This window comes from Ruditapes philippinarum, unplaced genomic scaffold (assembly GCF_026571515.1).
Source record: "Ruditapes philippinarum isolate M1 unplaced genomic scaffold, ASM2657151v2 ctg3006_1_1_1_1, whole genome shotgun sequence".
Lineage (NCBI taxonomy): Eukaryota > Metazoa > Mollusca > Bivalvia > Venerida > Veneridae > Ruditapes > Ruditapes philippinarum.
In genome coordinates, this window is record NW_026863715.1 from 222,326 (window position 1) to 292,113 (window position 69,788).

The window sequence follows — 69,788 nt, forward strand, 5'->3', positions numbered from 1 at the left end:
AAACGAATTTTTTCTCAAGTTTCTCAGATATTTAAGTTATGTTTAAATAAGTTCTCTCCTACAAATTATTTTAAATGGCTTTTAAATTCTCATTATTGAGTAATGAATTTTGCTCAAAATAACGACACCACCAATAACGTTGCCGATCCGTTAACTAATGCGCATGCAGATATCGAAAAAAAAAAACAGCAGAAAATGATTTATCAGGACTGGTACTATCTAATGTCAAAAAGTGATAGATATATACAATTGATATAATGTTTATAATTGTCTTTTTTTCTCTCTCATATTAATGACATATTTATATAACCCACAACGTTTTGATGGTTTGTCAGTTGCAATTATTCTTCAAAAGTATATTAGATTACACAGAAATGTTAACAGTGCATGTTTAATGGTTCAATAATGACAGTAACTGCATGTGCAAATTCAACATTATGCAATGTTCTCAGTAGATTTAGTCCAACAAACTGAACTACAAGTTGAGTAATGTGATTTTTAATGTATGAGCCATATCTCCTCTTCTTCAACGTCGAAGCGATATTCCGATCCCGAAGGGAATCTAACTTTTAATGTAGAAAGATATCTATTATCAGACATACCACTTGCATAAATTTAACTGGTGGATGGCTATTAATGGTACTTCGCAGAAACAATTATTATAACGAATCGATGTTCAGGCCGAAGTTTGACCTTCCTAAGGTTAAGGTCAACGTCACACTTTATCAAAATCATTTAGTATCAATATCAAAACTTCGTGTCGGCTCTGTATCTTTTAAACAAATATAAGGAAATTAAAACTTAATTGAAATATGTTGTTATCTCGGTTTAATTGTATTTGGGAAGAAATTAACCCATATTCAGAACACAATTTTGGGCTTTCTGAGATCAATTGGCCCCAAGTCGGGAATAACTTGATAGACTTTATAGGAAAATCACATCTAAGTGTCATTGAGTGAAACTACAATATCTGCAATTTAGATATGAAGCATGAAGCATTACCTTAAGAAACCTGTTTAATCATGCCCATTGGTTCAATTTTGGCCCCGCCCCGGGGGAAACCGTTTTTCATGGAATGGCACGAAAGTGTCACATTGAAGATTTCACGATAACCGCCGTATGAACACATCTGCGGATGTTTCTAAATTCAAAATATCACCATTACCATGATTAAAGAGAACTGTAGCTGTTCTATTGTCAAGAGTTTTACAAATATGAGGACACATTCTTACTTCTTTTAGGAAATCTTAAATACTCTTTGATTACTATTTTTAAAATATTCAAGATACCCCCTTTGTTGTTTAATGTTATCTGTGTATCATACGATGGTTATAAGTGAAATATTCCGTCTACATCCCCTTGCATTGGTTGAAACCGGAGTCAATTTTAAACACAAATAAGGTGTTGGACTAAGAGCCTAGTTTTCAGGTTTATGAAAGCAATACCAGATGCATAGTTCGGTCTCATGTGTAACATTGTTTGATAGTCTTTTAGGTAGTGTTGCTATATTCCTATTGTGTTAACTTGTAAATAACTATATATACTGAATTTAGTTGAGAAGCAGGTGAAAAGTAGACTAGAACATGACATTTATAAGCACTATTCTACTCGGAATGTATAATATCGTATTTTGAGTAAACGAATATTTAAACGTTCCTGACGTTAATGTTGTCATTCCTAAATTTAAGTTTCTTTCAGACATTTTTTTTGTAATAATTCTATGATAATTTCATCGAAAATATTTTTGCATGACAGAAAGGCGGCAGCTGTGTAACTGTCATCGAATTTCAAAAATGCTATGGCAGACGATCGTAAATATGTTTCTTTTGGGAAAACTAAAACATTAAATTTGATTAAAATGCATAGCAATAACTTCAGCACAAACAACAACAGACCCATAAGAGGAATGATTCCAAAAAGGGTTCGTTTCTGAAAACTTTAAAATTTGTGGAGATTAATTTATCGATGATAAATTTCATGCCGTTAAATGTAGACTACCTTTTACGCTTTGAGTTAGGAAATAGGAAATTTATTTAATATGCAATCATGTCCCGAATGCATTTGGAACTAACAAACCTTTTTACAGCAAATTAACGTAACAAGTAAAATGACTTTACAATTCAAAACGTTGTATAATTGTTGTTACTTAAATTACGGAATTGTGAAAGAAATACGATTTCGCACTGAAAGAATAATTGCATGTAAATTCGTGAAAAATTGTTGTTAAATTTACAATTGATACACAGGTGTTACAATTGTTCATTTGGTGCCCTGCGTGGGAATGTCTATGTTCTGTTCGAAATAAAAAACGGCTAAAGGCAATTAAGTTTGCACAACATCAGTCTATAGTGCACTGACATTAACTTCACAAAAGATACACAATAGTTTTGTAATCAGACAAATGCCAGTCCCTCCTTAAGGTATGACGTTTTTAATGACAAACGTTCGAAATATTAATATAAAAAATAAGATTTAAAGGGTGCAATAACTGTGAAAACGATGTTGTAATTTTGAAAGCAGTCATTACGAAAGATGGATGTCTTTCCTAACGCATATTTCTAATTTTTCTTTTTTTTTCGAAAGTTCACTGTATTACTTTCGCGACAGAAAACGTTATCAGTATGACCAATTTATCACGATGTTTACTCTCTTGAGTGTTTTTTAACGAAATTTATATCCATTTTTCAAATGAAATTGAATTATCACTTGAGGCATATTACAACTAATGTGTGAAACAAGCTATGAAAAGTGTTTGCAGCGTTTTAACATTTTAATGGAAGGAAACCTTTATAATTTATCTAAATGTTTATACATTTAGCAAAATAAATGGTTTGGACTGATTACCCTATGTTTTGCATACTCGTTTGTTATATAAATAAGATACATATCAATCAGTTCCCATAATTCTCCCAGTTCTTCCTCCTCTTACAGATAAAACTGTTTTAAGTGAGTCGATGTGACCAAAAGAGGATTTTGTAATAAATCTTCTAAAATAGATTTGGACGTTAAGCTTTATTAACCTATATAGCTTTTATATGAAATTATGTGTATACTTTCTAGTCATTTAAGGGTGATATTCATCATTGCTCTGACATGGCAAAACAACAACAATAATGTTTGGCATTATACAAAACAAATGTGACGATTCTTAAGCAGTTCATCTCTTCAAAATACTTGATAAACGCTATAAATTTTCTATCTTGCTACACTATGTATATATTATCTTCTCACAAAAACACCGTCATTGATATTTTATTGAATAAAGTTGTCTTTCAATCGAAAATGTATGTGTTATAATACGACATTATTAGACACAGAAGAAAGATGTACTATTCATTGTGCAATGGTCAAAAATCTATGAAGCAAATACTTTCATATGTTTCTTATATATTAAAGGAAGTTTCAATACAATACAGTTTCGCAAAAATACTTTATATAACTTACATATTTAAGAATCATTTCAAAGAAATGGCTTCAATGAGTTTTTAGGAATTAGTTCATTGATATATTGCAATTGAAATTTAAAAAGCGTTGTTTTATTCTAAGACAAAGAGTATGAAAGTGAAATTATATTACTTGAATATGTTCTATTTAAGCCTATTGCAGTACGGTACCATGGCATTTATTTGGAAATAAAAAGGAAGACTGTCAATTACATTAGTATTATAAGTTAACATATACTCCGTTTCTGTGGAATAGCTCCTGTACCTTACTTAATTGTATTTTCCGAGAAAAGAAATTGTTAATGTTCAAGTATGAAAATTTATTTCAATTTGGCATTTATGATAAAAATAAAACTGATGAAGTACCTAAATCATTGCAGGTAAAAGCCAGTTATTTAGTTGGTTTCTTTGTTGGTTTTTTTCGCTTCCATTGCTCCATTACTTAGCACAAATGCAAATAGCTTAAACATACTGAAGCACAAAACAATAGTCTCTCATAAAGTATTTTTATATTATAATTATTAGTTTATATGAATTTGATGCAATATGCCCAGTATAAGATTCTTCTTTCCGAACTCACTTATTGCCCTTAAGTGTATATCATTTATAAAATAATGTTTCTTGTAATGAATGCAGTTAGTTCTTTAATGCTACCCGTTTGGTAATGTTTGATTCTTGTAATATCTATAACCTTTTCAGAAGGTATTCAACCTGCGTGAAAAAAAAGGTCATTATATATACTGTTCCTTAGCTTAGTTTCATTAAGGCTATATTATTTCTACTAAATTGTTTCGCTTTCATTCTGTAAGTCTACAACTAGATAAAACATGAAACTTGCAAATGTTTTCCCTCGAACGTCTACTTTCAAATTGAAATAAAAAAAGATAATTTTGTTCGTTTGTTATGTATCATAATTTACAAGAGGATTGAACAAAAGTATTGTTTTTGTATGAGGGGGCGTAGACATTAGCATTCATTGAATGATGTATGTTTGAGCTGAATTCCATATCAGTGCAAAATAAATTTGTATAGAATTGTATACAGTTAAGACAATTTCAGCTCTACGTTTTTCATATAAACATGTTTAACATGTTTGTTGTTACTTAAATTAGGGAATAGTGAAAGAAATACGATTTAGCACTGAACGAATAATTGCATGTAAACTCGTGAAAAATTATTGTTAAATTTACAATTGTTACACAGGTGTTACTCAGTTTTACGCTTGTAACAATAGCCGAGTGCTTTATTTATTTCTTTTCATTTGGTGACCTGCGTGGGAATGTCTATGTTCTGTTCGAAATGAAAACTGCTCAAGGCAATCAAGTTTGCACAACATCAGTCCATAGTGCGCTTACATTAATGGAACACTAAAGTTTAGGAATCAGACAAATGCCTCCTTTGTGTATGACTTTTTTCATGACAAACGTTCGAAATGTTAATATAAAAAATATTTAAAGGGTGCAACCACTGTTTAAACGCTGTTGTAATTTTGAAAGCAGTCATTACGAAAGATGAATGTCTTTCCTAACGCATATCTTTATTTTTTCTGTTTTTTCGATAGATCACTGTATTACTTTTACGACAGAAAACGGTATCAGTATAACCAATTTATCACGATGTTTACTCTCTTGAGTGTTTTTAAAAGAAATTGATATCCATTTCTCAAAGTGATATTGAGTTATCACTTAATGTATATTACAACTAATGTGTGAATCAAGCTATGAAATGTGTTTGCAGCTTTTTAACATTTTAATGGAAAGAGTACTTTATAATTAATCTAAATGTTTATACATTTAGCAAAATAAATAGTTTGGACTGATTACGCAATGTTTCGCATAATCGGTTGTTATATAAATAAGATACATATCAATCAGTTTCCATAATTGTCCCAGTCCTTCTTCCACTTACAGATTAAGCTGTTTAAATGACTCGAGATGACCAAAAGAAGATTTTGTAATAAATCAGCCAAGGTAAATTTGGAAGTTAAGCTTTATTAACATGTATAGCTTTTTATACGAAATTATTTGTATAATTTCTAGTCATTTATGGGTGTTATTCATCATTGCTCTGACATATTTAATAATGAATTGCAAAACAACAACTATAATGTTTGGCAAAATAATGTGACAACTTTCTAAGCATTTCATCTCTTCAAAATACTCGATAAACGAAGTGACTTGACGCTATAAATTTTCTCTCTTGATACAATATGTATATATTTTCACAAAAACACCGTCATGTTATTTTACTGAAGAAAATTGTCTTTTAATCGAACACTTATGTGTTCAATTACGACTATATTAGACACAGAAGAAGGATGTACTATTCATAATGAAATGGTAAAATATCTATGGAGCAAATACTTTGATATGCTTCTTATATAACGGAAGATTCAATACATATAAGAGTTTCGCAAATATATTCCATAAAACTTACAGATTTAAGAATTATTTCAAAAGCATTGTTTAAATGAGATTTCGGGAAAAAATCATTGATATATTGGAATGGAAATGTTAAAAAGGACTGTTTGATTCTAAGACAAAAAGTATAAAAGTGCAGTATATTACTTAAATATGTTTTATTCAAACCTATTGCAGGACGGTGTCTGGCATTTATTTGGAAATAAAAAGGAAGATTTCCAGTTACTTTACTATGACAAGTAACATTTACCCTATTTCTGTGTAATAGCTCCTATATCTTACTTTACTTTCCGAGAAATGTAATTTTTAATGTTAAAGTATGAAAATTTATTTCCATTTGGCATTTATAATAACTTTAATCATAGTAGGTATAATCCAGTTATTCAGTTGGTTGCATTTTTTGTTTTCTTCGGTTCCATTACTTAGCACAATTTCAAATAGCTTAAATATACTGAAAATCAAAACAATTACCATAAAGTGCATTTATGAATAACTAGGTACTTGTATGAATTTGAAGCCATATGTCAAATATGTTTCTGTCTCGCTTATTGTCCATACGTTTATATCGTTTATACTACATTTGGTTTATGAAAGTTTCTTGTAATGAATTAATGTCTTTAATGCTGCCCGTTTGGTAATGTTTCATTATTGTTATATCTTTAATTTTCTCAAAAGGTACATACATCTGCGGTATGTTTTTTCAACCTTGACAAAAACGGGGTCAACTTTTCAACAAAACATGTTTAGGAACTGTTCCGTATTTTCATTAATACTCAAGTGCTTCGTTTTCAATCTGTAAGTCTACAACAAGATAAAACATGCAAATTGCAAATGAATTCTCTCGAACATCTACTTCAAATTGAATTAAAAAGGTAATTTTGTTCGTTTGGTATGTATCATAATTGACAAGAGCATTGAGCAACAGAATGGTCTATGTATACGGGGGCGTAGGCATTACCATTCATTGAATGTTGTATGTTTTTACGTATATTTGAACTGAATTTAATATCAGTGTAAGATTTTGTATAGAATTGTATACATTTAATTCAATTTCTACTCTCCGCTTTTAAGATAAACATGTTTAACATGTTAATGAATTGTCAAGTTTATTTTAGTACGGTTAACACTTTTTTTACATTTCAGTTTTCTCTTTTATATTCGTAGGAAATAATTAGATTATACAAAGTAGCTATTTCTGGAGAATCTTATACAAATCAAATCAATAGCGAAAATAAAAGTTACATAAAAATAGACCGGAATGAATTAAAATTAATCTGACAGCAACACAATAAAATGTAAGGTTTCTTCCAATCAAACAACTTTAATCTAATATACAGCATATATTTTAGTGCACAATTTGCATCAATAATTCCAACGTAGACTTCTCAGTTCTTTATTATGTCACAGTTCACCACCTGATGTTATAATTATATAGCAGTAAGAAACGTCATTAAACATCTAAATCATATTATTGGAATTGTCTTGTATTTCTGTTACCTTATTTTAAAGTTTGCATTTGTTAAATTAGATTAAAATCTACATAACATCATAAAAGAAATTCCAGACAAAGATAATGGATTGAAGGCGGTGAGAAATTCCGGGATTTTATTATTAAATTACATTTGAATATATTTGTCAATCGTGTTTATTTTTCTTTGAATTGCTTTGTCTAGAAAATATCAGATTTGAAATCCTTAAAATGATCCATGTTGATCACTATCAGAAAACAAACATAATTGGTAAAATCGTCTGTAGGTTTTAAACTTAATCGGACTTTATTATGTTTCTTTTAAACAGAGATATATAAGTAAGCAAGAACGAACAATCTAAAGGTTTGTAGAATTGCAATATTCTACTGACTAGGCAAACACCACTTGTGTTCCTTAATCTGTTTATTATAGACGCATAAAATGACACATCTTTGTCAGAATTTAAATGAATAAACCAGAATTTTAATTAATAAACAGAATTATCGCATTATAAGGGATGTGTTTTTATTTTAGCTTTCAACTGATAATATATAAACCATATTAGCTTTTTGAATTTGTATCAGATTAAATGTCACCATGAATACGTCTACTAGTTTAAGCACTACTTATGAAATGTCTAAGCATTACTTACTAAATTTCATTTATAGTTTTCATTTTTTTTTTGCAAAGTTGCTGAGAATACTTTAACCTAAACACTTAATTTATACGCAGAGCACATGCGGCTCTTGGAATTTGGTGTTAATACGCCTATTACAAATTATGGTAATATTCGTAATGAACTTAACATTTTTTATTTGTTATATTGTAAAATATCATTACATTCAGTTTGTGGATTCCTACAAAATGTGTGGTTATTTTGCAGGCAGGCTGGTGGGAAGGCCGGCAAAAGGTAGGTAAGAAAAGAAAAGCTGTACAAATACTTACTATTTGATACATGTTCAACCAGATCTTTTTAAATTAAAATTACAAAAGTAATATAAAGGTTAATAAATAAACAAAAAAGATGCAATAAACAAGATAGTTTATTTTCAACTTCAGACAATTTATTCATTGGCAAGTATTGAGCTCCTGTTTCCTACACATATGGTATAACTTTAATAAATGACTCTCTTTGTTCTACAGTCAGTACTTGTTTAGCTGTTTCCTGTGTGTTCTTTGTTTATTTTTTTTCGAGGGATGTATTTTTTCTAGATGTTTGATAACTGTAAGTTTCTTTTAAAGCTGAACTTTCCACTTCATTATAACATGTAACATTCAATTAATTTCTGCCTCAGTAATATTTTTAGCTTAGCGACATTACAACCCGGAAAATCATAACAATGGTCGTTGTTATTGATTTGTCATTTATTGACTCGTGTTTTTAGATTTACTTATTAATTTAATGGATAAAGTGTTTGAATTACTTTCGCCGTTTATGTTCGTTCCTTGACCACTGTTCTCCAAAAGCCTTTAATGTTTACGCATCAAAGTTGCACGTTTCGATATGTCAAAAACGTTATTGAAAGTGAAAACTAATATATCATATAAGTATATTACATGTATTATTAAAAACAATATATATATATATATAACCATTTGTTCAAATCCAGATCGATGCACATCTATGCATTTAGATGTATTTTTCTATAAAAAAAACTTGTTTTCTTAATATCTCAGATATTGTCTGAAAGTTGCCGCCTTTTAAGTAAACTGAAGTTGATTGATTCAAACAAACTTTACTGACAGAGAATGTATACAGGAAACAAATTGAATTAATCACGGATACGAGTTTCTTTACTTTATGCGAGCGATCTACTGTCAGTATTTTGTTCGTTTTCTCGAAATCTAATTATTGTCGAATGATTTGTTTATGTACAGACCTTAAAAACACACTGAAAACAACACAATGCAAATAAACGTTTGATTAAGGTGGTCCGAAATATAGCCTTTCCCAATTACGTTCGACATTTGATCATTTGTTTAGTATAGGCATCTGCTTTTGTTTGGGTTATGTTCCTTTTTACTGGCGTAAATTCTTTTATTTAGTTGAAAATACTGTCTTCATCAACTTGAATGTGTACCGGCTATACACTTTTCTGTTTGTTAAGGTTTTATAGATTTGTTGAATCATAAAAATAAAATGTTGTCGAGTCGCTTCAATGTTTAAAAAAAAAAAAGAAAATTGAAACGAAGAACTAGCGTTTTTTGTTAACCCTAGAATTTTCTAAAAATCAATAAAAACAGGTCTGAAGAAAAAACTAAAGAACATAAAAAAGAGAAAAAACAACAACAACAAAACAAAAAACGATGCAATGTTGGCGTTACATAAGGATGACTTGCGCTATTTGTTCTTATAGGGTTTGCCAGTTACGAAAAAGATTGGCGAGTCTGTAGAATAAGTTCATTCAATTGTTTACGATTCAGTTGCTTTGTTATAACGATTATACTCAACCGGTAACGTAAGAGCAAGAAGTCTATGGTTTTCTGTTAATAATATATCATTCAAATTTTCCTCAACAATCGTATGAATACTATTATCTTTATAATATGCAAACAAAAGATTCGAATAAAATAAGGTTACTATATTGTTTTGTTTATTTGTGTGTTTGGTTTTGCGGCGCACACATACAGTTTAGGTCAGTGCCGAAACATGACAATTGATCATGGTTACGTTCGGGTGTTATAATTTTCAAAGCATCACCTAGGGCCAAAATCAATTTACCTGCCGAAGCTTAGAGTTGCAAAGACTTCAGTTATTCGAACCCATTTAGCCGCCACTTACGAATACGCAGACTACAATTCTGATGCCTCAACCATAACAGGCAACTCTTCAGTCACAATAGAGGACATTTTTATTTTGTACATATCTCAATCAGACTATTGTCATCGTCATTAAGCATAGATGATTCCCTGTTGTGTTTGAAAACATTACTAGGATAACATATAACCCATATTTTCTACCATGTAATGCTCTTTAACAGTGTGTCCGGGAATAGTGATTGAAACATTAATGTAACAGAACAAACATATTGATTGTAAGGGTGACACTTCTTTTGCGATTGATAGCAAATTGAGCACAAAATTTTGAAAAAGTTTGATCTCAACAAACTTTTAAAGAATATGTTATGAAGGTTAACAATTATAGCAAATAATAAACAAAGTTTCATGATATATTTAAATAGAAACTGTTTTATTTTAAATAAGCAACTAGTTTAGTCTAAAAATTAAACCGTAAAAATGTTTAATTGAAATAATACGTTGTAAGTAGAAATATTACCTAAATGAATCTGTGTTCAAATATAATATTTAAGAATAATTAATCTATCAATTATCAGTAAGACATAGCTAAAATAGTATCATTAAAACTACGTATGAAGTTATCAAAAGTATTTCATTGAATTCAGTTTATCTCAATTTTGTTTCAATGCAAAGTTCCTTAATAGATAAGATAATTAATTCACTAATGTCATTTACCTTTATCAGATGTTAAATCGTCACAAATTAGCAGCGGATTGTAAGTTACTTGGTAAGATAATATAAGATAATATAAGACCTTTAGGAAGCTACACTTAACAAAAGGTTGATATTGTATGTAACAACTAAGCTGATTTGTCAGCACATCACAGCCTTTCAGAATTTATGTAACAAAGCTTTCTGGCTTATTATTTGTTGGCATAACTATTTTTGTTTATGCAACTCTGTTTACATATTTTACAAATGACAATAATAAAAACTAAGAACCGTGCCGTTCACACAATTAAGAAAGTAATAAAAATTAACATATTGATCAACATATAAATCTTAATTGTTAGAAAAATATAAATTTTGTTTTTGACTTCTTTGGCCTATAGAAGGAATTGCAACAAGATGTATTAAAATTGTACAAAGTTATTTTAAATAAGTATCACAAAACTAAGTGTTATTATAATCAATATTTTATTAGAAAAAAATTATACAGACAATATAGCAAGATTTTAAAACGTTTCTATGTAGTATATAACTTTTTGTTTAATTTTCTCTCGTCTTTCATTTATATTTGAAATGATTCTAATAATTATATTGATATTTTGGCGTAGGTTTGATATATGTGTATCATACTTATAAAACAGAAAAAATAAAAATAAAAAAGAAAACCCAACATGACAGATTGAAAATGTTGCAGACTCAGTTTGATTAAGCCTGTTCATAAGTGCAAGTTACCGTCCACGCCCCCTAGCATCGGCTTAAGTAGAAATCACATTTAAACACGAAAATGGTGAAATTTTGAATTTTGAAACATCCGCAGATGTGTTCATACGGCGGTTATCATGGACCATTCAATGTGACACAGAAGTGCCATTCCATGAAAAGCGGCGTATGGTCCCCAATTTAAAAACAATGCGTCTGCCTTAAACGAGAATTCAATGGGCGGAACTAAATAAAATGGAATTTTAAAAGGGAGGTAATGAAGCCTGCATATCACAAACAATACGTCAAAAGATAAATTTAAAAAAGCAGGCAACATATCCTAATGGTGACTAAACAGTATTCAAAACCTTCCAAATTGAAAAAGGCCAAATAGAAGACAAAAAAGTATTACATAAGTAAAAGCTATACAAAACAAAAATGTCGTGCAGAACAATCGTCAAAGATCGAAATTATAACATCATTGATAAAATGTACGGGGAGAGTTTTGACAAATGTATATAACATACTTTGAAAAAAATCAGCATGTTAAAGATTTGCAGTTTGTTTATTACCTTCACGGATCGAATATTTTTAAGGATATTGTTCATTTGTAAAGATTCGCTACACAGACCTACTAGAATATATTCATTATTAACAAAAAACAGCAGCTGCATTTATCATTTGTGCTGACGATAGCAGTTCAGATGCCAGTTAACTATAACATTCCACAGCAATATGGATATAAAGCAGGTGGTTTGATTTCAGGGAGAGTGTTTTACTATGAATCCTTTGTAAACCCACCTGCGCACTGGATCAATTTAGATTTCGTTTGAAAAGGCAACTGATACCTCATTCAGGTGCAACTTACAAGAAAAATTATTATGTCAATTCAGGATTGTCTCATTTGTTAGGTTAACTATAAATTCATTTTTTTTGTTTCATTAGTTTTGCCAGGACCTGATATAAGATACTTAAATTGCATCTTGCAATGCTGGTCAGTCATGTTTTCAGTGTTACTTCTTTTCCGAAACTCATAGCATTTCCATCTACCTACTTAGATTGTGTGATAGACTGTGTGATAGTTTTATTCAGCACCGAATGTATTTCCAAAACACACGGTTGTCTCTCAATATATTTCATAAAATGATCATAAATGGCATTTTTAACGGCATTACATATTAATTAATTAACTTGTACCATTTCTTTTATCACGTGAACAAAAAGAATATATTTCAGGAAATAACCTTTTTCAAATATTTAATCTCATTCTTATTGGTTCATATTTTAGACTTTCTTGTAAAATAGTGTTTTGTGTACTAAAACAAACAATGTTTTTTTTATGTAGATATATTTGCAAGAAGATAATATATCTCTTATGATGCTATAACTAAACAATATACAATGCAGACCTCGTTAAAGATAAAGAAATTGAAATTCAATCTAATTCTTAATTCAATAAAGTTTGTACATATATAGATCGTTATTTGTAAACTGTAATAAGTACATTTATTTCCAAATCTACTTAGGTCTAACATTACAATGATCTCATTAATTTGTGTCATGCTTGCATTCCGATATTTTAGTGGTGTGATTGTCTTGTTTTTAAGTAAATCGGTTAGTGTTTCTCCTTTTTAGTTCTTTACATCTATTTTTGCGTAACATCTTAATGTCTTCATGATTCGATGAGTATATGACATAATTATGCTTCTCATTAATTTAATAAACGGCATATGATCTAGAATTACCAAGAATAAAGAAACAGATCCTATAAAACTGATCAAAAGTTAATTCTACAGATTCTTTAATAGTCCATAACTTAAAATCATTAATTCACGGACTGTCATATTAATGCCCCAATGTTATGACTATCGTTTTTCTTTCTGTGTATAAAAAACAACTAATAGGACAATAATATATTGTCCCAAATGTCATCTGTATATTCAGTAGTATTTTCAATACTCTTTCTCGGCGTTTGAAAACGTTTGCAAAAATGCACATTGAAACATAAAATATCAATACAAATATAAAATGGCTTTGCCTTTTATGCCTGTTTATAAGATTGCATCTTGCAAAAGTATTGATAATTTATAACAATATTTTAGAAATAATTGCGCTATTTTAATATGTTTTGTTGAACCACCTTAATAATGTGTTTTGTGTTTGATCGTATTCTTTCCTATTATAGTATAGTATATTTATTTTTATAATAACATTTTCGTTATCTATCATCATGCCGTTTTATGTCGAATGCATTTGTATTACCGATGTCCACAATAACATGTAAAAAAATCTGGAAACAAAGTGATCCCTCGGAAGCATTAACCTTATGTTAATGCAAGATAAAGCTGCAAATAAAGCTGCAAATCGAAGTTTATATTTTGTAAGGACATACAGTGACCTGTCATGCATGTTTTTCTCAGAATGATGTAAGAACATATTGCTCCTGAAACATAATTTGACCACGATAGAAAAAGCTCCAATGATGACATAACACAAATATATTTTAAAACATTTATTCATTAGATCAGATACAATCATTCGATGATATAGCCTGACATTCTAACTTACATAGAAAATGGTATCACAATTGTTATTATACAAACAATATATACATCAAGACTGCATGTCGAATGCAAATAATTTCAACATATTTTAACACCTAAATACTGTATACAAATAGGTGTTTTAAATGTATATAATTTAACATAAGTGTGCGTATGAAAATAGCCATCTAGATAAGAAAATTAAATATTATTCAGTATTTTTTATTCATTTTGTTTAAGTGCTACAAAAAGAATATTTGAGTTTGCAATTTTTGAATTAGCATAAAATTAAGCATTATTCGAAATATTTAATTACTTTTAATTCATCTATAAATATCGAAATAAATTATGTAAAATATTAACTTAAGTTCGACAAAGAGAATGCTTTTATAAAACAGAATACATATACATATGTTACGCAAACCTATAACAACTAAATATACAAGAGTATGTCTATGGTAAATTCATTCCCTATGAAAAATTGAAATATAAGAAATACCATTAAACAAAAAGACAGATTTCCTGCATACATATGCGTCTAAAACATACGAACACAAAGTCCAAGTTATTCAGTTAGTACATCAAGTGCTAATACGGAAATTACCAAAATTCCTTTAATATTTATTTAGACACAGAATAGTACATCACATAAACAGAAACCGTCAGGGTGAAATGTTCTTTTGAGTATGTATTATACGCAGTTCAACACAGTACAATACAGTGTCTTTGACAAAATATCTATGTACATTCCGTTCAAAGCCTCTAAAAACGTGAAGACATACAGGATTACACACATGCTGAAACCCCACACGCAAATATATTAAACACGGATGAGACAAATTATTGGTCACCCTTTCTTAACAAGACACACGTCTGTCATACGTATAGGTTACACAAAACTAATAAACAAAGTTGATAACTTAATACTTGCCTCTAATAACTTACATATATTATTGTTACCTCGCAGTTTAATTTCATGGTAATGTTAATATTTTAGTTTATGTTTTAGCAACAACCAAAAACGTATAAATCGATCTAAATACATTCAACTAACACGATTTTACAGTGACAAAAGGTGCAGATATGTACATGTAATTGAAATATTTGAATGCATTTAATTTGTTGTCCCTTTAATTAAATATATGATATAGATAATCTTTTTTTTATTAATAATACATACATATTTTAAAATCATTCAAAATATATATAGAAAGAAACAAAACTGATATTGTTGAAAGTTATTGACAATATATATGACTGATATCATAAACATGCATTCACAATGTTTATAATTTCCTTTAAGTCGTCTCAATGAAAGATAATTAAATAAAATCAGTTTAAACTTATTTCAAACAAGATCTATAATATATCAGATATATTATAGTTTTTTGTGAAAAAAAATATGCTTTCATGTGCATATTATAGATGCATAAAATTATCTTAAATCCCCCAAAAACTAAAAACTTTCACCAGGCTTTTTTTTAATTATAGTTTACAATATCCTAAAAGGGAAGGGGAGATAGAACAATTCACTACAATATTCAAGAAAAGTCAAGTTTTCTCTCTTTAAATAATAAAATTCCTTTATTGTGTTTATTTTTTTAATGAAAGCAAAACGCTTAATATTAATTAAATTTAATTATATTACTTTTACAAATAGAATTAGCCATCTTCGGTTAAGAGTAGTCAAAAAACTTCGACTTCAAAAAATGAATCATAAAATGATTTAATGGCAAAATATGAAGCAGAAACATTATGTTGGTAAGTTCATTTTTCTCTTCCTTTTGAAAATATTATCATATTTATTGGTTTCTTTCTGATAACGCAATTTTAAAATTGAATTTAACGATATTCTTTCGATTATGAGGATGGTGCAACTAATTTATCTTTGAAAGTCAACACAAAAATACAATAATACGTTGTAATAAAATTTTCATACAATAAATGATTGAAAGTCATGTCATTAAAACTAATTTATCTTTGAAAGTCAACACAAAAATACAATAATACGTTGTAATAAAATGTTCATACAATAAATGATTGAAAGTCATGTCATTAACATACAATATATTTATATGCATGCATACATTATGTAATACATACATACATACTTGCTAATGACGTCACATCAGGCAACGCTAACTTTATGATATTAAACAATTTTAATCGTTACACCAAAAAACATAGGATCAAAAAAAATACCAATTGTGTTTTATATATAAAACAGCAGTTTTTTTGTTAAATGCACATATAAGCATATCAGAAACATATGACATACACATGTACACATATGCATTCTATTATATTCATGAACGATATTATCCAACAATGGTGCACATGTGATTTTTCTTTCAAAAACCAACATACTATATTTTGCCTTAACAAACTATTTTGCAGAAGAAAAAAAAACATTTCAATATATTCTATACGTCCCCAACATAAAAATAGTGTTTTAACAATGAAACCATTCAGGAACATTCATATGCTTTCTTCCTATTTTGTTCGTCATATGAAAAGTTTTTTTGTCTCTGTACATCACACCAAACATCAACTACTAACACATCAAGTTTCGTCTCATAGCATTCAACACAATGCGAAGCAGTTAAAGTGTAATTTACTTATTTATTTTATTCAAAAGCTTACGGTCTGCTTTTGTTGTATGAAGTTTGCTTTAATACTTCATTTGCGGTGTGCATGTATACATAGTGTGCATAACTAAGATTCTTTCTACACATAAACAAACTTCAGTTGAAACTGTATTACTATTGTATGTTGTTTTATTTTCTATTTCATCTCCTAAAATTTTCCGATTGTTTAGGCTTTTCTGAACAAGAACAGACACCAGAATAAATTTAAAGATCTACATCTTCAATTTTCTGTTTAAACAACTCAATGACGTTGATAGTGTTGTGATGTTAATAAATGTAATAATGTACTGGGATCATTTAATTCTGAAGCAAGTATCAGGCCGTATCTAGTAGATGTATTTTTGCCTTTCTAATACTAATTAAATATCACCAGTATACTATGTAACAAATTGTTACTCACTTCTCTTGTATCAATTATTCTATAATTCTTTTTGCATTTAGTACATATATAATTAACCCTTAAACAGTCTGTACCACATCAATTTCATCATTATTGACCTTTTGTGTGTCTTTTATCTAATTTTCACCAAGTCTAAGTCTCAACTCGTGAGCTATGGTCTGGTTGCGACATTTCTACAGCTATTAAATATTTTGCACATATTGTCACGGAACATTTGGTTCATAAAGGCGTAAATGACTGGATTTGCCACATTATACACAAAGTACATGTAAAATATTACATTGTAAAATGTTATCCATCGATGAGCCATTAGCCATGCAGGCAAGAAGGCTACAATAAAAACGATTGTCACAATGAAAAGCATAACAGCTGTCTTTATATTTGCTAATCTGTCATGGTCCTTTCTATCTTTGGTATGGTCTTGTGCACCAGGTTTCCTTATTGACGAGTTCTTGACAATTTTATTCTCTGCGTCTTTTACACCATTGGTTTGTTCGTCAGGCATTAGTCTTGTTGTTGTCGTTTCACCATCCATCTCAACTTTTAGACTTATATTATTGTGGTTTGAATTTACTTTACTTTTCGATTTCACATTTGTTAAGGGAATGGTACACTCGTCTGTCTGACAGTGCGTGTTCACCTGTTTTACGCGGCCGCCCATTTTCTGCGCCCTGCGTTTTGCTCTCTGTTTCGTAACAGAACTGTAGATAAGGCCATATAGTATCAAGACAATCATTAGCGAGCATAAATAGAATGCTGAATAGATCTTTTGATATACACTTATAAAGTTAGCAGAGTACAACACTTTTGACTGGTCACAGAGACCAATATAAACTTTATGCATCCTTATGGGTTTGTCAGCTTCGTCATCATCACGGATGTGGTATTTATGGTCTTGTTGAAAATTGAATGTTTCAGTTATTGATTCGTTTGATGTTCCATTGATAATTTCATATTGGGGTGGAATCGTTGATGTACTGTTCAGTCTTTCCATTTGATAGACACTATACCCAAGGGCAGTAATCAGACCTAAAACTGTGGCAAACAGTGTCAGTATTCCGACAATGATTTTAGCTCTTCTGACGGTCATAACATGTGCAAATGGATGACAAATACATATATAGCGATCCACTGCTATGGCAACCATAATAAAAGCAGACAACGGCACGGTACATGTTATAAGAAATTGGTATGTTTTACAAAGGATGTCAAACTGCAAGTTATACTCTAACCGGATTGCAGTGACAGTATACGGTATGATCACAAGGCATGTCACAAAATCAGTACCGGCAAGTGCAAGAATGAAAATAGTGGATGCCATCTTGGCTGGGGTACGTGTAAAAACGTAAAGAACCAAGCCATTTCCAAGGGTGCCAACAACGCTAAAAATGCACAAAATAACTATCACAATAAGAATTTCTGTTTCACTAGCGTTCCCAGCTTGCTCGGGTTCTTTAGGCAATGTTGGGTCCTGATTGGTAGTTGGTGCATTGGTTTCTGCTTCTTCGAGTAACTTTCTAAATACTTGTTTCCAATGGTCTGTTATGTATTCCGCCATTTCTTTGAATGCTCACCTGGAAAGTAAAAATATAAAGATATAAATATTTGAACATTTCATGAAAGTATATTACGACATTTGCTTATTTACTACTTTCTAAAAATGTTTAACTTGCTTCAATAGCTAATTAAATCCTAAAGAAAAATGGCAAAATTTGAAACATAACAGAAAAAAATCAACTTAAGTACGTTACAAACGATCTTAATACAAAGTTGTTTTTAAAGGATATCAAAGGACTATACATTATTGATTTCGTTGTTTCTTTATATAATATAAGTGAATGTTCCATTGATGTTGTTTATTGCATTTACCAAATTACCAGTTAAAGATCAAAGACTTAATTTACCTTTAAACATGTAATGCTTCAAAATGCATTTATATTGATAACATTAATAATTCAACCGTTGGGTTATTAAAGAAGCTCACTATAAGCATTTAAAAGTATGAATAATCACTCCATTTAATCAGTTTCTTTTTCTGTTTTTGTTCCTGTTGTTACAGTTGTAATGTTTTGTATTTTTGGGAAATCAAGTATACATGTTTGATGATAAGTGAAAATGTATTTTTTTAAACTTAACTAAACCATCATTTATTTCCACATATCAAATGCTAATGGTATAATAATTATATTGTTGTGTTTCTTTTTTAAGTTAAGCACACCTTTCTTATATTGAAATCGTACTTTAAAGTCTGATTTTATAGCAAAATAAAACCTCCATATCGGGGAAAAGAGATAATGGGATCATCATAAAATTGTCATAATTAAAGGAAATTTGTTATTGTTTATGGATAGAGATTCTCAACATGATTTCATCGCTGTCAATTAAATCGATCTGAACAAGAAAATAACATTTGTTTTTTTTTTATCATGTCCTTGAAAATTCCAAATATTTAAAACAGCACGCCTCCAGAATTCATGCCAATTTTCTTGAAAATTTTAATAATGTATTTGAATGTGTAATATTGTGAAGTAACCAAAAGGAAGGAATTTACATATTATCAAGTGGCACTTACAAACCACATTAATTACCAAAAAGTGGTCAAACATTGCATAAATAGCCTCTACTGCGTTAGTAATGCAGAAAAAATATAATTGTAAATTCTGAAAAATCAGTCATTAATCGCAAATAATATGTAAAATATCACTTGAATTTTGAAACTTTCTACGTTTCCTTACATCTTAGCACGTTTTTCTCAAGTTGTATTTTATTGAAATATTTTAACTCATCTGCAGGCACGTAGCTTAAGCTAAAAATTGAATTTTTGAATTTGATGGATGAGAAAGTTAAGTGTATGTTCATTGACTACATTAAGATATATTTAATTAATAAAACATCAATAATAACGATAATTTTTTGTTTGTTTGTTTCATTTCACGCCTTTTCCCAACGGTGTTACAGTCATATAGGCGGGTAATTTCCTAACCATCGTTCCTGGAGAGTTACACCAGTACTAGACTACCTTCCTTTGCGCTAAACTACCAAAGCATCTCTCATGGATCGAACTCACGCGAGAGAGGTAAATGGATTAGAAGTCATCGACTCTAACCCCTCGACCACGATTAAGTGATTGCGTTAATAATAATGAAGTTTACGTACTAAGAAGAAATTCAATTGTGTTAGAAATATTCCAATTATAATACAACAACATAAGCTATCACACAGGGTCATGCCCTTGACTATCCGCATTGTACTATATCAAAACTTTGATTGAAACATTTGAAGCTGAAAGAAAAATCCATTTTAATGTAAAGCATTTATTGGGATGCTTAATACTCGTTATATTTATTAAGGAAATTAAATTCAGATGAAAGCTTTATGTTAATTGATGATCTCTTTGGTACTCTGATTCTCTAAAGAAAATTGCATGTTTGAAACTCATATAATATTGAAGTTCCCTATCTCTTCATCAATTTATGCTTTCGTTGGTTACTTCCTTTTTATGTATTTATAGCTGATTTTATATAGTAGACTTTAGCGTATTGTCTACTTTAGTTTCAAAAATTGCTATATCTACAACACTAATGGATATTTTATCGCCGTACCATCTATTCAGCTTTCAGAATTCTCCATAATCATTACTTTAATACTTCATGTAATGTTAGTCGCACCAATGTCAATATGTGTATTTTTCCCTGGCTGAAGCTCTTCGTATTACCCCTATTGCGCTAAATGGCACCATTTATTTCAACGATCACGCATTATTTTTATAAAAAAGACGAAAAAACAAGGTTAGTAATGGAACACATTTTAGCTGAGATTCGTGATAATTGCAATGTTATAGAAGAGAACGATCCTAAATGTTCACAAAAGAGCTAGTCGGAAATTGCCGGTTATGTCGATTTGCCCATTTGAAGTTGTTAAATACAGTGATAAGAGATAGCAAGAGAAAAATAAACCTTTTTAGAAATTAAAGTCTTCTCAGAAAAAATTAGGATCAGTTAGTTAAGATTCTTCCTCTAATTTTGACCATCATTAGCGCGTCATTTAAAACGTCGGGTTCATTAAACGTCATTTGAGTGCGTTTTAATCAACTTTAAAATAATCAAGAGTACTTTTTTGTCAAGACTTTTAAAAGTGATTTAAGTCATTGATGTATGGATTATATGTTTTTCTTGCAAATATATGAATAGACTATGTAATGTTTGGTTAACATTAAACTGATGGTAAAATTTTAAAACAGCGTGTTTTGACTATTTGTTTTTTTCTTCAAATGGTTAAAGGTTTGTTTACAAGTTCTTGAAAACTGTATTTAAATGACTGTCGCGTCTTTTTGGCCATTTTCCTCAAACTTCGGATTAGAACCTCGAACACAATAGTACGAAAACGGATACAAGTTTCGGTCTAACCAACGATAAGAAAATCTAGGAGAAAGCAAACAAATGGTAATTCAATACTAGGAGTTGATTTCTAATTTTTTATCAATATATTTATACAATTATTTAAAAGTAGACAACCCATTATTTATATACCTATGATTATGGTTGTAGAAACCGAAAGTACAAAATATCTACTAATTGACATTTTTTTTTAAATTTGTTATGATTGTCAGACATATTTTTAATCACAGTTTTGCCAAAATATACTTAATGTTCCTTTGAATGTCAAATAAATGAATTCGCTATACATTATCAATGATTACACCGTCTGATTGTGGTAACATCTTGACTGTATTTTACCTTTTAATTATGTCAAACGTTCAATTATAATGCTGTTGTTTGTTTGTTTGTGTTCTTTAATTCCAAAAATAAAATACATTTTCTGATACATTTTTCAATATTTCATCTATTTCTCTATAAAACTAACATCGGCGCCATTATTCCTAATTCCAAATGCTTTGCTAATTAGTAACTTGACCTCGGTTTCAATTTACAAAACAATTACGAATAGTTTTAAAGCCATATTTATTTGGAATGGTATAAACAACTCGTTCTTTAAATCTACTAATGAACGTAAAGTGGTATTAGAACAGACAGTGCAGCTTAACTTAAGCCATGGCTAGTAATTACTAAGTAATGTGAATGCTAAATCGATAGCCATCATTTCTCTCTGTTTGATCTATATATTTTAGATTGCTCTATCGTCTTTTGTTCTTTATTGTACACTTTTTTATATTTCAGTCCTTTTTATTGTATACTGTTTTAACCACTTTCTAGAATATTTCTGCTTTAAATTAAGCTTTACACCAACGTACGTTTAAAGCACTATCAGAAGCTATATCGATTTATTATAAATTAATTTACAGAGCGAATTTAAAAAAAGTAATTATTTTACATAATTATTGCTTATTGTTGTTTATGGAGTAAAAAGCTAACATATATGTCTGCTGCTCAAAGTTTAGCAAGCAAATGTTAATTTATATTTTGAAAAGAATACACCATAAATTACCTGCAAATCGGATACCCTGTTTGATTGAGTATGTACACCAACCTTGAAATACCTTGTGAAATATGTAGCAAAATATAAACATAATGTAATTGTGACGAGATAACAAATTACACCAACTTCTTGTCAAAGAGATAAAGACAGGGTTGCTGATGAAGAACAATTTGTGAAAGCATGAACACCAACGTTCCGTAAGCTAGCTGGTAAACTGCATACACTGCAAGAATATTTAATCACAACAACAAGAGTATGAAGCAAGTTGTTTAATATGGCCTTCACCACACCTTAGCACATCCAAGCAATTTTTAAATATTCAATAAAGAAAAAGAACACAATTGCATCTAACGCTGCTGGAAATGAACAAAACTTGCATTATAGGTGAAATTATTTGAACAATACTATAACCTGTAACCCTATGCATATTTTATACAAAAACTATTAGATCTGTCGTCTACTATATACGTTCCCAGACAAAATTATGCGTGGCAGTTGTTCCGGTTATTGAAACTAGTGAACTCAATATCATTTTTCAGAATTGACTCGGACAAAAAAAAATGAATGAAAAAAACATAATCATTTTCCCTATAGAAGATTGATTATTTGCATAAATCATTTGACAAGAGCAATTCAGATAAGAAACGTTGTTTATTGATATTATTCTATTAACAATGATAAAAAATTGTCATGGAACGACGCCAATACAATGGAATACTGAATAATGTAACATCTAATTTATATTTATTAGACATTGTGTGAATGGTTCGGTGACTTGTGACAATAAAGCTTGAATTACGTGAAAGGTGGTACACTTTCACGCCGTCAGTTTCCTTATTATACTTTAATTACATTATTGCAGATGTTTTATCAGTATTTGTTATATTGAAGTGGATGCTGATATAGCGCAGAATCATGGCAAAATATGTTTTAGGAGTGTAACGCCTTGAATAAATAACCAGAATCATCTTATAGGCAATTCAATCACGTACGGGGATAATTAATAAAATTGTTCACCATACTGGCTTATTAACTTGAACACCAAAAGCTAAAAAAACACACAAACAAACACACATTTATTTTCAACTCAATTCGGAGTTTATTCTTAATAACATTTTATAAATGTTCCTTTAGTGCTCCGGTTGATATAAGTAAAAAATTGTGTTATGTTCTTAAATATATGGACCTCAGTAAGGCTCCTTTTAGTTTAGTGTGCATATTTGAACATGCTTTCATGCTCCTATTATATGTAATTTCAAAAGCTGCAAATACTATTACCGGCTTAAGACCTCAAAGTAACAGAAAGGATAAACTGAATTAAAGAAAAGTCTGACCAAGAACCATGTCTATTTAAGAAAATGAAACACTTTTGGATATAACTAGTTATTTTAATTCGCGTATTTATTTTTGGTTGAGTTTTACGTTGCAAAAACACAACACGATAGATCTTATAGAGAGTTTCCAGCGTAACTGGTGGAGGAAAGCCTCAAATGCCCATCTGTAAATTATTTCAGGCAGAAACGGTCACCTTAGTAAAGCACGATCCGTAAGCTAGCTTGATAGTTTTCTTACATGTAGAATCAGACGACGCCTGCGTGGCTTGAAACTTGAGCGGTGATAGGCATGTGGTTTGAAGTCAACAACCATAACCACTTGACCACGGACGCCCGTTCTTGTATTCAATGAAGTTGAAAACGGGTTATAAAATACCAGAGACAAAACATGTCCTACAAGTCCAGCTGCTCTGTCTTATTTTAGTTATAATCAAAAATATCCTTTCATTCTAGTTTTATTTTCTTCAATATGTTTGGTATTAAAGTTTACTTGCTTACGCTTAACCAATTTGTTTATTCATGAAAAAGTTAGTTTTAACATTTACCTTATTCAATGATTTGCAAATAAATTGCACTTGTTGTTTTGAATATGATTGACATTCATAAGCATCTACTTTGAAATGAAAGTTAAACTGATATTACTTATATTTGATTGTAATGATTCACACTTAGACAAGACAGCACGCATGACAAACTCAATATGTTGTATAAATCTATCAAAAACTTTCAATTATATATGATATAAAATGTTAAGTGTGGGTTATTGGAGGTATCTAATTTGCATTGGCTTTGTCATGAATTGACGAATTTTATTTATACTTGGTAAACCAAAATCATTTCAAATACCAACATGTAGAATAATTGAAATTTTACCTTGGCTTTAAGATGATTTGATTCGTAATAGGAAAATTATTTGATGTAACGTTGCTTTCAATGGAAGGATTTTATTCATAACTGGCCAAAAAAGTACTTTGACAACGTCGATGTTTTGAATAATTTGTGTAAAACCTTTACCTATAGGCGACTTAAAAAGTCCGTCTCCTTGTTGTGACTGTCTTTGGGGATATGTAAAAACTGAGCTCGTGTCGCTTGCGGTGGTAATTGTTTTTTTGTATTTTGTTTTTAAAAATGACCACCTCGCTGTTCTTACTTTCTGTTCAATTTGTAAATAAGAGAGAAATACTCTTCTTTGTATCAATTTCCTTACCAAATTTTGTAAAGGAATTAACTTATTATCATTTGTGGTAAACCTGGTTTTGTGACAATTCGCTCGCTTTTACTATGTCATAATTGTTTTATTATTTAATCTATTGATTGGAACATGTCAAATCTATTTGTTTGATGTGTCTCGAAATTCGTAAGAATCAATTATCAATTATATTTGCCTCAGGTTAAGTTTACAAACAAATAAAAAACAATTAGAAAATTCCTTGATCCCAAGTCATTTAAATGACACTAGAGAGTTATTTTGAATCTCCTAATGAACATAAAGTGGACTTCATACAGACAGCGCAGTATAAGCTTAGGAGCACAAGTGATTGACAATTATGCGGAAGTTCTTTCGATCACCACTTACTGTATTCTATCACAAAAGTATTTTCCGGAAAATAATAGTTGTTTAACACCATACCATTTCAATTTAAAGGACGCCACTAAGGTCTAAAAGCATAAAACTATTAAATATTTTGAATTCTTACTTAAAGCAACTAAGGCCCTTAAAAAGTTAAAATATGCAAACATAATAGATAAATAAATATATTCCCTATGTTTTTTAACAGTTTTAGCTTCAAATGATTTTTCTTCATATTCAGGCAATTTTGCACAAGTCGAATGATTATTTTAGAAAACGTGTTTTGTTTTGTTTGGTTACACCAACACAATTAAAGTCATACAGCACCAAACTACTGATAAGTAACTTTTAAATTTGTTAATAAGCTATTTGTCAAGATCTAATCAAACATTTTACAAATCTTGAAAAAGATTGTCCATTTCCGTCACATAGAGAAAATAACCGGAATTAAGGTTTTACCTACAATCCATTATCATTCGAACTGCTCATTCATTTGCATATCAAACATATGAATAAGAAATGATCAGCAATAAATTGTACGTATATGTACTTTTATAGTAAACATTATTATATAAATAACAGGAAGTCTATGATAACGTCATAGAAATTTGATCCGGAAACAAACAAGTATCAGTTGAAAAATTTTATTATTTACTTGCCTTTTAAATGTTTAAGCGATTTTACACATCTTGTTTAACTTAGCCTTATTTGGTTGTGGTTTTTCTAAATAAAATTACTGTTGATTCCTGCAAAGTCATCAAACATTGTTTAGGTTTTCCGCAGGGATACACTCTAATGGATATTTCATTTCGCTACTAAAATTGTTTTCTCTGACATCTACGATGCATACATAATATGATGTTTACACAGACACAGACTTAATGTTATAACAAATGTACTTCTCTAAGCCGCATCATTATTTAAGAGTACTTTAACTTTTCACCTTATCAAACTGATGTTTTCCAGTATAACAATCATTTGGTAATCCATGTATCATTTACCATATAAAAGCTTAATATACGCAAGTATTTTCAACATGTAAACATAAACATTACGTTTGGTCTTGATAATGAAGATCAAAGTTGATATTTACAATTTTTTCCCAAAATCGAAATCAATTTGATAAAGTTTTTTATCCTTGTAATTTGATGGAGTGAGGATTAATCTCACACTGCATGTTTAAAGTGTCTGATAACGCAACCAGGCAGGATCGTAAATCTTATGCAACTTAAAAACGAAAAAAAATTCAGATCATTCGAACCCGCTAGAAATGTTAAGCAGTGAGGGAAGTCATATAAAGCGTTCTTCTCTTTTCTCGGGCAATCTAACAATTGTACAACTGACTAATTTGAGAGGAGTAAAGGTACATTACTATGCACTGTCTTCGTTCCTAATAGGTTCTGTCTTTCTTTCATTTTCGCCAACAAATCTCAATCACACCGTCATTTTACAAATACGTGGTGTTTCATGAGCAAATATTTTAGGAGCAAGAACGTCATTGTGCCATGCACTTTTTTCGTATCTTAGAACGAATCGTCAAGTTCCTGGTATGGTTAGCAAAAGTTTAAGAGAGTAGATAACTACTGTTAATGATTTAAGGCTGAATATGACAATACTATTTCTTGCCAGAACACCTCAAACATTTTGGCAGTAGAGCGATTTATATTATTACATATTTAGCATACGATCTTAGAGCAGTTAAAGTGAATTAGTATTTTGTAATGGAACTCGAAATACTACTTTTATATTTTGCAATATTTTATGAACATAAATTCAGATTTAGTGCACTTTCTTCAGCTGCAAAGCACATAAAAAATATCAATCAAAGGAAACTTTATATTGAATTGGTGATTCATGTAAGACAATGTTGATGTTAACATGGCAATAACTAAATTGTATAATTGAGAAACTTGGTATTCCGCGAATGATTACCCTTAACATTGTTTGCATATAAATGCAAAAAATATGATAACTTTATTGAGAGTTCAAAAATAAATAACGGTGTTTGACACAAACGATGAGAGAGTGCTGCTTAATTGGATATCATTGCCTGAATCAATGACTGGCTGACTGTTGAATTAAACACAACAGTGTATGAATAAAGCAAAGTGAACGATACTGGCTAGGATTGTTAGTATTGTTCGACTTGAAAAACATTAGCAAACACTGAAATACAAATCTTAACTCATCATCAAAACATAAACATTGCATACTTTTTCATTATTGTATCTATTTTTAATTAACGTCGAAAATTTTCAGAAATGTTTCAATATCGGTATGTATAGTTTTATTTTATGATCAAACAAGACTACCACCGCAATCATAATTGTATGCAATTCATCATTGCCATCGTAGCGATCATCATACTTGGCACCATGATTATTATAACATTATTATACGTTTCAAAAATCGTTAACATTTACATTCTTTTATTTTACTGCTTGATATGTAAACAAATTTAACATTTTTATAAGGACGTTAAGGTTAAGCATTGTATTTCTTTTTAAATTTGATATTCCAATGAAACCACTATTAAATTGCTTTCCGAGTGATAAATCGTTTATACAGTGAAGAGAAGCCGTCACATCAAACAGCAAATTATCAATTTTTTCTGATTCACCAACGTGTACAGACACTAGTGTTATTTATACATTATACAGTGTGAACAAATGGTAAGATAATCAGACAAGCCACACAAACACGAACATTTAGTAATTAAATTTAATTGCAAACGTTTCGGCTATATGCCTTCATGGACTAAATAATAAAGTATTGTTTGATTTATAATGCGTTACATGAATATTAATATGTTTGTCTATTATCTTATTATTTTTAACAAATGGTAAGAGAATATGTTGTTATTGAATTATATATGCGACAAAGCTTTGCAAAAGACATTTGTCATTTTTTTAAAAAAGAAACATCATGACAATGACAACCCAACAATGACTTATATTGGTTATATTTTCACATGAATGTCCACAATTTTTGAAAAGCTCTAACAATATTTATGGGGAGATCTCTTATAACTTGATGATTGAATTAATGAATGGTTCATTGGTAATAGGGACAATTGTGCTTCATAGCGATATGCAAATAAAATACTTAAGATACGTGTATAATGATTAAAAAGTCGTCAAATCTTGTTGTACAAAATGTACATTTCATACATGAAATTATGTATTTATATTATGCAATTTATTTCTCTTTTCTTTTTTTTTCTTTTTTTGACACACGATTTCAACATTTTAATGATTTATTTGCTGTTTAAAATTGTATTTCATATTTTCATGAACTTGCTCTCTGATAACGATCTAGCAATCTCTTGAAGGAAATTAAAAGAAAAACAAAACTTGTCAGTTAAGATTTCTTTCATTCAAACAAAGCTTCTAAACATATATGCCAAACATACTGAAATTTTGAACTTGATAGATAAGCAACGAAAAAAATCACGTAATCTAATGTTTTGCATTCTACTACAATTTTATCAATAAAATAAAGTACACTTAGAACACTCCCACTCAACAAAGATAGGTGCTGTAGTTTCATATCTTACTTTGTGTTATGTTTCATCATATATGTTGTTAAGTACGTGCTTTATCTCAATGACTTTGAAGAACACTTGTTTTGCTTCTCTATTTTATCTTAAGAGTCTTAAGTGCAAAGAATGCATTAAGATGCTAGGTAATTTTAAAAGCTTGTTAAGTCAGAAGATTTCATTTATCAACTTCTTTAAAAGATATAAATCGATAACTGAAACTGTCATACATAATGATTAATGGTTGTAATAGAGTTGGTTTTTAAAATGAAGTGCACATTTATCTTATCAATCAAATGTACTATTCAAGAATTTTAGTTACTCATAGGCAGATTTGAAGATTCTGATCAACAAAATGTGAGATAAATTTAAAACTTGGTTTTGTAGTTTGTAAACATTTTTTTGTTTAAATTAGTCATGTTGCAACTATTTATGATGTTTCAGTAGTGTTACAATAACAATAATATTGAATTTATCCTTCATAATATGAAACAGTTTGTACTCTTACACGTTTCAATCGTGCAAATTCTTTGGCGTTTAATAACTCAAATTGCCTTTTTGTATTTCAGCGATAAGGAAGTGGCTGTTATAAAAAAACGGAAAAGCCGAAACCGTTATGTTAGTAATGAAATACATTTTGTCTTAAGAATCATAGTAGTTTCATTTTTAAGAAGAGGATCGATGCTATTTTTTCTCGTAAGTTATTGCTTAAGTTGATTGGGACATTTTAGGTAGTTAAATACTGTGGTATGAACGATTTTCCAAGACAATTAAGCTTTTCTATGAAGCAAAGACATTCTATGAAATACATTTCAAGCGTTTCATTTTATAATTTTACCATAACCGGATACTTTTAAATGAGCTAGTTTTCATTTACGTTAAATGGCACAACAAGCTCAGATTATAGTGTACAAGGAGCAAATCTGCATTCCAATGAGCTGAATCGACATTAAGGGCAATTTTATCCTAATGTTCGGCTTTGTTTTGGGCAATTTACACAAAAGAAGGATTATTTTCGAAACAAGACACGGAGAAAGTGGATGATCTGAAAGTTTGCACGCATCTTTAATATGTACAGTCTCGTTTGCCACAAACTTCATTAGAGTCCTCGCCAAACCTGTGAACATATATTGCCTATCATAATTATATTTAAAGATAACACTATAAGTCGACAGAACCTAATCTAAATAGCCTATGCTACCTGGAATTGGGATATGACTTTAAATGAGATTAAATACAGTTTAGCTTGAACGTTATTTCTATTGTCACGAGTCCTCTAGTATGAATGAATACTTACATAAATGTACCTGGTGTTTACATCTGTATCCTCACACACTTGTAAACGTATATCAGCTCAAATAGGTCGTTACAATTATATCTGAAAAAAAAATAACACAGTTTAAAAAAAAAATTATATCAATTTTTTCATGGACATGAAAATGTCTAAAGATAATAAAGTAGCGGCACAGTCGAGTGGTTAGTAATCTAAGGAATGCTTGGCGCGTGGGTTAAAACCCCGTCAGAGGCAAGCCATCGATAAACTTTACGCTCATTGCTTCGTACCGGTTGGTCGTAGGAACATATTCGAATTGATATAAAATCGTTTAAACAAATACAAATAAATATTCTTTCATAATTTACATAATAAGAAAACTTTATACTGTGACTGTATATAAAATCTGGAATTGCAGACTCGGTTTGATTGAGTCTTTACATGAGGGATAATGAGTAAGTGCAACATCACTCACACCCCCTGGCACCGGCTTGAGCGGTACTCATTCCTCAACACTTAACAGTGCTGGCATCAATGATCCCGAAGGACCAGAAAATTATAACAACACTGAAGTGAAGTACGGGGCAACTTTTTACAGCTGCCACATAGCACTTGACACCTGCTGTTGGGAAGTATAAAAATCTGGAAACAAAGTGATCCCTCGAAAGCATTAATCACAACAAAATTACAAGAGAATTGCAAAAGTTATATGAGCAGCGTCACGACAAAACCAACATAATGCGTTTGCGACCAGCATGGATCAAGACCAGCCTGCGCGTCCGCGCAGTCTGATCTGGATCCATGCTGTTCACTTACCAACCCTATTACAAGTAGCAAAACTGATAGCGAACAGCATGGATCCTGACAAGACTTTGCGGATGCGCAGGCTGGTCTTGATCAATGCTGGTCGCAAATGCATTACGTTGGTTTTGTCGTGACGCGGCAAAGATATTTAAAGATAAAAATAAGTAAACTCATAAGTATATCTGATACATATATTCATTTTCTAAATTATTAGTGTGTAAAACAATGTTGTTTCTGCATCTTGAATTCACAATTGATTTTTATATAATTTGTATCTATGTATCGTATACACATAATTTGTCTCTAGATGCAACTCTTCAAAACATGTTTTTTTATATAAATCAAGATTAATATATGTACCATAGTCAATATATATTAATTCCGACGTCCAACATATCGCTCATAGTATTCTGAACCTAAGTTTCGGATTACAAATCAATCAGATTCAGCATTAAACATTCATTTAGTTCAATGATATCATCTAATCTTTTTTAATCTTCTAATGAACGTAAAGTGGTCTTACAACAGATATTTGAGCTTCTAAATGGCATGATCATATGAGTGTAAGATTTATATAAAAAGGGCTTTTCATGTCAGTTTAACGTTAGTTTTCAGATCAAAACTATTTATGAATCATCTTCTTTTATTTCTAAATGACATATTAAGCCTAATAAAGTAGATTTCCTTCTCCACTTTATTGCTCTTATCCGTGAGAATAACACTCAATTTATAAATGTTCGGAAATGATTAACTATAATTGTGATTTGAACTCGTTTGATTTGTTGTTATGCTGTCTTTAGCTAATTGACATATAATTGTTGCACAAACAAACACGATCGGGATGACTGTCGATATAAAAAGGTAAAGGTCGGTCTTGTTTATTATAATGTCACCCCTATTAAAAAGGCCAGCCATTTCTCAAGAAATCTATAGAAATAAAAAATAAATATACAAAGCTATAAAGTTTAAATTTTGCAGGCTCGGTTTGATCGAGAATATTCATGGGCGGTAGTAATAATTGCAAGCTACCCTCTATGCCCCCCCCCCCCTATCATCAGAATTCATTATTCAACATGAAACATTAGAAAAGTGTGTCCTGTGATACTTTTTTCAAGGCTTTGACCCGTGCTAAGTTTGGATTCGACAAACATATACAATGTTCTTTAACTTTAGGGTCATACTAAGACTTCGATTGAATGATACTGAAGTGTCACATTGAATGCCTCCTGGTCATCGCGGTTTGGTTTGTGAGTAAAATGTTACTTTATTCCTTAAACTCTCAATGACTATTAATTTGATGATTTGATGAAAACTAGGACTAGTATTACATCTATCAACATGTTTACGAAATTATTATCTTCATGTGAATCCTTATTTAAAAAAAAACAACAACAACCAAAACAAACGTTAATTGAGACATTCTAAAAACATTCTGATTTTTTTAAACAAGTTGATTAAACTATTGTTGTAAAAGATATAAAGGGCGTCCAGAACGACAAACTCGAAAATAGAGCAGACTTTTCTTAATTGACGGTAGTATTATAAACATACTAACGTTAACGCCAACTGTTCGTGCCATTTCATAAATAGCAACACATTGTTTCAAAATGATAAATCCATGCGCCTTGAACTAGAAAACAATTGGCAAAAATGATATAAAATAATTTTTAAAAATATTGTTAAGTAATGGAGCTTGCATATCACAAAGAGCCACCAAAAGAATAAAATAGCAAGCAACATAAACTGAGAGTGAGGAGACAACGTTTAATAAGGTATACTTGAACTACTCGACTAGAAAGTAGTGAAAAAAATTAAATGCAACAAGTATAATAACAACATCGCCTTGAATGATTTGCAATATCTTATCTCCGATTGAATGTATGATTTAAAACCTTAGTTTGATATCTTATACTGGTATTCTGCTGTCTTCTTTCTAGCATATGCTCATATATTGTGATCAGCTTCAGGCCAAATACGTTAGTGCTTAGCTTGCATTTTGATCGCAGTAATGCAATGAATTACCTAAATATTGAAACGATAAACCTTTTCATTAGGTATGCCAAATTGATTTGCTGTAAATAATCAGTGACAAACAGTGATACAAAACCTGTATGAAACATGAAAAACAATGCCGAGGCAATAAACTCATATTGATCCTTAAAGGCAGTATTTCATGACGACATCATTATTGTAAATTGCACAATAACAGTCAACATTTTATCGTCCCTAAATTACCCTTGTCAAATATTTTATGCAAACAATCAGTCTGCCAAAGGAAATATTGGTTATATAGTAACCAAAATTATTTCCTCTCGTGAAAAGGTTAAGGGAATCGAATTATGTTTGCGTTTGTTTTTTTTGTTTGTTTTTTTTATGCTTTTTTATTGTTTATTTGTTTTTTCTCTTTTTTTCAATTAACATAGTAATTTATTGCAAAGTTGATATTATTTCAATATATTTATTGTGAAAAATGTGTCAGTAAAAAAAAAGAATATTCAACCTGCATAAACACACAAATCGACACGCTGCAAATGCGGTATTGAAGGAAAATTTTGATTTTTTTTTCATTTTTTACACTGTAAATATATACATTGTTACTTGTTTAACTTCATTTTTCCAGTAATATCTTCAAGCACTCTGGGAAGGTATGATATTCTTTGAGAACAATATTTTGTTTCTTCTTACGTGTTCTAATTTTCTCCAACTCTGTGTTTTTATTATAATCATGATAATCCTGGAACATGTTGTTAAAGCTCTTTCCTTAAACGAACTTGTCATATTTTTGGACTCTGGACAAAACATTCAATAATTAGGGAAATGATAAAGATATATTTTGACTTAATAGCGTACAATGAAGATTATAATCAGACAGCACGGACATGCTGGCTGATCTTAGTCTACTCAAAGCAAAAAATAAAATGAGGTACAGAAAACAGATTGTATGCAATAATTGAAACGTGGTAAAGCAAGACGGCCACTATTCGAGATAACTTGAACTTATAGAGAAGATACTTCTTGTATTCTTAACAACTGTACAAATTAAAATACTGAAGTAACATTAAGCAAACTATAATCATTCTGATAATCTCTCAGAGGCAAGTATTCTTTGACAAATTGTACAATCAATATTAAATATTAAACAATAATAGTAATCGCATTTGACATAAACGATAAAAGGAGGGGAACACAGTATATTTTATTAATAACTTAAGAACGAATTGGACATATTTTGATTGTTCAGAATTGTTATGCTACATACTTTGGAAAATAATATATCCATTGCATAACATCTTCGAAAAAGCGATGACTAAGACATGAAAAACGACATTAAAATATTAAGCTGTTTCCCGATTTTGTTTGCAGAAACTATCAATCAAATAATCATTCAAACACAGCGGTGGCGTAAAAGCATTTGTGTTGTTTTTGTTTGCTCGTTTTGTAAAGAAGAACCTTTATACGAGTTGCAGTGCGAGCTTAAACTCCTCAAACTTTCAATGTATCCAAATGTTTTCTGGTTTTTCTTGCTATTAACATTTATCTTTGTTGCAATTCAATATTTTTGCAATAAACACACGATTAAAAGAAATACGTGAACAAATTATCATCACAAACAACAACAAATTGAAGGAAAAAATATAACTTGATGGGTACAATATTTTAAAACTCCTGCTTAATCAGTGATAACAATATATTTTATGACAAACTTCAGTTTGATAGAAGATGTACTTAATCGCATACTTTCTTTTGTAGGGGCACACCTTATCCTCAAATCATAATGACATTGTATGGAAACTCCGTTTTTATATTGTTCTCTTAAAAGTTATCTAGCAAATTGTTTTCATCATAAAAATGTCTTGAACAAACGCCAAAAGTCATGAATATCTTTAAAAATACTTTACAACTTGCCACCTTCGTAAAAGTACGTTGAATGTTTATATATGAATGTGTATGTGAATACCATACAATAATACTAGTTTATAAACTATGTTTAATTGAACATCCATTTGTCTTCATGTTGTCTGTGATATAAAAAAGAACATTATCTAATCCATGCTCTCAAATCTGGAGTCACTACTTAAACTAGGTAAATGTTGATTACTTTTTAAATAGGTGTGAACAATCACGTGGCGATTCAATTTAAATTTGAAAACGATTCGTAACAGGAACTGAATTGAAAATGGAGTCTGAATTATTCTAAGAAAGCAGATCATTTATACCACTTAGTTTACAGCTTGTGACATAATAAGTTTACTGTGAAAAAAGTTTTGTTTTAAATTTGATACATTTCAGACAAAACAAATCTATTTTTTAAAGATAAATAACATCAATTACAAAATCAGTAAAAGATAGAACATAATTATAAATAATTGTGTCGAAAGTAGCTAGATCTATTATAAATATATTAATGGTTTGAATTTTGAACGATGTTAATCTCAGAGCCATAAATTGTGAGATAAATGGTATTAAAACATTCGACGTGATTTCTTGTATACATTCGTGATGCATTTTGGTCTATTATGCTGCTCACACTAATGAAGTAACTGAATTCCAAATTGAAGATTCTTCGTTTGAGGTTTATTGCTGCTGATATAAAACTTGCAAGATTTTTTTAATCATTAACAGAACTTGTAATAATATTATTTAAAACAGTCACTTTGTTGGTTTTTTTCATGCAACATGCTTTGAGCACTTACATTAATTTTATACTGTCACAATACTCTATTGTGTGTACGAAGTTTATCGTAGAAGCATGTTAATAAATTAAATACTTTTTTTATCGACAGATGATGGAATGCCTAGCAGTCTTTCACCTTCAACATCGCAACACATATATGTTGGAGATATTTAGTGGACAAATGGTGATGATGATGCCCAGGCGTTATCAAAACACAACAGTTATGTGTATTGATGAATAAATTAAGCTTAGCAGACTCCCTTATGAGATGGAAGTTCATGTTCAGCTATACATTGTAAAGTAACATAAACACTGTCTTAAGCCGTTTTGTCTGGGTCTGTCAAAATAGATTAGAATGTTCAAGACAATACAACTAAATAGGCTAATTGATTTGTCTGATCTAGTCTTTTTAATCAAATTTCGCACACACGTCTGTTGCTACAACATAACATCCTAAAGAGTATAATCGATAATCGAATTTGATTTATGTCGCATTTATATAATGTACTTAGTTTAATTTATTTAACGAATCTTCAAAATTAGAATATATTTAACAAATTCAGGAGAAAGGCACATACACACTTCGTGTTCAGTGCTACCTCAGTTACTTTTATTCACAAATGTATAAAACTTTTGATTGATTGTCTTGAAAATTAAACAACGCATAAATGATTCATAACTGAGAGGTTAACAAATCATAATTAGTTCTTTTGTTAATTTAAAAAGCTAAAACTAAAATTGTGATATCAAAAAAGAAAAACAAAACCAACAAGACATGTTTAATGTATATTTTACATGAAACTATGGTGCCTGATATATGCCATGTCGTATTCGTGCTTCGAAGGACGCCAGACGAAAACACAAATATACGACAAAGTAACCGGGCGCCCCGGGGAGCGAAAATACGACTTTACATAAATCGGCTTCCATATGATGTTAAGATGATGATGTTTATCCATTTTCCATTAACGTAAGTGTAATTAGTGGATTATCGTTTACTTCAAACAATCACTCTCAGAAAAAGAAAGAAGAAAGAAGAGCAATGAAAAGGAAAAAAACTATGAAATGCAGACTCAGTTTGATTGAATAAGTTTGTGTGTCACAACGGATAGTGCGTCAAGAGATGTGTGCAATCAGGTGCATCCAGTGCTTCACATTCATTTATAAACATTGATTTAATAAATATGATACAGATATTGACACACTGACAAGACAATTTATTGACCTGACAAATAGGATCCGGCCTATATTCAAATCTAACATGTATGACACACTATTATATTTTCAACCTCAATATGTTTTGATAAATGCATTCGTTTTTATAGATAAGACATATTTTAAATCAGTTAAAAGATCATGCAAGATATGTCTTACCTAAAGTCAAATGTGAACATGCATATTATTGCCTAACAATTATACACGGTTGAAGCGTAACTGAATTAATTTGTTTGCATATCAGTTTATTGATATTATTCAATCAATGTTTTTTACGAGAAACATATTCCAATGCCGAATACAAATAAATGTTCTTTTTATTGGTGAAAACAAGCGAATGTTGCTTTCTGTTGTTGTTTGGTTTAAGAGTAACATCGACACTGTAAAGTTCAAAGGTCGATATTTGATGGTTTACGGGTACAGGAAGACCCAAGTGCCCCTGCGTTTACTATTTCAATTAGGAGCAGGCACCTGAGTAGGATCACCAATGTTTCATAAGCTTGCCTGGCTGATGGAACAAAATAAATTAAATGAACCCAAGGGAATGTACTCCGATTACATTTACTTTGAAATAATTTCAAGACCACTAACTTTATCTCGAAGCAGTCTTAATATAATCGCCCTCAGCAACACCGTGAATTGATGGAACCATCTTCTATCTGTTCATAATTAAAGAGAATGGGGAATAATTAAACGATTAAAATGAGATAAAGATTTGCAACAGACTTGCAAATGAAATCGATTATGCTGGAAGAGCACGGATAATTTATCTTTTGATTCACACATATATATTTAATATTTTGAACGTTAATGTGTCCCTATGGTTACTCAAAACGTAAGATTTATATATGTTAAAATAATCTGACATCCGATTTGAAGTAAAACATATATTCTATCACTCCACGTGATTTTGTCACTATAGACGAAGAAGGAAAAAAACCGGTGTTAAACTGCCAATAAACACTGGTTAGGGACTACTTGTATATGCGGCTTTTATGTTTTCACCCTCGATTATATAGTTTACAAAGCTTTTTAAAGCAACAATAAAAAGCATTTTTATTTATATTTTCAGGTCTTATAATGTTTTCTTTTCATACAATACCGAAATAATATCTCACATACACTAACGCCACATATTTGATCCATATCAGTTAGATAATATTTTGACAAAACGGCGCCAATCCGTAAGCAGCGTAATGACGTCATCGTAAGTAAACAACTCATGACGTTATTTCATACATACATTAATGATAAATGGGGCACTGATGTAAACACAATACGACGTAAGTTTTTATTGTTGAAAACATGATAAAATAACGTTTTATTTATTATTTATTTTATTTAATAATTTCTATATCTTTGCAACAATAGGTTGCGAAAATCGAACAGCGTTATACGAAAATCGGCACCGGAAGTTATTTCCGCTTGAAAAAATAACATAAGTGATCTTCCTTATTTTATCGTGATAGAATCGAAATAACATCGGCCTGAGAGGTGTATATCGGCTATTTAACTCCGGTTTTGTCCTTTTGATGCCAAAAAATTAACCACTCAGGCCTACGGCCTTCGTGGTCAATTCCTACGAACCGGTGTTAAATAGCCGATATACACCTCTCAGGCCGATGTTATTTCTTAAGCATATTCTCGGAACAAAAACTTCTTTTAATTGTATGTCTGATTAGAAATGTATAGACTATTCCCACTCAGAGTAAGTAATTTAGATGACATTAAACGTTCAATTGCTGCGTGAACAAAAGGAATTCAAGTTTATAGTCATCATTGCGATGAAAATGTAAAACGATTTAAGAAAATTAATGATATTCGAATCGTGAAATATGTCATAAAGAACAAAACGCAACAATTTTGTGATATAAATATTATTTATATATATTGTTTTCCAGTTTTCTGAATTAAACGTTCGCTCAAAAGTCCGAAAATGCTCTATCACTATTTTGTTTGACATATACTGTACATAATATGAATTTAATTTTAACAGGTTCCTAGGTACAATCTGATTAATTATATTTCAGTTTTTATTGGTTTGCTCGTTATCGTCTTAAGGATTTAATTTACAACAGCAGCTTCAGGTGGTCTTAAACGCATTTTAGCTTGAGTAACAAACAAATAAATCTTAATTAATCTTATGGGTTGACCACAAAACTGCAGTAAGTTATATGAAATAAGAAAGTACTTACAACAGTTTTGCGGTCGAGACCAAGGAAATTTCTCAAAGCTAGTTCTTGTATTTGCAGTTAACTTGATAGCCAAGTGATATTTTTGGCAAATGTTTGTCTTTGTTTCGGAGGTTGGTCGAAAAAAAAAGCTTTTGGGTGCAAAGGGATATTTATGTGTCCACAAAAAACGTTTTGATATATTATTTAATAAAGAAAGAAATAGTAATTTCAAAAAAGTTACTTTATGTTGTAAATTAGTGGTAATTCCAATCATTATATTTAGTCAGAAGTTGTTTCAGGTTGATTTGTATGAACCTATAGGCTTAAAGACACAAACTCGAATCTGTGCATGGAACCAACCAGTTCTGAGCAATAGCTCGACCCTGGGGGCGTTTGAACTAAAGGAAAGTGACCACTTGATCCAATTTTTTGATAACACTATAATAATTAAACAGAATCTAGTCTATCGTTATTTATAATGGTAGGCAAATAACCATCTTTAAAATTACTGCTGAAGAAAAATTGGAGAACTTATTAAATTTCGACGGGAATGAAGATCAAAAGAATATAAAGTACCTACCGCATCTATTCGCCAATTAATAATTTTCATAAAACATATAACAGCACCTGGATAGTTCGGCGTCTAATCTTTGGTTAATATATCGTTATCAGTAATCATCTGTATAAGATAAGTTAACACTTACATATCTACTGAGGTTTCTTACAAAATTGATTCACAGTCTTTACGTGATTCTTACTTTTGTACAATAAGAAATATTTCCAACCGCTGCAACTCTTCAGCCAGTATTATAAAATGCGTATGGACTTGTATAATTTTTTCTATACAGTTTTCATTGAGCTTTAAAGACGGTGATCGAAATTCCATCACAGTAAGTCACTAATTCAAATAAGTTTTCTTTTCATAGTTCTAAATGATCATAACACTATACCGGTAATATCGCGTTCACATATCCAATCCAAACATAAACACACTTAATATAAATGCAATCTCCTTATATCAATTCTAAGTATCAATAAAATAAACGATGAAGTACATTATATTGTTACCAATATAAAAAGATGTAAGTATAACACTAATCGTTGAAGGAAATAACAGTTCAGCAAAACATCTTAAAAATACCAAAGTAAGATAATCAAAAAGTTAATAATTCGCTTCGAACAGAATCGTAATTTGTCCGTAACCTCTATGGCTTCTTCGTTTATCACTCGAGAAAATATCGGCGTTTGCAAGAACATTTACAAGTGTTCAGAAATAAATTATTTTAAGGTGACGATAAATTGAGAAATCAATGTTCATATATATTACATATGAATAACATGCTTATTATCGTTAAAAAGTTCAGGCAGCTTCTCGAATTGCATATGAAATAAGTAGCAGTTCCTATCGATCATGATGGACCACTTAAACATTATATAAGACTATTACTTTAACAAGGAAGCCCCTAGACAATAAAGTGCAATAAGGTCTATTTCATATGACACAACTTTTTTGTTTCTGATTTCAAATTCCAAGGAAAGATAGCAGTTATGAGAAGCGATGCAGTTTACCTTAGAAAAATACCTAGGAAATAAAAAACAAACCGGTATGTTTACTCAAAAACTTTAACCTCGCTCATACAATTGTAACGTTTCTACAAAATTACCACAAAAGTTCATTTGTGTATTTACCTCACGATATCTATTACCACAGCCTATTTTGATGTTACTATTGAACTCTCTTACACTGAAACCCTGCTCATATAATGAAAACACTTCTTTACAGGATTTACGAATTTCTAGTTCGCACGTGCTTAATTAGATCTTCAAACTCATCGATCTCGAGGTCACTATGTCAAAGACCAATGTCACAGTAACCGTTTTTGTATATGTCATCTGAAAGTAATATATCTTGGAGGTACAATCCTAACGGAACTCAATAGAATAACTGTTGTATTTAAAGCTCTAGTAATAATTACAAATGCACATGTTTTTTGGGGGGGTTTTTGGTGAGGGGTGGGGGTGGTGACTGTTTTTTTTTCCTTTTTTCTATGGCCAAATAAATGAGATAATTTACTTTTGCAAGATTCCCTAAAAAATATAATTTTCGCTTTCCAAAAATTAAATGATAAAATGCTCATGATAATTTCCAGGCTCAATCTGTAGCGTGTCTCTTTTTGTTGGCCGCAGCAGTGTCTCTTGCGAAATGAGGTATACAAATTTATAGGAGCTAGCTGAAATATGAAAGGATATTATATTTCTGTCAATATCATACCAGAGTGTGAAATATTGGCGGACTTAATAATCATATCAATAACAATAGTTGACAGCTACTATCATTCTTTTTCGTACAAATTATAGATAATCATGTCTGGTTATTTTGTCCCAAAAGAATTCGTTGTTTGTTCCGAATAACATAGATGGGAAAGGATAAAGTATATTATACATATAGAGCTTTCCCGATCGAAGAAGATTTGTTGAGCGACCGGTTTTTTCGTAAAAATCTCAAAATGGAAACTTCAAAGTTCGCCCAAAAAGACAAAATTCAATGCGATCATTCTGATAAAAATCAGCGTCTAAACATTGCTATTTCTTAGAATCTGATGATGTTCAATAGAAGGTCACCTTCTCTTGACATTTTCTATTACGGATTAAGTCGCATATTTGAATGTGGGTCAGTCTCAGTTATTAGGGAATAAATCATGATTCTACGCTTAAATACAAAAAAAATTGTTGAATTGAAATATGTAATAAAATGATCTTTTTTTGTAACCAAAAGCATATTTAATTACTTTTGACGTCACGCACGCTGGTTGCTTAAAATAGCCTACACGGAAAATCCAAATATACGTACAAAACATGATTTGTTTTCAACATATTTAGAAAACAGTAAAATCAAAACTCGACATTTTTAAAATTTCAACCGATTTCCAGAGTCGTGAAAACTAATGACAAACAGAAATAATGAAGTATTTTAAATATATAGCTCTAGGAAGGCAAGGCGATGTTTCAATACTGATAACAACTTATTTTTACTAATAAATTGATAATATGTAATGATTTATCAAGTTGTTTTAGTAAAAACAAGACTTTATGAAATTTTAAACATGTATGGCGGCCATCTTGGATTTTCCCGCCATTTTGGATTTTCTTAAATAGGTCCCATGCTCATATTTTCGTATATAGCCCAAAGTTTATTTGTACCAAGTTTGGTGCTTTTCCCATTTTCTGAAGTATTTTTTTTTCACAAATTGACTGGACTAATAGGTTAAAAGGCAAAAATGAGTTGCTGACGGTCTGATCTACCTGTGTAATATATAAAGATCAGAACTTTTGTCAGATAGAAATATGATTTGCCTTATTATGAACAATTTTAAAAACGGCAAGCTGACGTCTGCATGAATAATATCAATATGTAAATTTTGTTTGAATTAAGATGCTTTATATATTTTCTAAGAAGGCACTTCACTGTGGACGCATTTTCAATACATAAAATGTAAAAGTGCCAAATAAGTTTGTTATATATGCATCAATTCACAATATAGAATAAAGTCAGATTACAGTCAAATATCGTTATTGAACATGTAAATATGCGTTGCTAAAGGTCTTATGCTACAAACAAATCAGCAAAACAATATAACATTTAATTCAATCCTTCAAATTCTTTTCATATTTAATATATGTTTTAAAGTTCCTAATGATGAAACTGGACAGTACACACAATAATATTCTAAATTTTTCTCTAAATCTAATTTTAAAAATCCTGTTTTTAACATTTATTTGATTTAAAAGTATTTCAATGTGTGCTCTGCAATTTGAAATATTAACGATATGCTTTTACATAATTAAAACGGTACTTAATTGGATTCAAACACTTTTACATGAACACATTTTTAATGAATAATTTAGTCATAATCAAAGCAATTCCGTCTGGAGGTACATGATTCATTCTAACAGAGACAGAAAAGAAACTAGTTTACTTGACTATTCTTTAAAGGAATAAGAATGTTTACGTTTTAAATCACCAGTTCATAAAATGATAACTTACTATCGGTAAATGCTTTATTGACATCATATATAGTAATTATTCATTATTAAAAACCTTTGACATTAAACAAACAAAACAACAACACGCACACAAAATTGATATCGATTTCGATATACAACTTATCTGTCATATCAGAAAGCGACCTCGCAATTATTCAACGAGTTAAGAGGAACGTGTGCAATGGCACGTGAGATTATGATATTGATGAAATTGACATGTGCCTCATGTTATCATTTTAAAACAATTCATTTGAATTGCAATTGAATGTTTAAACATTGCTCAGTTTCTACTAAATTGCTGTCTTGAGATTTATCACATGAAATAAATTGACAAATGATTTTCAAGCAAAATTAAGATTGAAAATGAAAATGTAATTGTAAATGTTAAAAGTAAAATGCTTTGTACATCTCATTTCATAAAAGTAAAGTAGAATATTTAAAATAATTAAATAAAATGTATTTATACGTTTAAGTTGCATATAGGCTTGCATGAGGCAAACTAATGTATGAACTAAATTCGGTTATGTTGTGATTCGTTAAGCCAATAAGATATCTACGGAGAAAAATTTTGCTGTGATTTCGAATTACATAATGCCAATTACATAATAACAAATGAGAAATGACAATTTGATTTAATTTAATGTTTCCCAAAGAATAATGTTAGGAAAAGACCGCATTAACTTTGTCATCTTTGGGATGGTCGATGCTATAAATTTGGAATTTGTGCAGCAAAAGTCATCAGCAATCAGCTTTATTCACCAAGCACTTGTCACTAAGCAATTACAGTATTCAAAATAAGCATGGCAGAATACCTTTCAGTAATAAACCGAGAGTTCTAAAAATGACAAATGCCACTTGCTGAATGTCTGGTTCATATCTGTCCTCATTATTTACAAACGTCCTCACATACTACTCATATAGCTTACACTTCAAGAACATGAACATCAATATTATTATGAATTTTATATAAAAAATAATTATACTCCTTCCGCATGTTTCATCACTATTATATCAACTCACAATTTAATGATGAGTAGGCCAAATAGCCATGCAATGGCCATTTTCAATGCAACAATTAGCATAACAGATGTGATTGTCGCAGATTTCCACATTCATAAATTTAATATTTTTCTTTTTTAGACATAGCTTTGATAATATTTGGAATTGAATGCGTGTAAGCGCTCGAATATTGTGATACTTTTTAATTTTCTTCAAACAAACGTGTAAAGTTTAATTTGAATATAAATCCATTGAGTGCTCTAATTTTCAGTATGTTAACTATATGGAAAAAATATGAAACATAAAATAAATACGTGTATAAATAACTGTTTACATTGGAATGCCCTAAAGCACAACACCTCTTGAAATAAGACTTTGTTCTGAATCAGCAAAGTTCAAAGAATTATTGATAGAGTTTTATATTCTCTCCGACCGTTAGTGATTTGATCAAAGTATTTTATGATGTTTAATGATTTATGGTATATATCAACTGATACGTTGTTTATCTAGCTTGACATCTGTGCCATTATGTAAGCTTGATTTATCTGGTAACGCATGCGGATGTGTTTTATCAGGAGAAAAACATTACAATTAAAATATTATCCATAATATTGATTTTTTAATGAAATTTGGAAAGCTTATGTTTGTAACTCATGTCAAGTAAATAGCTATATTATCAAATCACGTGATCAAATTGTTATATTTCCGTTTTATGATTTTCTGCCTTACATTTCTTAATGGAAAAAGTCATAGCTCAATTACAAATTCTATGACAAAATGAATACCCTAAAAGAGTATATGACTGCCTTCAGTTCACTCTATTACTAACACAATGGCATAATTGATACTTCTTTCGTAACAGAGATTATTTCTGGCTTATTATCTAAATATACGACTAAATATATATATGTAAATCTCTTGAGGTACTCTACAGAAAAATCATTAATCTTGACTATTTCAATTTCGTTTTAAATTTGTAATTCATTAGAAATTAGCTAAAACGAGAATATTTAGCAATGCAAATTAGATATAGATAGTACATTTTGTTTGCTAGTAGTAAATCTAGTGTTTAGTGCTAAAATGTTACGATACAATAATTATTTCTTAATTCATTTATGAGCAAAAAAACTTCACTTGTATTTAACGACATAAACCTTCTCATCAAACGCATTGCAATTGGTTTAAGCAGTTGACTATGATATGTAATGTTTTCAGTTTACACCCAGGGATTGACATTTAATGAATATTTGATTGCCATTAATTGTCTGTACAAGCAGCACACATATTGATTGCAGAAAATGTAACATTAGGCATAATGAAACACAAAATCAACTCAATTCATTGCAACCTTGACACTTTTGTTTCTTAAAATAAAAATCGTTTCACAATTTAAAAAAAAATAAAAATAAAAAATAAACATCAGTTATATATAAACAAAGAAGTTGAGAAAGTTTTAAAATCGGAAAAAAACGGAATCCTTATTCTTGCATATCAGACTGGCGTTTCCGTTAGTTTTACCCATGCCGGAAATTTCATCTGGCATGGGGGGTTCCAGATGAGTCGCGTGCTATACAATGGCACGATAAAGATGACGTCATTTTACCGTTATGAATGATTTTGTAATTCATACGCTGTTGAATGAAAGTAGTTACGGTTGTAATGATATAAATTTTCATTGAAAATAAAGATAAAGAATTTAAAATATAATGGAATATGGTAGAATATGCAAGAAAAAATATCTGACATATGTTTGCGGTTCGGATTGGAATATCCGTCCCTCGGTCACCCGCCCATGGGCGGTAACTCGGCAAGCCTCGTTACCGCCCAATGGGCGGGTCACCTCGGGAAGGATATTCCGATCCGAACCGCAAAATATGACAGATATTATTAATGTACTTCAAATACGACAAAATTTAGAATGATGCAAACTCGTTATGTTTGAGTCTGCTCATGTTAAAACACGCTTGTGTATGTCGGGTATTACACGTCACAAGAAACATCCTATCATTACAGATCATGACATTACCCCTCAACGCTTCAGATACATTAGTATACAAGAAAAGCATTGATGCAAAGCATCAAAAGGCGTCCAAGCAAGAAATGCAGCAGGTGCAGATGAACTAGTAGATATATGATGATAAACTGTTCAATGGTTCATTGGTTTTAACCAGAATTGTATATCACTTATGAATGAACGAACGAAAGACATTGTTCATTATTTATAAATTTGATTGGCATGCTAGAAATTAGAATATTTCTTGTTATTTCTTTATGATCGTGATTATTAATAGCAACGGATATACATGTAAACAATCATTTATAATCCATATGAGTAACGCATGATCAACACCACACTTGTGTAATTGTCCCTTATTATGTTGCCCTTATGTTATCGGTATTAGCGAAGACCCCCTCTTAAGGTATCTGTTCACACTTAGTAACAATATGAAACTTGTTATATTACCATGTTGAGCATGAATGTTTATTATACACTAATTGTAATATCTTTTTTAATAAAAAAAAAACAGATTTTATTAATATTGTTTTCTTTTCTTTTTTGTGTTTTATGCACTATTTTAATACTGAGCTTTTACGTTTACTATTTTTTTAAGAATTCAATTGTCATAATGACCGACGATTATAAGTCAAAACTTAACTGGAAAAAGTCAGTAAATTATGGTTAATCTTTCAATATGTAATATTGTTTATTCTTAAACCATATACATGTACATTTGTATTTTTCTTTATCATTTCTTAAATTATCAATCAATTGTATAATTCATAAAATCTGATTTGTAACTTTGAATAATTCCTCGGCATCTTTACTAAACACGAATAACAAATTAAATAAAATGTTTCAAAGTTGATAGTGTCATATTAATGCCATAAAAATGTACATTTTTTCTCAATTATTGTTCATATTTATTGTTTTTATCTCATATAGATAAAACATGAGATTTGTGTTGTTGGTTTTTTTTTTTCGAATTGTATGTTTATGTATAATAATAAGCAATAATTTTGAGAGTTGATCTGTGTTTATTAATTATTGTAACCAAACTAAGTGACAAACATTCATTTTGAAAAAAAGCTTATTCATCTGTAAAATATTTGTTCTGTTCTGTAACGATATCAAACATCTACTCCAAAACCGGGAGAGACCGGACAATAAACGTGTGGTACTATTCGCCGGTCGTCAAAATAGACCAGGAGAGACCGGGAATTACCGACAGGAGTACATCCCTCTATAAATAGATTTTTGGAATATTTAGGTCATCAACTCATCATTCTATTTACAGCTTTCGAAATAACATACCATAATCCACTGTGTACTACAAAATGATAAATAAAAATACCTTGAAGAGCGCGATTTATTGACGGAAAAGGTTATTTAATTTGAAAATGTTTGCATTGCGAAATTCTCCAGTTCGCTATTCATTGTACATATCGCGACTAATTAATAATCAAGCACACTCATACCAATCGGAATGATCGGCGTTTATTATGAACAACTATAAAAGGCTCGAGAAGTTGCTGTCGCCCTTTCACAAAATCTGATTTCATTACATAAAAGGGCGCCGCGCTTCGGCGCGGACGCCAATAAATTATAAACAGTAGGGCTATGTTTTAACTACAATATGTATTGTGTTTCTATTATTTTGGTTGAGCTTCATTATGTGTATCTAATTTTGTAGATTAAGTATGTAGCATAATTGTTATTTTGTTTAATTTCAAACCTCTTCAATTGTTGTGTTCTAAAAAAGAGATATATTCCGAGATTTTCAGAAGGTCGTTGAGGGATACTTTGGTAACAATTGCCTAATGTGACAATAGGCATTACAATAATACTTTGTAAAAGAATATTAAATCGTATGATATTTGGATGCAGAACGGTATGAATTACATATTTGTCGTTTTATTTATCGAACATTATCCATATGGTATTATATTTATTTATCACATGTTTTTCAGTAGCCTGTGAAAGTGTAATAATATAATTTCACAGTGAAATAATATAACATAATTTTCAAAGTATGCGGACTTCATCTGGACGCGAATGCAAAAAAGATATCATAGCTCAATGTCAGCATCGTAAGAAATACATTTTATCGTGAACAAAACGTGCTTGATTACCAGAAGCACGATTTCAGCACATATCATTTTAATTTAATTAATTTATCAAAACGATTTTCTACAAGAGCAATATGGCGTCATGATTTGTGTACGAACTGAATGAGAGCGCATGTCGTTACACGACCAAAATCAGTAAAAATGACTCTTCATAACTAAAAACATAAAATAAAGAAGTGTTTTCTCTTTTTGTTATCCCCGCCGATATAGTTATAGTTTCCGTCCTTCCGCCCTCCGTCCTTCCGTCCCATATTTTTTTGTCCGGAGCATATCTCAAAAAGCCTTTGAGATATCAACATGAAACCTCTTGTGTGGAGAAGGAATGCTCTTGGCAAGAACAATTAGAATGATAACTCTACCCTTTATAATTTTTGAGTTATTGTCCTTTGATATTTTTCATACTTTTGTCTGGAGCTTATCTAAAAAGGTGTTAGAGGTATCAAATTGAAACGTCACAGGTGGATAGATCTTATTGAGGAAGAGGGCAGCACACAAGAATGATAACCTACCCTGCATTATTATTCAGTAATTGCCTTTTTTCTATTTTTCATATTTAATTTTTGTCCAGAGCAAAACTTAAAAAGCCTTTAAGATATCAACATGAAACTTCATAGGTCGACAAATCTAACTCAGAAAATGTGCAGTGCACAAGAATGATAACTCTACTCTTAATATTTTTTGAGTTATTGTCCTTTTTATTATTCATACTTTTTGTCAGCAGCTTTTCTAAAATTGATTACATAGGTGGATAGATCTCATTAAGGAGGAGTGCAGCACACAATAATGATAACGCTACTGTGATTAGTTTTCAGTTATTGCCCTTTGTTATTTTTGATGCTGTTTTTTTTTGTCCAGACAGTAATTCATTAAGTATTTACTATATAAAGTATTCACTTAAACTAAAAATATAACTTAGTCCCCGTCCGTCCATCCATCCGTCCGTCCGTCTTTCCGTCCCACATTTTGGTCCGGAGTATATCTCAAAACGTATTTCAGGTATCAACTTGCAACTTTATAGGTCATATTGAGGAGGAGTGCAGTGCACAAGAATGATAACTTTACCCTGCATAATTTTCAGTTATTGCCCTTTGCTATTTTTAAACTTAATGCAAAACAAACACATGTATTTTCTATAATATCAAATCCAACTCAGGATGACAGAAAGAAATGTTCACCTAAGACAACTGATGTATTCTTTTTGAGAGTGAACATTTCGTCCCATCATTCTCAGGGAATATGATAGCTATTGTATTTTACCAAACAATTCAAAATTTGTGATAGGTATCTGAACATAATACGTAATTACCTAACCCCGGCAGAGTGCCGTTTTGTAAATTAAATGTGACATAACGCACTGTTTCCATCTGTCGTTACATAGTGTTATATAGCTAATAACTTATGTAAGTTGAAAACATATAGTTTGAGATAAATATAGCTTTAGAGAGTAATATGGGAAACAAGACGGTGGGTTCTTAAACATATTGCATGTGCTTTAACTCAATGTAAAATATGTTAGAAACATTTTACATTATATTCAGATAATCAATCGATTTTCGAAAGACAATAACACACATACGCACACACACACAAAAACAAAACACACACACATTTAAGAGAGATAAAAATAGTTATCCTTACAAAATAAGTTTATTATTTTACATCATTTCGTGATATATTTACAACTTACATCTGTTCGATATAGATATATCCCATGGGATTTGTCCCACGAGGTTTCAATATAATGAAAACGCACTAGTATAGAATATGAATTATTATAACATTTGCCGGGCTTTTGTTATAAGAATATAACATTTAATCAATTATCAAATCATATTATGAAATTAAATAATATAATATGATACAATATAAAATAAAATAATATATAAGTAACTATTCTTGTTAAAGGGAAAGGTAATTTTCATGTTGAATTATCTCAATTATTTTGGTAAATCATACCATAATTATGTATTATATATATTAGTTAAAATGACATCCAAATCGGTAATTTTTCACCGATGAAACTTATCTTTACCCAATAGCAGTTGATAGGTGGAAAACAGGTGACCAATAGGTGATATCGGTGATCAATACGTTGTCATCGGTTCACTCCATAATTTGACTAAAAAAACTACCGATCAATCACCGATGGCTCTGTGTAAATGGGGTGTTACAGCTTAGCTCAATTAAACAATGAAACATTAATAAGATACTTTGGCGTTAAAACATGTAGAATGTATCTAAAGGCTTCTAACGTTAAAGGGCTAATGCATAACTACGATATCAATTTTATGTTGCGGCTGTGCAATGATTGCTGATTTTATATAACGGTTGAGCAACGCTGTTTTGAAAATAGAAGTTTGAACATCTTACTAGCTTTTACAGATATGTTATTAAAATACTGTTATTTGCAAACACGTGATATTTCCATGTTCATATATGATTAATTAGCATTAGACTAGAAAATTATACAAAGTTATCAAAAAAAAATCACTAAAATCATTTAAGTCTTTTCGAGTAAACTTCTATATCCATTTTATGTATTTATTGTCAGAAAATGCTCGTAACTAATCTATGATATCTATTACGTTTAAACTTAAATACGTATACTAGGTTTGTGAGATGTTAAAATAGTTTATGTACATGAAAAAAATGTTTTACTCATGCAACACACCATTTTTGCCGCATGCTTTGTATACACTGATTCCCTTCCATACTGAGAGAAGTTGGTGAATAATTTAGTGTTATAAACAGCATGTAAATAGACTTTTGTCTGGCAGGCATTGTTTAATCTAATACATTTCCACAAATTTCAACACACATGCAAGTGTTGAATATTGCATTGAAGTATAGGAAAACCTTTTAAGAGGTTCAGATAAACTTCCATCGGAATGTCTCTGATACGGCTTCAGGATAGACTCTACATGTGCTATAAGTTTTATGCAGCAGAAAGAAAATTTATCATTATGTTGTATAAAACCTTTTAAGTTCACGCGAAGACTTCAAGTCTGTTATACTTCAATGAGAAAACTGTTATTAATTTAATTACATATGAACAGACACTTGTATTATTGTTTTTGGACATGGGTTGCTGTGTCAAATTACACACAACCCTTGACTGTTTTCCAAAATGCCAGAGCATATTTTACATTTGTCAAAGTAATAAATAACATTATGAGTAAGAAACACATTTCATTTTCAATAAGCATGTTTACCTTTTTATGAGAAGTGGGCTTAAACAAAGTTATATTTTGATCAGAAACAAAATGTTTACCTTAAAATAGGAGCAAATGGCGTCAGGGAAAGTTGCTACCTGTTCATTATCCCTCATGTATAGACTCAATCAAACCGGGTCAGTCGTGTAATACTGCTGTGAAACATGCTTCCGAGAAATCCAAGTCACTTTCTCCAGCTTTTTCCAAGTATAATTCGAAATATGGTGATGGAATAGGTGTTGCTATTGCCACTGTTACACTTCTGAAAGCCTTTAAGTGTAGCTCATTTTGTCGGAATTACTCTATTGGGAATAATCATGTTTAAAAAATTGACAAATGATACTCGTATACTTGTTAATTTGCATCACATTAGAAATGTACTCTTTGCAATAATGTGATTGTAGGAACCAATATTTTGGAAAATTATCTTGGAAATTAATAATGATCATGATAAATAAATGTTGTTTAACAAACAAAAGTTAGAAGCGTTTGTTATAGATGATAAAGTACTACACGCAAACAACATATTCCTTATGTGTGGACAATAAAGATAATTTGAATGACGAATTCTGATGTTTATTTGATTGCATTTACATAAATAGAGGATATTGAATGAGTGTAGGTTTAATACTAAATTAATTTAACGAGTTGAATAAAATCATTTCATGCGAGCCGCTGGCGAGCATAATATAGTTTTATTCGACGAGTTCAATAAATTAAGTATTTAATCTACACGAATATGCTATTCTATTTATCACATTATATAAATAAGAGCGGTAAACTATTCAAAAGAGTCATTTTTCATTGACGCGCCTACAGTTCAACGGTAACATTAGCGCGCTTAATCGCTATGTTTATATATAAAGCAAATGACGTCACGTGAAAGTGTTATTACACTAGTGTAATATCGTTTCTATTAAATGGCTTTATTACACTCCCGCGCCTCGTTTAATGTGATAAAACCACAAACTGAATTAGTTTTACATGTACACACTCAGCTACTACAAGCATCAAGTTTGTAATCAAAGCGGTCTAGCAAAATGGTAATTATTTCAAATGGCGTAGTACTTTTTCACCAAAGTAACACTGAAACGGAAAAGAATAAAAACAAAATAGTCAAAAGATATGCTATTTTTGTTATAGAATTATTGTAAATTGATTACCTCATTTCTGTTCTTCACAGTTTCTGCAAAGACGTTATAATATAAAAAAATAAAAAAATGTAAAAATATATAAAAGTAATCCTGTATTCAATTCTTACAAATGAACTTGTAACTCACAATGAGTGTACTATTTGTACAATGATTATAACTTGTCGGTAAAGTATATAAAGTAATAAAACTTCTTATTGGGTAGGCGGTATTTAACATCCTTATATATCAGTTAAACTAATCGAATAATCAACATTCATGTCAGTCAACAATATGCGGTAATCAATGGTATTGTTTTTGATGTTTTTTTATGTATGTCGGTAATCAACATTCGTAAATGTCTATAAACTATACGCGGCTATCAACATTCTTTTTTGACATTCAACAATATGCTGCTATTTACATTTGGTACTTAACATTTATATATGTTGGTAAATAATATGCCGTTATAACCATTGTTATATGTCAGTGAACTTTTGCGGTAATCAACATTCTTTATGTCAGTAAACTATATGCGGTAATCAATATGGTTACTTGTCAGTAAGCTATATCTTGTAATCAACATTTTTATATGACAGTAAACTTCATGCATTCATCAATCCTATGTATTAATACACTATGAGCAGAATCAAAATTGTGATCGCTGAATTATATGAGGTAAATTACATCTTCAAGAACTGACACTTCTTGTGGTGCAACGTTATCCGATCTTCAAGAATACACTCAAAAATCACAGGTATTGGATCTTTTTTATAATGCGGCCATCCATGTTCCATTTGTTTCTAATTTCAAAATTTAAAATCAAATACGAATAGTTTAACGTGCATAACACTAAATAAAACTGCCCGCAGTTTACATAATCTTTGTTTGAGAAGTAATTAAACCAAATGCCGATAAGAAAGAACTATGTTACATCTTTTCTTCCTCAGTCTATTCAATAAATTGCGCATGCAAAAAAACAACCATAAAACATTGCATAAAATGTTAAAAACAAAGTTATTTTTTAAAGCAGCATACTATTTTGTTCTGGAGCATTTTTATTCTAATAATGAACAGTTTTCATGAGTGTAAAATAAATGAAATTTTATATGTTACAGCTCTTCCCAGGAACGACCATAAGTGTATGAAGACATCGTAATGTTACCGTTTTTAAATATCATAAAAATACATGTATCATTTTAAATATAGCATTATAACCTTTAAACGGTATAAGTCTATATCTTATGAAATATTTCTATAGAATTTATCAACAGTAAAACTATATTGGTTCCATAATTATATGGTTGATTACGGAAAAAGTTGTAACATAGAATGTTTCTGTTATTTAATACACATTAATACTGTACATAAACAGAATAAAAAGTTCCGGAACAAAATGTTACTTTGCTATTTAAGGAAGGGTTTTATCCGTTTAGCAATGACTTTGCGCATGTGCCACTCGCATTTAGTCAATTTATTGCCATTTTTTATTTCATACAAACATTTTGGAAGTATTCTTTTTTAAAATCCAAACAATAATTTTCGCATCAGATATATAGCTTTATACACTTTAAGTACGTACTGTTGAAAATTAATTGTTCAAAAATCACTATTATAAAGTAGAAGAGCATAATATTGATTTTCATTTGTTTTACCTTTTTTATATTTTACCTTATCTCAAAGTCGTTCCGGGAATACTGTTGATTAAATGACGTCTGGAGAAAAGCTCTTTAGTGATCAATATATGACACAACTCTATCATCAGATTCTATTGTTTCTCCTAAGATGGGGAAAGTCCTCTAATTGCTCAATCAAGACTAGCAACTTAGGTAAATTATGGACCGTGTTCATTAACGCTTAAAAATTTAGGCAAATTAGACCTCTGTTCTCATTAATACTTGACTTGAACCAACCCCTTACTGCCGTAGTTGAATAATTTTCAAGAACGCATATAATTGTGAAAGTGCAAATGTCTTCTTTTTTACAAACAAATGTGTTGGTCCAGCAATCATGCAGATCAAGGTGGGATTGGCAAAGGTTTTTTAGTATTTAATTTTGTTTCAAGTTAACTGTTTTCTAATCATTTTTATGTTGTATGTAAGATATGTTAGACAATAAAGAATTACGTAGATGACATTCAATTTTAATGCAGATGGTCAGCAATAGTTATATATGGATGTTCTTGGCAAGTATGAGATACATGATCTGATACTACAGATATTTATATTGAAGATAATAAAAACGTTCTAGAATGAAATATTATTATTCTTAACAGAAATGTTCATTCTAAATCCTTTATTTTTGTAATAAATATTCTATAAGAATATATGAATTATACATTTCAATTGTTTCAATATTTGACATTCATAAGGCAATTGTGTCTATTGTAGACCAATCCACTTTATTTGATGTCATTACTAAACCTCCTGACTTGCAGGTTAATTTTGTATTATCTTCTGTCTTTGTTTACGCTTTAGGACTAATGCATAATTAAGCATGCTGAAAATTGCCTTGGTTCAGTCTGGGATTGTCAAAACAATACAATTAAATTTGCAAATAAACAAGTCTGATGCAGACTGGCTTGAAATCAAATTCATTAAATTAAATTTATTTTGCGACTGTTATGAATAAATCAATTCAATTTTCAATGGGTTTTGTATTATTTTAATTGTTGATTAATCAAGTGTAGTAAAAATGCCCTATTTGCATTTCAACCATTTGATAAAATGTTTAACACCAGAAATCTATCGGTTTAATATTTTTTTTTTCATTAAAAGTGGTATCAACATTGCGATAAGTTTTCATTCTTTAATGAATAATATTTATCGCATATTTAGTATAAATGTCTCCGGTGAAAGATACAGACATTACAACTTTAGTTATATTAAAAGGGATAACATTAAAAATATGTGTATTAAATATATAATTACCTAATCTAATAAAACGGTATGCTTTTGATGCTTACCTATTTACTTTTTTTCCATTGTAATGAACTAAACGTTTATAATTATGAAGAAATAGCTTTTTTTACACAGAAGCAATACAAAAAATAATATATTCAATTATATCTTTATTTCTTTTCTTTTGTTTTCAGCCGGCGTAAGCTATTTCGTTTTCAAATTGATTACCTTGAAATTTAAGTACCTGAACATGATCTGCTTTAATTATGCACACAATGCATACATTTTAAACAATGCCATAGACATGTTACATCATTAACAACTATTAATATCATAGTTTGGGGACCTTTCTATTGAAAATGTATCAGAGTTAAATTGTACGACCATACATGCACAACGCGATAACTGGAATGCAAATATAAGTTACCCGCTCTCCAGTTACCGCACTGTCGGGGAAAAAAATAGTATCTTCGTTGATTGGCTTATGCTCTCTTGGGTTTACATATTGTGGCAACAGGGATAATGATAGAATATTACATTCAGATGCTCGTACATGGGTTACTTTTTCTGGGGTTTCATATTGTAACGACAGTGAACGGGTTTATTTGTGTCTATGATTCACAAACTCGTACAAATCAGATATCCTTATGTTTCGATGCTCTTTCTATTACTTATATTACTTAAGTAAATAATTGTAAATATAAGGTGTGTTGATTGCATGTATTAACAAAACTATGTGAAACAATGCAGGAAAGAAATATTAGTGATAATAATATAAATGGAATATAACAAATGCAATTCATATGAAATATGAATATATTTCTTTATGTTATTTTCCGTGATGAGAACCATAGAAAGTGGACTCAAATGTTATTTAAATCCGCAAGAACATTTGTATGGAATAAGTATTGAATAATGTCTGTAAATATCATAATGCGTATGTTCAGCGTGTGGAAAGTTATAAAACTTATATTATGATGTTCTAATCGGACGTACAATAAAGTCAGTCCAGTTCAGCTTGGATGGGAAACTGATTATTTGTTCAGAAGCTGACGAACAAAATGTCTGTTCAAATGATTTATCCTTTCATATAACGCTTCTCGAACTACTATAGCATTGAGCAATGATCTATTCCATCAAATTCGTTATGCTGCGGAAAATATGAAGTATTGACCATAAACATTAAAGTCGTTCAACCAGAATCAAATAAGTGTTTGTTTATAATTGAATGGAGTTTATGCATGGATACCTTCTGCAATTAGAAATCAATTTAAAGACTCCATTTGAAACATCAGTGCCTTTGTAGTAGTTAAATAAAACATTTGGCCTCACACGCATCATTACATGTCATTGATTCGTTGGCATATAATTTGATTGGTGAGTGAATAATTTATACATTGTAAAACAAAATGTAATAAGATCAAAGATAAAATACTGATATCTCCTGGCATCTATTCACTGTGCCATAGCTATCAATAAAAGCGTAATAAATAAATACCATGTTTATCAACCAAATTGACTTAATGGCACGATCACTCTCTAGCAAGCATATCTTTAAAAAGCCTATTTACATATATGTAATATTTTACAATTTTTCATGTCTATGTATTCGTACATGTTGATAACAAAGTACAAAATAATAGAATAGAGAACTATATAATGATATCCCCCCAAAAACATTGTAAACTGAGACAATTAAAATGTTAAAGTCTTAGTTTCATTGAACCTGTTCATGCATGGTATAGGAAAGTGCAAGTTACCGTATATGCCCCGTAACCTCTGCTTAAGCATAATAAAAAACGGTAAAATTTTGAATTTATCATATCAAAAATATCCCCCGATGTGTTCAAATAGCGGTTGAAACATTCAATGTGATACGTGAGTGCAATTTCATAAATAACAGGGTATATTACCCGAGTAACATTATACGTGCGTCCTAATCGAGCGAAACAAAATAAAATGAAATTTAGAAAAGGGCGAAACAAAATAAAATGAGATTTTGAAAAGGGGCTAGAGTTTATAACTTTTAATATCTAAAGCTCTAAGAAGTTCGTTTAAGCCTAAACCGCTTGCACAAAAGTTTGAGATATATTTTCTTTTATACAGTTATGTAAACTACTTTGAAAAAGTTACCTTAAAACGTTGTTCTCAAAACAGGTAGCTTGTGTCACTTCCAGACCTGAAACGAGATGATACTACATTATAAAGATATTAGTATTCACAAACACAAACCAAATTCAAATAAAAATATCTCGAACTTTCATCTTTATAAACGTTCATCTTGATTTACAATAATAGCTTAGTAAAGCATGTTATAAATACTGTAACGATTGAGAAGTGTGTGTCTAACTAGTACGATACAAGGAAGAGCTATGGCAACATATAACACGTGATGATTGTTCTAATGATGAACTATTTATATTTCAACTACGGTTGCTTATTTTTTCATGTTAGGAAATAAAAACATCAGGCACATTTTATGAATACAATAGCGGTAACTTTAATATAAAAGTGTGTAGAAATAGTAACTTTTCAATAAAATGAATTATGTTATATATGTAAAAAACCCAGAAGTTCAAGAGCCGAATATTACTAGAGAGAATATTACACGCTATTATTTTTTGACAGTCATCATTTTATCATAAAAATAATTATGGCAAATTACATTTCTTGTAAAATGATAATAAAACTTTCGAGAGTTGTGTTCCAGCTACTGTTTAATGAATCATTTGAGCCGCGTCACGACAAAACCAACATAATCCGCACAGTCTGATCAGGATCCATGCTGTTCGCTTACCAGCTCTTTTACAAGTAGAGAAACTGATAGCGAACAGCATGGTTCCTGATCAGACTGCGCGGATGCGCAGGCTGGTCTGGATCCATGCTGGTCGCAAACCCATTATGTTGGGTTTGTCATGACGTGGCTCATTTGTGTTTAATCTGTTGAGATAGTTCACGTTATCAATGCAAAATATTGACTCACGAACGCAATCAACGGAGGAAGCTATAACGACAGGCTGCAAAAGCTAACAAAAAATTAACAAAAATTAACCAGGCAGTGCGATGTTCACAGATTGCAAATACCGACACAGTCTAGCCACACTTGCAGCTCAAAAACAAACAAATAAGTGAAGGCTATAAGATGGAGAAAGCACTTTTAATAAGCACAATGGAGGTGGGAAAAGAAAATAGTTAAGGAGAAAAGCTTAAAATGAGTGTTAAATACTATTCATACTTTCCTTGAAAAGGAGGAAGACATCCGATGTTATTAATACTCATACAAATAATAATATTACATGTATACATGTAATTTGGTTATGTATTGTTATTAAATCAGATCAAAAGGTTTCATTATAAATTTAGAGCAAAGAGAAAATTTTCTGGAATTATAGCATAAACAATTCATGTAACGGAATTGAACGATGTTTTAGTGTTGAAAATTTGTTCTCAACTTCAAATGCTTTGTACCTTTAAAAGCATATTAGCATGTAATAATTATTATCGAGGATCATAAATTTTAAATGCAATATTTTATCAGATAAAATACAAGCAAAAATGATTTGCATACATATTAATAATTCTTTGCATCATACATTTAGCCACTAACTTAACATTTTTCATAATTGTTGCATTCAGGTTTTTAAAAGACAAAAAAGTTGAAACAATACTCTTTAAAGGAACACATTGGAACACGAACCAAATTTCTCACAACCATCGGTATACAATCTTTAATTAATTTCCTGTACATTTTACTTATTGTGAAATGTTTGAATCAGTGACAAAGAAAAGAAAAAAAAAACAATACTTTAAAAGTTAAATTTGAGTACAAAATCTCTAGTTGATTTTCCATAACACGTTTATAATTTTCATACAAAATTGTAAACACATTTTAAACACTTCGCCTTACATTTAAAACGAGCAAATACCGAATGTACTAAAAGTGTGCTGTCTTATCAAAAGGAACTAGTTTACAGGCTCATTTTATATTAGAAATGTGTTTCTTTCTTTCATACACCTAATTAAAGAAATTCATCTTGTATTAAGTATTGATATCAAAGACTATGAAAATGTTATTTGCCTTGTTTATTATTCTGCCTCGGGAAAATACAGACTATTTATTTACAATTGCTAGCGTCTTAGCATACAAAAAAGACTATATCATCGGCAAAATCTAGAAACAATATAAGAGATTTAAAATCATGTTTCAGCACGCCGATGAGACAATGTTTAGATTTGACTTCAACTTTTATATTCACATCAGAGCATCATTACACCCAAACACGCTTTTATTAGAATAAAATCATATTCATCAAATTTCACTCCATTAGAGAATGCATTAAATGCATACAGATATGTTTATTTATTCATTTAGACTAGCTTTGTTCTGGCTCCGTGATGAATATGGTACTTGACACGTTCAATTATGTCAAGCATTTCAGTGATCCATTTGTCAATAATTCATATAACCCATTTATTCAATGTAATAAATTGTCATCTTAAATGAACATTATTTTCTTGCTGTTCTAGATTTTTTTACTCTTAGTCCTTATGTGATTACATATACTACTCAGCGTCATAATGCCGTGTTACTGAAATATTTGTTTTCATTCTTGAAAGTATACACTTGTAGCACTTCGAATTAAGTCTATAATATAGGTTGCCTTCTTTTATAATGTTGTCTTTTAAATGGTATGTATGTGGGACTAATATCTCAATGTTCCATATTCGTTAGCTCCACCCATTTATTTTCTCGATTTGTTTTGCACAAGCATTATTTCAACCGAAGAAATGTTACTATTCCGAAAGTATAACATTGATCCTGCAGTATAAACACATCTACCGATGTTTCAATTGTTTAAATTCCTTGTACCGAACATTTGTATTCATATAAATAAAAAGTTATCAAAGTTAAACATTGTTTGGTTATATCAGCGAAGAGCCATTCATGAGATGTTTGTTTGAAACAAGTGCATAATTTTTACAATGACATAAAAAACATGTATTTTGTGTTTTATTGATAAAGCTAGTAAAGTTTCCAATTTCTGGTTGTTCTCTAGTGTTTCTTAAATAACATTTTATTACTCAAGTAAAACTGATAAAACATGTAATAACGTAACTGAGGAATACGTATTTGTCGACAGTATATGCTCACATATATTGAATTAATTGCTGCAAGTATATCTCTTAAGTGATCTATATCAACAATATGTTGTTAGAATGCAAATGAAAATTCTGTTATTTGTATGCCTGTTAAACTGAATTGCTAATTGTCTCGGTTTATGGATACATTGAACCGGTATATTTATTAGTCAATCATAGAATCTCTTGGGGATTTAAAAAGAACGATAACGGTCGTTGAAATGGTTACATTAACACTATTGAATAATAACACTATTGAATAAGTTAATTGAAAATAATATTTCGTACAATGAATTGTTCTAGGACCAAAGATTATTTCCATTAGTATTTTTATACATAATTCCATTTTTATTAAAAAGTAAATTCCTGAACAGTTACAAAAGAAAGTCTAAAAGTGTCATAGTGATGTAATGTATACGACATAATTGCGCTTTCCAAAGTCCAGGCGTCATTTATTATGTAATTATCAAATAGAAGCAGGCAACATCAGTTGCTTCTTAAAGAAGTTTTGTTCCTCTTCATGACAGTGTCTTCCGTACAGTCACTGCCACTACTTAAATAAAATAATGATTATGTATCAGTTAGCCGACGTGTTTTATAACATATTTTATGGTCTGCACGGATAGGACAAATTGGCTGAAAGCTCTCCATGGAAAGATTTTGTTATTTGTACAGAAGGCATGTCTTCTGCTTCAAAAACTTCACATCAATATATTGAAGAGACTGACAATAAGCGTGGCGTGAGTATCCATCTTTTACTAGATATAGAATGTATCGAAGACACATCTGTGCTTTTTATTTCTAGATTTTGTAGATTTTGTTTCACAGAAGGCGATGGATGGGTACTTTAAGTGAAATAATTAAGAAAATTGTTAAAACGTATCTGAACGATTCTGCAAAAGCATGTCATGTTTCTAAAAAGTATGTTACATCGAAATATTCTTTTGATTTAAACAGAATGCTTAAATATTCCAAAACCACAAAAATTGGCTATGTTCAAAGCATTACATCTTTTTGTACTGTGATGGAAATTATGTTAAACTAAAGAAATCTTACAATATTTTTTGCCTTAATGATCATGGAGACAAATAACCTAATATGCATTGTTAATATTGTCTCTTTTTATATCAATACATCAGCGCTTTTACTCTTAAGACGACAGTCACCGCTGTAATAAAGACGGCAAAACATAGTCAGCACCACATTGTAAATATAATAAATACAGCAAAATTTTAAAACAAGACAAAAATGTCATTTATTGGCGCCAAAGACATAATTTAGCCTTATAGAATGAAACTCTTCATTGTCCTCCTTCTGTTTTATATTAAATTATTGACTGACAAATTGGCTCAAATTATAAATATTATGGATTCTTAAGTGCCTGTAGACTTCATTTTAATACGTATTTGTTGTCTTATATAAAAGATAATGGCTATCACCTACTTTTATTGGAATTTGCTACAGGTTTTAATATCTATGCTTTTATTTTGTGCCATATTGTTTTACTATTCATTTTTTAGTTTATGTTTCTGCAATGAACATGTTGTGTGCCCTATTGGGCGCCTCTACGATAGCTCCTTGCGTCTAGATGTTGCAGTGGCTTCGTTCCTTGGACGTCGCTCTTATTAAATTGATCGTTTTACACATTTTTTTGAAAGGATATTAAAAAAAAAAACACTTCGGGCCTACATTTAAATTGAACAGATATCAATTACAGGTCTCGGCACTAACTTTTTCAGCAGGTGGTATGCCGGACCACTGGATCCAAAATTCAGGTGGTCCTTTTTGAACACAGGTGGTCCATCTTTTTTTTTACTCATTTGTTTTTAAGGAAACTTCAGATTTAGAAGAACTACACTTAAAATTGGTGACAGAGACATATTTATTAGTAGATTTATAACAACTGAAGAAAACATGTATTTTTTCTATTTCAATCTTAGATCAGATAGTAAGTCATTGTAATCCTATTTAGTATTTATTATCTCATTGAATAATACATGACAGTACTCATACTTCGGTTAAGTGACTTCTTCCGCGACTCAAGTTAGGGAATAATGAAACCATTTGTGAATGACTTATTTCCTTTCTGTTATTCAAATACTCATTGCTGTTTCCTGGTACATCTTATAAGAATAATAATTGCTTTTAATAGATTAACAATTTTAATTAAACTATTAAGTTATTATATTCTTGTCTTTGAAACAATGAAATATTAATGATAAACAGAAAAATTCCTACATTATAATTGAGATTATCTTCCTCACAGATTTATTATACATGCTTGTCTGTTGAATTTTATTTATTTTTGACAAAGTATTTATAACCTTTTAAAGTACTTTAAATAAGAAAAAAATGGATCTCTGATCGTTTACAAAAGTAGCCAAAGATTACTAGATATTTAATTTTTCCTTTGCCTTTGTTTGCACCATTCTTCATGTGTTTATCCGATATTCCAAAGTGATACAATGTTATAAATTCAGTGCAGTACTAGAGACATTTGAATAAATTTTATACTTTAATTATTAAAATAATTTTCTACTTTTTAACTACACTGTTAGCGAGTTAATAAAAAGCTATGGATGTCTTAAGATCTTTTTGAACTAATGAGATGAATGAACATATACCTGTACATCGAAGAAATGGTTTTAAAAAACAATTATAGAACACGTTTTTCGACCAAATAATCATTCTCCCAGATGAGCCCTGCACCATTTGGAAAATTCATGTGGTCTAACGGACCAGTTGACTGTATAATTAAGTGGACCTTGCCAAAATCAGATGGTCTCGGACCAATGGACCACCGCTAATGTCGAGGCCTGAATTACAATTATCTATAATGCTCTCGTTGGAGAATGTCACAATTATTTCTGTATAGATTTGATATCCTTCATACCATACTTTAAAAGATCAAAACAATCTACAAGTCCTAAGCCTATGTCACCCTTAAAACACAATTGAAAACTGATTTTCCACGATCCTAATACCAAGTTCTAATTGTTTTACGTACTCTATAAAAAAGTAACATAGATATTGGGATGAAAACTGGTTTTTAAGGAGAGTTAAAATATAGCCAAAAAACGTTAATATTCATCCCATCTAAAAAGATTTACAAGATGCACATCATTCATTTGAAAATATAACAAACACATACTATGATAACGTTCTCATATTCACATCCTTAATTACCGTTCATGTGATACAAAGTTGTACATCACTATACGCTGAATAATTTACATATATATCTGCTCCAATGAAGGGCGAAGAACGAGCGAGAAACTATCATATCCTAAATGCGGATCTTTCTCATTGTAAATTATTATAGCTAAAATACGCTCAAACATATCCAGAATAATAAGAATGTTCGAAATACAGGCAATGTTAACTCTAATGGCAATACATAAGGAAGAATTAACATCTACCAAAATAAAAGAGTTTACTTAGCAGCTTATCCTCAAGAATTAAACTCAGGAACCTTATAAACCGATTGAGCGAAATATAAGGAATTAATTACAAACCTAGCGAATATCGTTACATTTAACAATGTTCTCCTCATTTTTATTTTGTTAATACTTAATACCATTCTTAATGAAAATCAAGGCTTTCAAACGTACCAGCATTAAATAATAAGAAGTGATATATTAAATAACGATAATAATTTAAATTATTATCTTCCAACCATTTCAGAATATATTAATATGTTTCTTCTGCTTGGTTTTATTACAGACTCTTTGCATTCTCACACTACAACCAAGCATACAGAACGTTTCGTTGAAATCCATTATATATATTGTGCTATTTAGAAAAATGATATAAAAGAGAAAGGAGGGAATAGCAGAGAGCGTGAAATTGACAATCTCTAGTATAGCGATTGTGCTTTCGTAGAATTATGACCTAATTATTCTACTAGAAAAGTATGCCCTTAAATATCAGAAAATGGCGTCCAGTGCTTATGATGGTTTGTCTTAATAGCATAGCCTTTTACTTGCTACTGAAGTAGAAAGTTTTAAATTCTAGCAAATGAATCACAAATATGGAAACTACGTTATCGAAAAGGCATGGTTTTTGTTTGACCAACCAAACACATTTGTTGAAGAACAATTAATGTTTAAACACATATAACATTGTATGAAAATCCGCAAATTATTTATTGGCTATTTTTTACTTAATTTTAATAAGTATTTTCAAATATTAAAGAGAATTACCTCCATGACGTGACAGAATATATTTAACATTTAAGACATTTTGTTGTCAATTTGGTGGCCATTAAAATACCTTTCCTTTTGCAAAATGATATTTAACTATTAAGGATGGTAGAAATGAAATATGTATTATATATTATAATTAAAATGGTATATTTGATAAGATAAGAATTGTGTGCGTGTATGACTATCAAGCATGCAAACAGAATATGAATGCGTCAATTTTAAACAAGTAATAATGCCAAGACTGGAATTATTTGTGCAATATAAATGATTCATATGATGTTGTAATGCATATATTTTACTTCAGAAGTGAAATCGTAAATAGTTCTAAATACTCCTTAAAGTGGTATAAATATCAATAAAGATCAAAAAGGGGTTATATAATAATTAGTTTTCTTTAAAATTCGTAATATATTTTTTTTATATTCTAAATACTGTTTCATTTGTTTTGTAAGTTGTTTTAAGACGTTACAACAGTAAAAAGCTCACAGGTGACCCCGGCTCTACTGGTTGGAAAGAAAACACAAGATGTATTGCACCAGGAAGGAACGGGCGCCTTAGTATTACAATAGATTATCCCAAAGCTAGCTGCATGAAACATGTCTATGGTAACACCCAAACCTTCATTATTAAAGTATAAGACATTGCCTATACATCAAGTGGTTAAGATAGTTGACTTCAAACCATTCGTCCTTCATCATTGAAGGTTCAAACCTAAACAGGGGGACTTTTGATTCTTTTATGTGAGGAAGCTATCAAGTAGTTAATAAAATGTTACTGGTTCTGCTCGTGCCTTATGTAATACAGGGACACCTGAACTCTTTCTGCACTAGTTAAGCTGCTGAAAAGACGGCTTATAACATATTTCTTGCTGTTGAGACGTAAACCAAACCCAACCCCCAACCCAACCCCCAAAAAAAAATAAAAAAAAAATAAATAGAATAAACAAAATAGAGATATCATTTATAGATTTATGTTTTGGTTCATTTATATGATTTATTATTCTACAAACACTGATGAAACATTACGAAACCGATGGGAATCGATAAAAATCATACATTAAGTACTTATTTATTTCATGATATATTTTTTAAATCTTATGAAGAGATTGCAATACTTTTGTTTCATCGTTTTTTAATATATTATGGTTGACACAATACATTTTACCTACGTTTCTACCTGTTTAGATTTTAACAATGATGTAATATATCAATTTTCCATTCAAAATTGTAGTTTTCTATAAACGTGTAAAGATTGAATTTAATTAAATTTAATTTAACACGTTATTATCGTTTAAGACATAATTCGTTTCGTTTTCTCGAGAAATACTTTCACAGCATCAGGTGCTATATGAATTTTACAGACATAAACATAGATATCTTTTGTTAATATAATAATCTTATAGTTGGCCTTTGCAACAAACAATTATAAAATTAAATTATGAATTAATACAAAATACTATAGAAGAAAATCGATACACAACTTAATAAAGCTAACTAAGCATCTTTGTCAATGTTCGACAGTCTAACATCATTACATTTTGAAAACAGCATAAATGCATGCCAATAAGATAACATTTACGTAAATTACATTATTTTAATTTTGATCAAGATCCAAGGTTGTAAAAGATATGATTATAGATACTTGCTTTCCATTAATCACGTGACAGGCGATATGTATCAGATATATTTATATATATAGCAAAATCAATTTAAGCTGTTAATGTAACGATTCCGGAGATAATGAATAGAAACTTCATTAATAACCGAGGTTATGCAATTACAGAAGTGCATTTAATGTTTTTATTTATAAATATCAAAGTGACTTATTTCTTATCATTATTACTATCATAAAACGTTTAATAAGCACTGGTGCTTATATCCTAATGAGATACTCTCGCAACTTACTGATTGATATTTTAATGCTATTACATGAACATTTTATTTCTAAAAGCAGATGGTATAACCAATTGACATCAAAGATTCATTTTGTCTCTTACCTTTAAATTGAAACGAGTTTTTGATAGATCTCGACTTTTTTTCTTAGGCTTTGACATTCTTGGTTATAGCACAAGTACGTTGAAATCGTAGCAAAATCGCTTTCAAAAGCCAAAAATAGTCTAAGAAAAACTAAAGGTTTTTTTTTCCTTTTTGGCTTTTTTATTTTAATATTCCTTTCAAGTAGGTCTATGCGTATTTTCTGACTATTTTCCAAACGGAACTTAGCAGTTTGTCGTATTAATTGTTGTATCTTTTGTTAAAGAAAGCTATTGCTGTTCATGTAATATTTCATGTCAATGATTTATTTGCACGTTCAATTAGAAAGTTACAAATTGGTAACTCAGTATAAGTATCGTAATTTAGAGTCAAATGGGACTTTTTTATGTCGACAAAATAAGAAACACCCACACACACACACAACCATACAAACGGTTTTTATTGTGAAAAGTAAGAACCATACTTATAATGTGAAAAAAAGTATTTATAAGCATGGCTTTCATAGCACGTTTTCACATTGTCCAATAATGTTCTAAGGTTTTGTGATATCGTGCTGTCGAGTTGTTTTCTCTAGCATCACATTGTGCGGTCAGGTTTTGTTCGTTTGTTTGTTTAAGTTTACACCTTTTCCCAACAGTATTTCAGTTATATAGGCGGGTAGTTCCGTGCGGTCAGGTACCATGATATTTGAACTAAAGATATTTGTTAATCTAAAGGCATACTTATATAAAATAGCGATATTAAATACGAGTACAGCAACCCGAGACAATCAAAATGCTAATTGCTACAGACTATGCTACACATTCGACAATAACGCATGCGGTCAGAACTTGAAAACAAAAATCGTATGGACTTAAAGAAAAATGTATTATAAAGGAAAATCATGAAATTAAATTGGTTCTGGATTTAACACTTTATTCTCGATCCATCTGGACTAGTTTTTTGTCTTAAGGAGCGTTCGCTTTCGTAATAAAATCCATTAAGGTTTCCAGAAGTTCTTGGGGGATGAATGCAATTAAAATCAACCATTAAATCAAACATTGAAATGCTTGTTTCCCATGAAATTTATCGGAAGACAGATATGGCACAAAGTGTTAGAAAATAAAACTGCAAAATAACGTTCATGTATTTATTTTTTCATAGTTTATCTCTTGTATTGAAAACAAATTGTAGAAAGGACAAACATCACATCTGGACATTTGGGTGTTCCTACGAACTTTGTTTGTTTGTTATTTTTTTTTTTTTTTTTTTTTTGCTTTTTTTTGTTAACATTTTATTCAAATTATCTCAAGTCAAAGTATGATGTACTGTATTTAAGCTGGAGTCTTTTGTTATGCGTGTAAGACTTTAAAGCTGTTGTTATTGATATGATGCTACAAAGAATTAGGTAAATTTATTCTTTCTGATTATTTACATCAAGTAATGTTACTAGATCACTACTATTGCCCACATTTCGTACAGTGATATCTGTATTTTATAGAAGAAAATAACGCCCATAAATGATAAAAATTGCCAATCTATCCGATAAAGAAATATCCTTCTTATAAGAAACTACTAATAGTATTCGCATCTTTCTGTTAATGATAAGTATAAAACATGATTTTTAGTTCTAAATATAAGTTTTTCTAGTATAGTATGCGATTAAAGGCTTGTCCTGCAGTACATTAATAATACTCATAAGAATTATTATCATTATCATTTTCTTTGAAATTATTATTATTATTATCATTATTAATATTATTTGTATAATAGATGACAGTTTCTAATATGTAACTTAATGTCAGCTAGAATGACAGACGTTAACCAAGCCGGGTTTCAATTGAACCCATAGGACTGAATATGCCACGATTATGTTTATTACTGTATATTAATTTATAAGAATACTTCAAGTTATATTGCTTCAAATTATATATAAAAATCCCTAAAAGCCGCTTCATAGTTCCAACACAAATATATCAGTCTTTTCGATATTTTATAGGTCTTTGCAAAATATATTAAGTTTATATTTATGTATCTGTACATTTCTTCACGTTTTATACTTGTCAAAGAAAATACATAACTTCCTAAAATTTCAATTTGCAGACACCTAGTCAGATGTCGTCATTTCAAAAAAGTGATTATGAAATTACCGAAGATTGACCAAAACAAAAAAAGATTAAAAAATAATAATAAATAAATAAATAAAAACAATACACTAACAAAACACAGATTCCTATCGTTTTAATTAGCTTTTTGCACTTTTTAACTTTTATCATGTTGTCTTATTTTTTGCAGGATGTTCGCTTTGATGAAAAAATATTTCAAGTTCTTAGTGTGCGCTTGCAGCAGTTTGTTTGCTGAAACGCAATTAAAACGGCTGACAGTAAATCAAACAGTATTATACCTTCTATTTTATAAAACAAGGAGCAATTTTACTGATGAATTTTATAAGACCTTAATTCCGATACACTCGGAATAAAATTTGGTTTACAGTCAGGTAAAAGAAAAAGTTTGTTCAAATAAATATGTTTGTAGTTCTTGTCATTGCATTTGTTTCTTGGGTATATTTTTCACGTTTATAATTATTTATTCCATATTTATTTGCATTTTATAACTATAAGATAGCCCTCTAAATGCCAATGAGCGAAATCGTTTTTGAATATTGTCCCAGACAAGTACACTATGGATTTTTATGATCCATCAACTAACAAATCTATTAAAAAATAATCAAGTTTATTTCCTGCAATACCAAGAAAAAAAGGTAGCAACTACTAATTTATGAAACTTTTGAGAAAAGAAAACTGAAGATACTAGACGTGAGCTTGATATAAATATTATATTTTATCACTTGAATTATATACATGTAACATACTTTTATTTCTTTTTAATATGTATACTTTAAGTTAGCTATTATATTAGAATGTTTTGTACTTTATTTACTAGGGCATT

At 30.2% G+C, this 69,788-nt stretch overlaps 1 protein-coding gene across 1 annotated transcript; it reads right to left on the bottom strand.

Moving 5' to 3' along the window:
* Positions 1–16,115: 16,115 nt before the first annotated feature.
* Positions 16,116–57,705, bottom strand: LOC132723112 (uncharacterized). Its single transcript, XM_060707779.1, has 3 exons — positions 57,656–57,705; positions 30,266–30,346; positions 16,116–18,664 (listed from the first exon to the last, which is right to left on the bottom strand). The coding sequence occupies exon 3, from the start codon at positions 18,646–18,648 to the stop codon at positions 17,242–17,244; it is 1,407 nt and encodes a 468-aa protein (XP_060563762.1). The 5' UTR covers positions 18,649–18,664; positions 30,266–30,346; positions 57,656–57,705; the 3' UTR covers positions 16,116–17,241.
* Between the last annotated feature and the right edge of the window lie 12,083 nt (positions 57,706–69,788).

Bases quoted from the DNA above. Each gene is read 5' to 3' on its own strand.
- LOC132723112 (XM_060707779.1), bottom strand. From the start codon at position 18,648: ATGGCGGAATACATAACAGACCATTGGAAACAAGTATTTAGAAAGTTA.